The sequence below is a fragment of the Talpa occidentalis genome, unplaced genomic scaffold (genome assembly GCF_014898055.3).
Source record: "Talpa occidentalis isolate TD23 unplaced genomic scaffold, MPIMG_talOcc4v2.1 talOcc4.12, whole genome shotgun sequence".
Taxonomy (NCBI): domain Eukaryota; kingdom Metazoa; phylum Chordata; class Mammalia; order Eulipotyphla; family Talpidae; genus Talpa; species Talpa occidentalis.
The window spans coordinates 796,619-864,368 of NW_023601212.1; the positions used below are offsets into that span (position 1 = coordinate 796,619).

The 67,750-nt window shown below is 63.4% G+C and overlaps 3 protein-coding genes across 3 annotated transcripts; 2 read left to right on the forward strand and 1 right to left on the reverse strand.

Moving 5' to 3' along the window:
• Positions 1 to 816: 816 nt before the first annotated feature.
• CWC15 (CWC15 spliceosome associated protein homolog) lies at positions 817 to 7,727 on the reverse strand. Its single transcript, XM_037504755.2, has 7 exons — positions 7,696 to 7,727; positions 7,474 to 7,612; positions 6,926 to 7,038; positions 6,314 to 6,402; positions 5,186 to 5,299; positions 1,630 to 1,748; positions 817 to 1,144 (listed from the first exon to the last, which is right to left on the reverse strand). Exons 2-7 carry the CDS (start codon positions 7,602 to 7,604, stop codon positions 1,015 to 1,017), a joined length of 696 nt encoding a protein of 231 aa, XP_037360652.1. The 5' UTR covers positions 7,605 to 7,612; positions 7,696 to 7,727; the 3' UTR covers positions 817 to 1,014.
• Positions 7,728 to 8,650: 923 nt separating this feature from the next.
• Positions 8,651 to 41,134, forward strand: LOC119240399 (lysine-specific demethylase 4D-like). The gene is made up of 7 exons (XM_054692916.1): positions 8,651 to 8,693; positions 9,444 to 9,534; positions 10,542 to 10,799; positions 32,485 to 33,997; positions 34,118 to 34,309; positions 37,353 to 37,439; positions 40,332 to 41,134. Exons 3-7 carry the CDS (start codon positions 10,785 to 10,787, stop codon positions 41,066 to 41,068), a joined length of 2,544 nt encoding a protein of 847 aa, XP_054548891.1. The 5' UTR covers positions 8,651 to 8,693; positions 9,444 to 9,534; positions 10,542 to 10,784; the 3' UTR covers positions 41,069 to 41,134.
• Positions 41,135 to 48,447: 7,313 nt separating this feature from the next.
• On the forward strand, positions 48,448 to 59,483 carry ENDOD1 (endonuclease domain containing 1). Its single transcript, XM_037504195.1, has 2 exons — positions 48,448 to 48,747; positions 57,156 to 59,483. The coding sequence occupies exons 1-2, from the start codon at positions 48,448 to 48,450 to the stop codon at positions 58,356 to 58,358; spliced, it is 1,503 nt and encodes a 500-aa protein (XP_037360092.1). The 3' UTR covers positions 58,359 to 59,483.
• Positions 59,484 to 67,750: the final 8,267 nt, after the last annotated feature.

The window sequence follows — 67,750 nt, forward strand, 5'->3', positions numbered from 1 at the left end:
ACAAACCCCGCTCCTGCGGGGCGGGCGTCCGCTTAGAATGGGCGCGGAGGCCGCGCTGGAGGGGGGGCTCATGGTGGGTGGGGGGGCGGTGCCCTTGCCGGGAGGGTGGGGACGGGGACCTGTTCCTGACTCCCGGCTCGCATCCCCAGCCACGGTCCCGGGAAGGGCCCCCCAGCAGCTGTGTCAGCGATGCCCTCTGTTGCTGCTCCCCGGAACCGGGCTGCCAACCTCAGGCCCCCACCAGGGGCTGCCCCGCTCCCCATGGCCCCCCCTTTCCCTGAGCTAGGTAGCCCAGCACACCCCCCTCCCAGGGAGACCCCACGGGGTGTAAAGGCTCCTCTGCCAAGTGGGCGACGCCTCCGGAGAGCCATAGTGAAGGGGACCCTCCCGCGGGACGGCAGACGCGCAGGGGGGCTGCAGTTTCTTCCCTGCCCGCCCGGCTGAGGGGTGCCCGGGAGGGGGGAGGGGTCTGCCCCTGGTGCCAATACCCCTAATCCCAGCCCAGGTCCAGGAAGCCATTTCGCGCCTGGCTTTATTCCACGCACTGCGCACGTGGGCCCAGGCCTGCGCCCCAGGGCGCCGCACTCCCAGGAGCACAGGGGCGCCAGCCTCATCCCGGTGGGCAGGACGTGCCCTCCAGGAGACCTGCCCCCAGGCCCAGGCCGGCCTTGGCGCGTCACCCAGTGTGGCCCCAGGTGAGGCCTCTCACGGCGAGCGGATTGTCCCAAGTCGGCGTCCCACCAAGGACCGAAGCCCACGCCGGCCCGACACTCAGGCCCACGCGCTGCCCCGGGGGCGTCCACGTCAGCAAACATGCAGGGCCGGGCGGGCCGGTCACTAGAGCTTTATTACGAGCAGACCCTCCCGGTGCGAGGGACACGCAGAGGGTGGACACGGGGACAGGCCGCCGGGGGCAGGCGAGGGGTGTGGGACGACGGGGGCGGGGGAGACGCGTCGCCCCGCGAATCGGGGAAGGGCTCCGACTCAGTCTCGCGTCAAGCACATAAAACTGCGCTATTTAATGTACTTCTCCATGAACTTCTTGTGGAACTCGGAGCGCAGCGTGTCGTTCACAAACCGCTTGTCCTTCTTCTGGTCGTCGACGCCCTTGGCGCAGTTCTTGAACACCACGTCGTCGTCCCACCTGCGGGAGAGGAGTCAGCGCAGCCTGAGCGCGTGGCAGCCGCGGCTCCCGCCCCCCCTCCCCCCGCAGGCTCTCTGAGAGCACCGTGGGGGCCCGCAGGAGGCCGGGGCTTCGGGACGGGGACACGTGGTCGCCCCGAGCCTTCCCCCGGGGAGCCGGCCGTGCCGTCAGCAGGTGTCATGAGGACGGCCACACGCCGGCTCCCTGGGTCCTCCCGCCCAGGCGGAGCGTGACGGGCACTCCTGACGTGCGCCTCAAGCACCAGCTCGCAGGAGGCTGCGGCTCAGGCACTGCTCTGGGCCCGCGCTCGGCGCACCGTGGCTACGGTCAACAGCGCCTGCCAAGGCCTGCTTCCCTCCGCCTCCGCTATCACGCCAAGATCTGACAGAAAGGTCATCAGGGCGGGCGGGGCTGCAGCGGCTGCCCACCGCGCAGAGCCAGAGCCGGGGCGCGCCCTGCCGTCCCGCGCCCGCACCGCGCAGTACCTTCTTTTGACCTTGAAGTTGGCCTGCGGCTGGGCTGGCCCGGTCAGATTCAGGAGCGGGTTTCCACTGAGGATATTTTCCATTCGAATCCTTTCTTCTTCGGCTTTTTGTTCTTGCTCCTGTCAACGGCAGGGAAGGTTCAAGCGCTCAGGACAGCTGCGCTCGGGCTCCTGAGACAGCGCCAGCTTGCTTAGTTTTTAAAGATTTGTTTATTTATGCACCTAAGAGCTGGGGCGCAGGCCAGAGGCGTGGGGGGTGGGAGGATCCACCAGAGACAGAGTGGGGAACAGAACAGGTGGATCCACTGAAATCCACTGCTGAGGGGAGCAGCGGGGAGACAGGAGAGGTCTGCTGCGCCCTGTGGGTAGCTCCCTGGCCGGGGATTGGCCTCGGGCTGTGGGGTGACAGCCTGAGACGGACCCCGAGGCCACCAGGGAGGCCCCCGAGAGCGCCGGTGTAAGCGACCGGCAGGACTGTGTGAGGGTGGAATAAGCTCAAGGGCGGTGTGTTTTCTGTTTGTTTCTAAGACACACGGGGACACCCTCACTTGTAAATAATGAGGCGTCTTTTGCCCCACGTGTCATCGCACATCACTAGTCTCTTCCGCAACGAACGTCGCATGAGGTGCAAATTTAAAACTTTTCTTTCTGGGGTACATATAACATCGTTAACTTTAAGAGTTACCGATAAACAAATTCATGATTTAAGAACATGCTAACAGCAAAAAGACTCGTGTAGCAAAGCCATGACCCCGGCTTGTAAAGAGGGAGCACAGATCGCGGATTTAAAACGCTGAAGCTGCGGAGCGCGAACGACGGAAACGTGCGTGGCCGTTCCCGGGGACAGGTCAGGAACCAAGAACTGCCTGCAAAGAAGGTAAACGCCCACGAGACATTCCATTCCCTGAACCCCGCTTCCAGGAAGTCACTGCGCCCCCCGGTTTGCCACTTTCTGTCTGTACGCCTTGTGCCCCCTCAGGTACACGCTGCCCTTCTGCACTGGTCTTCCCACAAGCCTCTTTAAATGCCATCCCCCTCGGAGCCAGAATGAAGAATATTAAACGTCTGAAAAATTCCTCGGCCGTCACGTCGAGACCGACCCTGCTCTAGTGCACCAAAGGGACTCCCGCCTCCTGGGCCTGGGGATGGCAGGAACCGAGGGTTTCCAAGATCAAGGGAAAGAGACTTTCTGAAGGTCCAGTGGAAAGAGGCAGTGCCGGCCCCGCAAGGACGGCCAGATGGTGCAGATGGCGCAGGCTACCTGCGCCCCCACCTGCCCCGCCGGGACGGCGGGCGGCGTCTTCACAGGGGCCGACGAAGGAGTGAGGAGACGCGGCTTCCTGGGCAGCAAGGAAGCTCCTCGAGGTCACCGCTCAGACCCCGAGAGCACGAAGCCAGGGGCGGCCGTCACAGCGCAGGGCGCAGCGTCCTGGCAACGGCGCGGCCTCTGAGACCGGGACCCCGGGGCGCGCGAGGCCACGGGCTGGGGTCTCTCTCTGGTCTTGTCCCTGAGCGCCTCCGGCGGGCTGCACGCGCGAATTCCTGGTAAGGCCGGCCGTGGACATGCGCCCGAAGACACGGAGCTGCCGCTCACCCCCTGCCAGCCCACACGTGTCTGTGAAAGACCAGACACGCCCCACAGGACCCCGAGGGCGCGTGTCGAGTGTCACCAGCCTCCAGCTCACCCAACGGCATCGGGCGGCCCGAGCCGAGCGCCCAGAGCCGCCGGGAGCCGGGCAGGAAGCGGCTGCCCAGGTGTGCGCCAGGCGGCGTGACCCCCCCCCATGTGCCCGAACCTGATGAGGATTTTAAACTATTTCCCTTTTCCCAGTCTGAGTCCCAGCGGCCTCGCAGCCTGTGCCAGACCTCACCTCTTCGCTGCAACTCCTGCCGCCCGCCGAGCCAGCCACGCTCTCCCCCAGGCCCGGCCCCGGCCCGGCCCCTCTCGGCACGGGGGCGCCTGGCCGTGAGAAGCGCTGAGCTGCCGTGTGCATCCGGCCCCAGCCGCACCCCGCGGCGCCCCCCTCGGACTCCGCGGCCGCCTCTGACGCGCAGGCGCCAGGCGCGCCCCAGCACACAGCGCGGATCACCCGGCGCGGCGCCGCTGGCTGGGAAAAATGTCCAACGTGACCGGGAGACCGAGGGCGAGGTGGGAACAGCCCGAAAGCGCCGGGGCCGGGCGTCCAGGCGGGGCAGGAACAAAATCAAGTAAATTCTTAGTTCACTTGATTAAAAAAATTTCCCCAGAGCCATACCCTTCCAACGCCACAGGGGTCTCCCTCGCCTGAGAGCCACCCGTCAGGAGCCACGAGGACCCTGCGCAGAATAAAGCGGGGCGCCACACAGAGTCTACACCCGACCACGCAGTGCGGCGCCGCCACCCCCGGGGAAGGACTTCTCTTCAGTAAGGACCGTGGGGACGGCCCGGGCAGTCACACGCCAGAGTCACGTTTACGCCACACATGGAAATTAACTGCCAAGGATTAAAGGCCTGAAACCACAAACTCCCGCAGCCAAACATCGGGGTAAGTGCCATCACCTCAGCCCTGGGGATGATTTTTTGGATTTGACACGAGCAAAAGCAGCCGAAGCAGAACGAGACGAGGGATTACAAGATCACCGGCAAAACGAAAGGGTGAGAAAACATTTCCAAACCCTCTCCCTGATACAGAGTTAACGCCTGCAAAACAAAGACCTTCCCCAGACACCACTGACCGATGAAAGAGTGAGCAGATGCCAACAGACACGTCCCCACGGACACGCCCGCCGCAGCCGCCATGCTGTCACCGCAGAGAAGGGACGGGGGAGCACGACCCCACAACAGCACGCGCGGGGAGGGCAGCCCTGTCCGAGCAGCTGCGGGAGGAGTCAGGCGCCGCAGGGATTAGCCCCAGCAGCCCCATCTCTGGGTATTGACCTGGGGAAGACTAAGCCACCGCCTAAAAAGACACATGGGCTCCCACGTTCACTGCTGCGCTGACCACACAGCCAGGGAGGGCGCCCCCGCGGCACCACCGGCGGGTGCGTGGACACAGAACACGCGCCCACACAAGCCAACTCCCAGCCAGAAAAAGAGAGGAACCCTGGCGACCGGTGGGCCCCGCGGGCGTCACCCTGACGCCCAGTCAGGCAGCGGCACGTCGTTCAGAGACAGACAAACGCCGCGTGATGGCGCTTTTTTGTGGACTCCAAAAAAGTAAAGGAAAAAAAAAAAAAAAGCCAAGCCTGCAGATGCAGCAGACAGACGGGTGGAGGTGGAGTTGGGGGCGGCCGAAATGCACAGGGGGCTCAAAAGGAACCAACGTCCAGTTAGAGTCAGTCAGTCCCGGCCGGGGACGAGCTACCTGGTGACTCTGCGCAGATCTGGAAGGTGCCAGCAGATGCTAAGCGGTCACATCACAAGGACAAATGTTTAACTTGGGGCTACATAGCAGCGGGTATCTCTCCTACCGTCAACACACACCAACACCAAACCATCACGTCGCGCACGTTTCTAACACAGACGTCAACTTGCAGTAAAACTCCCCCCCTTCACGTGAAGAGCCACAGCGCATTACCTTCCTGGCCTGCTCCTCCGCCCTCTCCTTTTTGATCTTCTCCAGCTCCGCGAGGAGGGCCGCAGTGTCATCGTCATCACTCTCGTCCTCAAAATCCTCGTCCTCATCTTCCTCCTAACAGAGTGATGACGCGGGCGGTTGGAGAGAACAGGAAAGAAAAATGTCCTTAAGTGTGATTAAAACCAACAACCAACCAAAAAATAAACAATAAAACCCTTACCAAAAAAGCTCAAGGACACTCACTAAAACGTGAGCCTAACGTCTCCGACGGCACCGACAAAGAGTATAACGAAACAGCTTTCAAATGCAAAGGTCACAGGGAATTCACAGACGTGCGTATTTCTAGAAGCAGGACACCCTGCAGGGCGCCGAGGCACATAACCCACAGGCACCAGGCGCTGGCCAGTGAGTCTGAGCAGCTCAGACTGGCGTGATAGAAGTCAGGGCGGGCCGAGTGCCAGAAGTATCGCCAGACAAGCGGTTAAATCTTACTTAAAATTCAGTGTATTATACTTAATGGCTGAGCTAATTACTTAGGCCCATTGTTAACTCTAGGACTGCTGATTTACCTGCTTGAGGCTCTCCCTAAAAGGCCACTCACTCTTTTCAGCTGTATGCAAAGGACACTAAATCTCCACGTTCACACGCGTGCTCTCCCTAAAAGCCTCCCCTCACTCCCTCTCCGAGCACAGGGGCCACTGTCAAGCGCACTGCAATGGGGAGAGGACTGGGCTCCTGGGGGAGCGATCCCTGCCTTCCGCTCTTGGGGCGCTGACAGAGCACCCAACCCGAAGGCGCCTGTAGAGGAACACAACACGGCAGCCCGTCACCCGGGCTACCATGGGGACACGCCCGGGGAAAGGACACCCTTCAACAGGTCATGTCCTTACTGGGGTTCCAGAGATGAGGTTTGTTAGTGAAGACTGATGAGTCACAAAACAGTACTGTTTGCTTTAAAATCAAACACAAAGTTCAGCAATGATGTCTAAAGTCTGTCTGAAAAACACACAAACAGAAACGACTAAGCATAACACAGACCACTGCTTAAAGCCAAAAGAATACCAAGAAATTCCAAAAACACGACAAAGAAACGACTCTACGACCATGGCAAGAAGAAACAAAACATACATCTGTCAGAGGGTCGTCCGCATCGAGGTTTGCAGCGGGAATCTGGTCTAACCGAGGCTTCTTTGACACCGAAGAGGAGGTTGTATGTTCTGGGGAGAAAGAAACATCATTTACTCACTGAAACAAAGACAGTGTTTCTTACACCACGGTGTGACTGCGGGCCCGCGGAACTCGGGTTACAAGCACATGACAGCAAGGACAAGAGAAGCTCCCCCGCAGATGGCCGCTGGAGCGAATCGAGTCCTGGTCTATACGGGAGCTGCAGGCTCTCCCAGGGAAATCAGGGACTAGCCCTTGCACGCTGGGAATATAGAAAACTATGACAACTGACGCTCCCTGATGCCTTCCAGCAGCGAGGGACAACAGGAGGGCCTCACAGATGCCATGTGGCCTCCAGAAGTAATGGAAACAATGTGTGTCCCCAGATCACTCTGTCCCTTCTAACCCGCAAGCATAAACAGAACAGGTTCAACCATCACCCCTAATCACATAAGGGAGGGTGACAGGACCCAACATTGAAAACAAACAAGCAATCTGGTCTAATGACCACGTGACAGAAAAGCTACGAGCAACATAATTTTATCAGACAGATGTGTGAGGTGGCGCTGGTACCCCGAGTTGGCCGATCTCTGTTCTTCTCTCGTGCGGCGGCTCGCTCTCTCTCCTCCAGCTCCCTCCTGAAGTCACGGTTGCGAACCTCTTCAGGGGCATCCTGAGTGGTTTGTCTAAAACAGAAAGAGCCAGGGCAGAGACGTAACCAAAAGAGCACGTGGTGGCACAACAGGAGACAATTCCCAAGAAGCAAGTGTCCACCCTCCAGCCCCCAAGGGCTGGAGCCTGATCTAACAACAAGCCTACACGGAGTCAGGTTATTTTCCCCCCACCCATCTGCAGGTTGACTCAAAGTGTCTCTACCTTTGGTTCGCAGGCGACTCAGGCCTGCTCACAGCTGCCTAACCTCCCCTGAAGGCCCCGCCCGCAAAGGACACCCTGGCGAGCAGCAAGGGGTTCCGCTTGAGCTCAGGGCTGGCGCAAGCTGGCCGCCTCCGCCCCGGAGACCAGGGAACTCGAGGGACAGCCCCCGGCGAGCCCCCCTCGCCGCCCCGGCATGCAGGCTGCGCCGAGCTCGGCGGCCACGACGAGACGGAAGCCCCCATTACCGGTATTTTATCTTCGTGTGGGAAGGCAGGTCGCGGCTGGAGTACTGCTTGGAGAGCTGGCTCAGGTCCCCTTCGCCTTTCCCGCGGCCCCCTCTCGCGGGCTCGAAGGTCGGCCTCGCCGCGGTCGTCATCCTCAGGCCTGAGGAGAGGCGGCCCCGCGTCAGAGCAGCAGGCGCCGCCGCCTCCCTCCCTGCGAGCCCCGCTCCGGGCTCGCCCACTCACCTCAGCGACGCGGCCGGGGTCCTGGGGCGGGGGCGGCGCGCGGCTACGGCAGGAGCTCCCGCGGCGCCCGGCTCTGGGGCCTCGCGCGGGCCGCGGGCGGCTGCGCTTCGGGGGCAGGGGGTGACTGTGGGGGAGACGTGGCCAGTCAGGGCCGGGCCGCTCGCGGCGCCGCCGGGCGGGTCTCAGGGACCCCCGAGGCCCTCGCCCCGCCGGGCCCCCCGAGCGTGTCCGGCCCGAGCCGCACGGCGGCGCGGGCACCCCCGGACCCCCGGCGGCGCGGGGCGGCTCGGGACTGCGCCGCCCCAGGCCCCGCGGCGAGGACGGGCCCTCCAGGGGGGCGCGCGGCCCGGCGCCACAGCCCGTCCGCGCTGGGCCGGCCGCGGGGCCGCCGCCTCTCGCGGGCAGCGCCGCCGGCCCCGCCTCCCCGCCCCGGCCCGCCCCGGCCCGCCCGGCAGGGAAGGGCGCGCGGTACCGGGCCGCTCCGCTGGCCGAAGTCCGACGCGGCAGCCGCCGAGCTCACACGGACGCCATGGCGGCCCCGCTCCCGGCAGCCTCCGCGCCGACCCGCCCGGACCCGGAAGCGAACCGCGCGCCGTGTGGCCCCGGGCGGCGGCCAATGGGCGGCGGGCGCGCCGGAAGTGGGCGGGACGACGGCCGGGCGGGCCCGGAACTGCCCGGAGGGCGGCGGCCAACGGGCGGCGGGCGCGCCGGAAGTGGGCGGGGCGCGCCGGAAGTGGGCGGGGCGGCCGGGGGCGGGCCCGGGCGGCCCAGGGGGCGGGCGTTTGAAATCCGGCCTCCGCGGCGACCCCGCTTCGCCTCCCCGCGCGCCCGAGGCGGCGCCGCCCGGCTCCGCTCCCCGCGCCCGCCGCGCCGCGCGCCCGGCTGCTCCCGCTCGGGCTTCGGCTGCGGCTGCGGCTGCGGCTCCGGCTCGGCCGGCGGGCGCGCGGGGGCGGGCGGCGGCCGAAGACGGAGCCGGCGCCGGGCGGCCGCGCACGAAGGTACCTCCCGCGGCCCGGGTGCATGTCGCCGGCGCGGGGCCCGGAGCCGCCCGGGCGCGGGCCCGGCGGGGCGCGGGGCGTGTCCAGCCGCCGGCCAAAGCCCCGCGGGGCTCCTCCGGGGGGCCGGACCCTAGAAGGCCGCGGGGAGCAGCTCCCGAGACAGCGGCCCGCGCCCCGCCCCCCCCCGCGGTCAGCTCCGCGGGCGCCGGAGGGGCCTGGCCCCCCTGCTGAGGCCCCGCAGGGGAGAGGAGCCCCCTTCTCCCTGCTCGGGGGCGCCCCACACCCCCTCAGGCCGCCCCGGCACACGCCCGGCCCGCCTCAGCCCCGCACCTGCCCGGCCCCCAGGCGCCTCCCCGGGAAGCCCTCCTGGCCGGCCGCTCTCTCGCCGCCCCTCCTCACCCCACCCCCCGCGCCCCCCTGTGTGTTTTCTCGGCGTCCCCGACGTCGCCCGCGCGCTCTGCCCGTCTGAGGCGGCGCCGGGCGCCGAGGCGGCGAGGGCCGGGCCTGCGGGAGCAGCTCCAGCCGCAGCCCCGGCCCTCCCGGCCGCCGGCCCGGCCTCAGCGCCCCTCTCTGGCCCTCAGTGTCCTCGTGCATGAAATGGGGCCGATTCTAGGGTCCACCTCCTCCTGCTCTAACGCTAAAGCGGATGATGCTTGTGAAGTGCTTAGGACTGAGTGACAGTGCTTGCTAAATAAATGCCGGGTGTTATGATTAATACTCTCTTTATTGTTGTCTATCTTCCTGTACTAGAACGTAAGTTCCAGGAAAGCAGGAACCTTGTCTCTTGCTCACTGGCGTGCCCCCTGCATGTAGAACAGTGCCCGGCACGCCGTGGTGCTGAGTAAGTACTTGCTGGGTGAACGAGTGGCGGGTGCCCTGGGACGCGGAGGAGCGGGCGCCGCGGGCGAGGAGAACCCCGGTTTCTAATGTCCCGCCTGGTTTCTGGCCCGTGTGAATGACCCCGGCTAACGAAACGCTAACCACCCCCACGCCCGCCAGTCCGGGTCCCCAGCCTTGCCAAACCGGGTCGGGTGTGCCAGTAACCACGGGTGACGCAGGGCAGCAGCCACTCCCCACGTGCCGAGCTTTCCCCTCAATGACCTGAAGAGAGTCACAAGAAAAAGACATAAGTCCCTCGAGTGATTTTAAAGTATTAGTAAGAAAACGAAACAATAAAGCTTTAGGCTTGAATGGGTTGACGGTGTTAGAAAATAAACCGAAAAGTAACTTCACTGAGAATTTAACAGCCACGCTTACCAGGGAACTTTGCAGTAAAAGTCCTATTTGCCTTCCCCGGAATTCTCGTGTTAAATGAAACATTCCCACAAAATCCTCACTGGGTTCTTAGGTCTGCCCTCCGGTCCTCTTACAGTCCCCAGAGTGTGCCCCTGGGCCGCAGCGTCATCTGCGTTCTGGTCCTTCTTCATTCAGCTCGCCCTGCCCCCCCGGCCCCTTCCTTCCATCCCCTCTCCCTAGAGTGGATGCTCTTGTGATTTCTGGGGAAGACAAACTCATAAACAAGCCCCCCACACACCCCCACAGGTCTAGCCCGCCGCCTCGGACCAAGCCCAGACCCTCCCCTTCCCTGCCGGAGGGATGGGCTAGCACAGACCCCTTCCCTGTGCCCTGCCCCGCAGCCCTGCCCACCTGGCATCTGCTAGCCGCCTCCCGGGGGTGCCCTTCCAGGTCACCGCTTCAGGGCTTTCTTGCAGCTTCTGCTTGGACCGTGGTGCCCCTTCACCTTAAAAGGCCCTTCGCTTTGACATGGCGAGACAGTCCCTTAGGTCAGCGTGAAAAGGATGTTGTATGTAAAACCTGTGAGCGTAAAACCGGCTGTTCTCATGGCAGGGCCTGCGGTGGGAATCCCAGCTTCACAGCTCACACAAACACGTCCAATGGAGCTGAACTCCCAAAGGGGACAGAAACCATAAAAGCCTAAGAAGACTTAAGAGACTCTTTATACAGCCTAGTATTTGTAAAGACCTTCTGATCAAGATTAAACACCCAAGAGCTATAAGAGAAATCATTAAAAAAATTAATCTGTATAAAAATTTAATTTTATGGCAGAAGATACTAAAAGTCAAAAGATAAATGCTAGATGAGCAGGTAAGTTCTGTGATGTCGTCAACGTGGAGTCACTGCTACTGATAACCATACGCGTGTCCGATCACGCACAACCCAGTTTTTACAAATGTAAACGGGCCATCCCGGGAAAGCAATTCCGAACAGGCGATAAGGCACACGAGGCCCCCGCCCCCGGTAGAGAAACGAGCGCAAACCCACCGCGGGGTGGCACGTGGGCAGGCTGGCAGCACCTTACGGAAGCAGACACTTGGGCAGGACTGGGAGGAAAGGGCCGTGCCCTGGTGTGAACCCCCATGCTCACAGGCAGGTGAGGCTCCCCGCTCCTGGCTGGCACCCCCTCTTGCTCCTGCCTCTCCTGGCTGCTGCCTTCCCGGAGGCCTTGACCTCACCCCGCTCTGGCCCTGGCCCTGCTGTGCCCACAGCCCAGCGCGCCTGCCTGTCTGATTCCAGTCTTGGTTCCGAGGGAGGAAGCCGACCAGGCGGCCTGACTGGAGCGGTCCGTCCCAGGGCCCCCACCTCCTGCACCCCAGACCCCTCAACCTGCTCCACTTCTCCTTCCTACCTCCTTGCAGCCTCTTCTGTGGGCCCATGTGATCTGGTTGTGTGAGGTCTGTCGTTTCTCTCTCTCCTGGGCAGAACAGAAGCTCCACGAGGCCAGGACTCTGGTTTGCCTGGTGATGTGGGCCGAACCCCTGAAGCGGCCTGGCACGGCAGGCACCCCGGGCCTTTCCAGATGCAAAAGTAGATGAGTGAGCGAGAGCAAGAGAGTGATGAGTGTGTTGTAACAGGAAGAAAATCACATTTTGATGAAAAAGTTATTAATGTATTCTATTTTATTTTTTTAAAGATTGATTGATTGATTTATACAAGCACTGGGCACAGTCAGAAGCGCAGGAGGGTGAGAGAATTCACCAGAGCCAGAGCGGGGAGCAGAGCAGGCAGAAGGACCGAAGGACACTGCTGAGGGGAGCAGCGGGCGGCAGGAGAGGTCTGCGCGCCATGGGGGACCCTCCTCCGGTGGCCGGGGAGGAGCCGGGGATCGAACCGGTGCTGCAGAGGCTGTGGGCAGCTTCGCAACCCAGCGCTCAACCGCTGCGCCACCGGGGAGGCCCTGTATTTTACATTTTAAAGGAGAAAAAAGTAATTTACACTGGAGGTCCGAAATGTAGATTTCAAGTGAAGCTACGGCAAGACCCAGAAAGATGACTTCTGGCCAGGAGAGAATCTAAATATCTTTAAATGAAAAATCATGTTGGAATCGTGCTCCATACCTCACTTAAAATTGTACTCAACACCCCCCTACCCCGCACCCCCAGCGAGGAGCCGCCTGCCCACCCACTGCTGGCCTCCCCTGGCCTCGCCGCCTGCCCCGCAGGATGTCAGTCCTGACCTCCGCCCGGCCCTTCCTTCCTTGGGGTGTCTGGGGGGCCTGGGCCTTCGGCTCCCGACCCCCACTTCCCCCGCGGGCCTCTCCTCCGCTCTCACGCCCGGAGCCTCCAGTGGAGAGTTCGCAGGTGACCCCTCACCCTCAGGCCTGGGCCAGCCTCCCGCCTCCGGGCCTGCCCCTGCGAGTCCGCCCCGGCCCCTCCCAGCGCTTTGCTGTTCTTGGTCCTTTTCCTTCAGCGTCGAGCTTCAGCGTCTTGTTCTGCAAAAGCACTTTCGGGGTTCTGGTTGAGATGATGTTGAATCTGACATCAGTTTAAAAAAATCGACGTCTCGGGGACTGAGTTTTCAGATCTCCTGTCCCTGCATCTATTTAGGCTCTTTAACTGCCTTGAAGTGAATGGACGGCATTCTCTTTCGTGGGCATCTTGCCCATTTTGGGAGCTTTAGACTTACCTGGTGATTGAGTCTTGATAGTCTAATTGTCGGCTGGCGCTGCCTGTGAGGACAGGTGGTTTCTGTGTGTTGTGATGTTAAACTCAGAGACCTTCGGACCCCCTTGCTGATAGAGACGGCTCTTCGCAGGCTCTTCGCAGGCCTCGTGTCTTCCTTTCCAGTCTTCTCCTCCCCTCCCCTCCCCTCGCTGCTCCTGTTGGCTGCGCACACAGGATGAGGCCGAGGAGGAGAGATCGCAGGGGTCCTCGACTTTCCTGACTGATCTTAAAGAGAAGACTTGCAGCTTCCCCGCATTATGACTTGCTGACGGTTGGGGGCAGATCCACTTAGATGGAAATGTTCCTGGTCATTTTAATTTGCTGGGTGGACGGCAAGTTGTGTCACGTTGCTGCACCTACCGAGATTGTCCTTTCTTCTGCCACGTGTGTGATTTTGTGAGTGTTTTTCCAGCATCCGGAGCTTCTTGCTCCTGGAACACCCCATCTGACTGACGGCGCCCCCGGAAGGCGCTCCCGCGGGGTCCAGCGCCTGCGCGTCATGGCGTGAGTGCAACTGGCCGCCTCTTTTCCTCAAAGTGGTCTTGCCGGAGGCTTCATCAGAAACGTCGTCCCATCCAGTGTGGTGGGAAGTGTGCTTTCCTTTGTTTTCCTGGCGAGCATTTGTCTGAGCTTGGATTCCTTCTCCCTTGACCACGGGCTCAGATTTGCTGCGGCCTGTGCCTGGCCCCGCCGCCCGCCTCCTGGTGGCCGTGTCGCTGTTCCGCGTTCCCGAGAATTCCCGCCCAGCGCCGGCGCTGCTGGGGTAGAGGTGTGTGCGCCGCCCTCCCCGGGACCTGCGGCGGCCGGGGGCCGCCCCTTCCTTAGCCTCCTGTCTCCTCCTGACCGGCTCCCAGAGGCCGCCGCCCTTCTGGGCAACAGTCCAACTGCTGGTTTTGTTCATTTTCTCCGGTTAGTTTTCATTTCCACTGCTGCCTGGCCTCTGTCATGTTCTTTCTTCTGTGCTCCAGGCTGTGCTGGCTGAGGAGGGCGCTTAGCTCGTCTGGTTGCCAGTCTTCTGGCTTTTCTGAGGTGTGTGTTTAAGCCCCTGCATTTCCCTCTGGTAGACCTGGCCAGCGCCGCACCGAATCTGAAGAGTAGACTATTCATTCCTCCGTTCTCATTTACGCTGTTTGCTAGTTTTCATTTGATTTGGTTGTGAAGACAGGCTTATTTAGAATGGGTTGTAAATTTTACCAGATCGGGTGCTCGTGGCCTTCTAGCCGCAGCCCCTGCCTCGGCTGTGCTGGCCGGAGAGCGGGGCTGCTGCCTGCACACCCAGGCAGGTCGCTCTTGTGCAGTGTCCGTAGCACCTGAAAGCATTTGGACGCTGCAGTTTGGGAGTATGACTTCAGCGTATCTCTTTAGGTCAGTTTTTAGATGCATTGACTGAAGAGCTTTTGTTGCTTTTAAACTGCTGGAGCAGTCGTCGGCTGGGTTCCTGCCTTCCCTGGGGCCTGCCGTCCTCCAGTCTGTCAGGTTCTGTGACAAGTGATAGGATGACCCTTCGCTGTAAAGCTTAGACCCCCCCTTACTAAAGTCTGCAATGAGCGTCTGCAGAAATTCTAATACCAGTCAGCATTCAGCGTGCTCTGGAGATCGCATCTGAGCATCCACGATTTCATCCCCGCGTAGCTCCCGAGTGAAAGGAGAATATGAGCTGTGGCTGGCAGGAGAGAAGTAGAATTCTGTTTTTTCAGAAAATACGATCCCATATAGGAAAGACTCCAGACTTAGTGATCAAGATAGTAGAATAGGAAACCAGACTATCGTATTTAAAAAGGGATATAAGCTGAATAGATAATAAAATTTATAGAAAAAAGCGCTCGTTCCTAAGGCACTCAAATGGTGGCGACAACTGGATTTCTTCCCCCAAGCCCGGCAACCACGGCACGGTGTTCCAGATAGGTGCTTCAGAGAGGTGAAAAACAAAGACATTAAAAGAAAATAAAACCTTTGTGACCTCAAGGAAGAGAGGGTCAACAGGACAGAACAGAAAACACTGACAAATGTGTGATACTTAATTTTTCAAATGTTTTAAAAGACATGATAAATCTAAGAGGGGGTGGGATAAAGTATTTGCAATGACAGTAGACATGGCGTTAGCATCCCAAACATTTAAAGGATATTTACAAATCAGTAGGAAAAGAAAATGTAGTTAAAAAAGCGAGCAAAGGCTAGAACGGGTCATTCACAAAACTGAAAGCCAAAAGTCCAAAAGGGGGTCACTCGCCAATAAGCAGGTTAAGAACGGGGTCGGTGTAAAGGGAGGAGACTTGTCTACCAACCAAGTCACCGGCAACTCCAGTCGGGCGCGGGGGTGGCGGAGGGCGCGGGGAGCAGACTCCACTCTGCCCGTGTGTGTGCGCATCAGGAAATCCCCGGGGGAAGCAACTTGCCATTGCCTAATAAAGCACAGAAAGTAAAAATCATCTAAAAAGAACACATCCAGATATCTACCCTAGATAAATTCTTACATGTAATCACAAGGACATGTGTAAGTGGTTTTTAATGTGGCGTTGTTTATAATACAACCCCGGGAGGGATCTAAATACCCACACGTAGGGCGCTGGGCTAGTGACATCGGGGACACGCGGTACAGGTGTGTGGATGGATGTGTGACTATATCTTGAAACCTAATGTTGACTTTAATAACTGCAAAATCCTAGCACACTTGGTATAAAGTCCTCTCTAGAGACAGCAGGTTCGCCGAGCGCCGGGCCGAGTGGCAGTGGCTGCGTGGCACACGCGCACCGAGACGGCCTCCCGTGGGAAAGGCACCACTCTGGGGACCGCCGGTCCAGGGGCTGCAGAGTAGGCCTGGGTTTAGCAGTTGGGTCCGAACGGGACTTCCACGGTCGCTGAGGTGTTTGTTTATTGTATGTAAAAGTACTTGAACTGGAGTAAGGCCCAGCAGGCTGACTTTAATCACTAATGTGCAACGTGACACTGGTGGTTCTAGGCAGGGCAAGAAAAAGAAATAAAAGGCATTCAGATTGAAAGGGAAGATATTAAACTATTGACAGAAGGCACCATTGTGTATCTAGAAAACCTAAAGGAACCCCTAGAAGAAAACCACGCATAAACAAGCCCAGCGAGATTGCAGGCTGCGAGTCAGCCCACCAAGGCAAGCCGACGTGCGTGCAGTAGCCGGGAACAGGATGGAACTGAAACAATTCTGGTCACAACAGCATCGAAACAAATAAAACGTTTAGGGACAAATTCGACAAAAGCAGCAAAGACCTCGACCTTGAAAACCTCAAAACGTTGAATTAATGAAGAGCTAAATAAGCAGAAAGACATCGCAGGCTCCTGGGTCAGCAGACCCGACGTGGTCACGGGCAGTGCCCCCCAAAGTGATCTGCAGGTTCCCTGCAATTCTTATGAGTCTTGCTGGCCTTCCTCTCCCCTCAATTTTAACATGGTCCAAAATTTGATGTGGAAACAACAGAGGATGCAGAATAGCTTTTAAAAATATTGAAAAAAGAACAAAAAATTGGAGGGCTCACACTTCCCCTATTTTTAACCTACGCTGTCATAATCCAGACGCTGGTGTAAAGGATGTGTAACTCCATGGAACAAACATCGCGGCCACTTGACTTCAGCAGAGATTACGAGACAAAGAACTCTTCATTGGAGTTGCTGGAACCATGGCTACCCATGCACAAAAGACTGAACTTGGAGCCCTACTTCATGCTCCACGCAAAAAATTAAAATTGAATATGGGCCTAAATGTGAGCTAAAGCTCTAAAGCTCTTAAGAAAACAGCAGCGTGTCTCTGGCGCTGGTCCCGGCGAGGATTTCTCAGATACCATACCAAAGACACCGCAATTAAAAAAAATGATAAATTAGACTTCATCCTAATGCAAAATGTGCACACTGAGGCATCATCAAGAAGGTGAAAAGATAACCCACAGACTGGGAGAAAATATTTGCAGATCATCTATACAACAGGTGCTTGTAGCCAGGACATAAAAAGAGCTCTCGCGACTAAATAAAATGAAGACTACTTAAAAAAATGAGCGAGGAACTGGACTGGAAATTTTATGAGAGGCCAATAAGCATGTGAGAAAGTCACCAACCTGATTAGTCTTTGAGGAAATGCAAATCGAGACCAGAGCGAGATACGACTTCACACCGCGTGGAAGTGCTGTTGAAAAAGACCAGGCACGGAACGAGTTGGTGAGGACGCGGAGAAATCAGCCCTCGGTAGGTGCTGGTAGAAATGCAACGCGCCCGGCTCCTCCGGGACAACAGCGCGACCGTTTTTCAAAGCACTAAACCCAGAAGGAGCAGACGGCCCAGCAAGTCCCCTGCTAGGGATCCACCCAGGAAAAGCAGGAACGTGTCCACGCGGGGACGGAGGCCCGAGCGCCCAACGCCGCAGCGGTTCCAAGCACTCAGAGAGGAGGCGGCCGGGTGTGGTCAGCTGACAGGCAGACCCATGGGTTTGTGGGATACCCACAAGTAAGAACGGAATGTTACTCTGTCTTGAAAGAATCCCGCTACACACCACGACGTGGATAAACCTCAAAACCTCGTGTGCAACAAGCCAGACGCGTTAGTGACCGAGCTGGAGGCGGATCCGGGGGCTGTGGACGCCAGGGCGGAGCGGGGTGCAGGGCCGCCGGCTGGGACGCCAGAGGGGCACCCATTTTTGGCGCCATGGAAATGCTGTAACGTGAGGTGTGGTCACCCCGCAGCCCTGTGAACATGGCAGAAGCGTTGACTGTACACATAAAATGGGTGGAACTTTTGTTCTGTGAATTATGTCTCAATAAAGCTGTTTTAAAAACCACTTGAAACAAAGTGACAAAATATTAAGATTTCAATTCTGCATGGTTGAAATGCAGGTTCTGGGCTGCTTGTGGTGGTTTTTTTCCCTTCTGCTTTTAATGTTCTAGAAAGGTGAGACGTGAAGTCCCGGGTCTAAAGCAGCTGCGGCGCGCGCGGGCCACCCCGGCCTTCAGTCACCGGCAGCTGCCCTGTCCCCACGGGAGACGGCGGAGTCAGTGCCCGGGCAGCCCTGGCACTCGCTGGTCACTCTGAGCACAGTCGGCTCCTTCGTGCCAGACTCCTAAACCCAGAGTGACTACGCCGGAGAAACCAAAGATCCTGGAAGGGTGGATGTGGAGGAAACATACAAGTGGAAAGGAAAGGAAACCTTACAGTCCTTAGAATTAATACTTCCAGAAGAGAAGAGAAAATCTGCAGCCATGGAAAATAGCAGAAATCTCTAATGACAGGAATATTCAGAGGAAAAAAAGTATAAATTGGGAGTCATTTCTGTTTGGGAAATACAACAAACAAAAGAAGAGAATACTGATAAAAGAGGACCAGAAGGGAGGGAAGCGCAGAACCCTGCTCCCCTCCCCCGCCCACAGAGCCGGCACTCTCCGACCGGCAGAGAGGAGGGAAACAACACACTAAAACGTCCAACAAGAACAAACGACGCAGCAAGCGGGACTGTGAGTGGAAAGGAACTATTGCAGCCACCACACCCCGTGAACGGGAGCTGTGGAGAACCCTGCAGGATCCGCCACGGAGGTGAGCTCCGGGCGCCATTAAAGAGAGACCCCGCCCAGGAGGAGACCAGCACCAGCACACAGCCCCGGCCGCCGATGACTCCTGGAGGAACCAGAGGGGAGCAGAGAAGCCCACCCAAGATGCCGGCCAGTCCCAACAACACAGTGTCCCAACGCATACGGCAAATTAGAAAACAGACAGTAGGGAGGAGAAGAACCACACGCAACCTAGCAACTCTCCAGAGAAAAAGCACACCACAAAAAGAAAACCAGCCCCCAGATTGCAACGACAGTAACTTGGAAGAACTTCTGAGCCTTCCAGAAAGAGAATTTAAAATTGCCGTGATTAAAAAACTGACAGAAGTCATAAAGGAAAACAATGATAAGGGAAAAATAATCAACGATCAGAAGAATGAAATTGAGTCCCTAAAGAGGGAAGTAAAAGAAATGCAGGAGATCAAAGAATTAATGGAAGAACTAAAGAATTCTGGGAAAAGCAATGAAAGCAGAATTGATGAAATGGAAGAACGAATAAGTACTCTTGAAGACACAGAAATAAAAAGAACCAAAACAGAAAAGGAAAGAGAAGTACGAAGGAAAAAGAATGAAGAAAGACTTCGGGAACTATCTGACTCCATGAGGAAAGGAAATATAAGAGTTATAGGAATACCAGCAGGAGAGGAGAGAGAAGTAGGAACAGAGAAAATATTCAAAGAGATAATTGAAGAGAACTTCCCAAATGTGAAGAAGGAGCTGAAAATTGATATACAAGAAGCAAGAAGAACACCAAACTTCCACGACGAAAGGAAAAATACAGCAAGACACATAATAGTAAAGCTCCCAAGAATCCAGGACAAGGAAAAAATAATGAAGCTGGCAAGAGGGAAGAAACAGATAACATTCAAAGGAAAGCCAATCAGGCTGACATCAGACTTCTCCGAAGAAACACTACGGGCAAGGAGAGAGTGGAGGGACATAGTCAACAGACTCCAAGAAAACAGATGCCAACCAAGAATACTCTATCCCGCAAAGCTCTCCTTCCTCTTTGAAGAAAGAATATGGACCTTCCCAGACAAACAGAAACTCCGGAATTTCATTGCAACTAAACCCCCACTCCAAAAAATACTACAAGGAGTCCTAAAGCCAGAACCTCAGAGGGACGAATAACAATGAAAGAAGGCCAAAAAAAAAAAAAAAGTTATTAAAAGAATAAATAAATAAAATCAAAGGAAAGACAAACACAATGGCAAATACAGATGTTAACATATCAATATTAACTCTAAATGTAAATGGACTAAACTCTTCAATAAAAAGACACAGAGTTGCAGCCTGGATTAAGAAACAAAACCCAACCTTTTGCTGTCTCCAGGAAACACATTTAGCTACAAAAGATAAAAATAGGCTCAAAGTTAAAGGATGGAAAACAATCCTACAAGCAAATGGACCAAAAAAGAAAGCAGGAACAGCTATACTTATATCAGATAAAACAGATTTCAAACTCAAAAAGATAAAAAGAGACCCCAGTGGTCACTACATTATGATCAAGGGGACAATACTTCAAGAAGAAATAACACTCATTAACATATACTCACCAAACGAAGGAGCACCAAAATATATCAGACAACTGTTGTCCTCTCTGAAAACAGACATCAGAGAAAACACATACGTAGTGGGAGACTTCAACACACCACTATCAACAATGGATAGATCAACAAGACAAAAAATAAGTAAAGAAACCAAAGCTCTAAATAAGGACCTAGAGCAATTGGGCTTAACAGACATCTATAGAACACTAAACCCCAAAAAAACGGAGTACACATTTTTCTCAAGCACACATGGATCATTCTCCAGGATCGATCATATACTGGGGCACAAGACAAACATCAACAGATACACCAAGATTGAAATCATATCAACCATCTTTTCTGACCATGAAGGCATCAAACTAGAATAAACCATAAAAAGAAGGCAAGGAACTTTCCTACCTCATGGAGATTAAAAACCACACTACTGGAAGACCACTGGACTAATGAGGAGATCAAAGAAGAAATTAAAAAATTTTTTGAATTGAACGACAAGGAGGACACCAATATCCTAAATGTATGGGATGCAGCAAAAGCAGTAATAAGAGGAAAATATATAGCAATAGAAGCTCACATCAAGAAACAAGAAAGAACTCAAAGAAACAACCTAATCTCGAAGCTCAAAGATCTAGAAAAGAACAACAAAAAAACCCCAAAACCAGTAGAAGAAAAGAAATAATAAAAACCAAAGCAGAAATAAATGAAATTGAAACTGAAAAATCAATCCAAAAGATCAATGAAACCAAGAGCTGGTTCTTTGAAAAAATCAATAAAATAGACAAACCCCTAGCCAGGCTCACAAAGGAAAAAAGGGAGAAAGCACAAATAAACAGGATCATCAATGAAAGAGGAGAAATCACAACGGACACAGCAGAAATCAAAAGAATAATCAGTAACTACTATGAACAGTTATATGGAAACAAGTTCAACAATCTAGAGGAGATGGACAAATTCCTACAACTCTACAATCACCCAAAGCTAGATAAAGAAGAAATAGAACACCTAAACAGACCAATTACAATTAGCGAAATTGAAATGGTAATCAAAAACCTCCCCAAAAACAAAAGCCCGGGACCTGATGGATTTACAAATGAATTCTACCAAACATTCAGAGACGAATTAGTGCCTATCCTTCACAAACTCTTCCAAAAAATTGAGAAGGAAGGGACAATACCAAACACTTTCTATGAAGCCAACATTACACTAATACCAAAACCGAACAAGGACAACACAAAAAAGGAAAACTACAGGCCAATCTCCCTAATGAACACTGATGCAAAAATCCTCAATAAAATTCTAGCCATCAGAATCCAACAATGTATCCATAAGATAATTCACCACGACCAAGTAGGATTCATTCCAGGGACACAAGGATGGTTTAACATCCGAAAATCAATCAACTTTATCCAACACATCAACAAAAAGAAATATAAAAACCATATGATAATATCAATAGATGCTGAGAAAGCTTTCGACAAAGTGCAACACCCATTCATGATAAAAGCCCTTGAAATTCTTGGGATACAAGGAACATACCTTAACATCATAAAGGCCATCTATGACAAGCCAACAGCCAGTATCATTCTCAATGGTGAAAAGCTGAAAGCAAATCCATTAAGATCTGGAACAAGACAAGGATGTCCACTCTCACCACTGCTTTTCAATATAATACTGGAAGTCCTAGCCAGGGCAATAAGACAAGAGAAAGACATCCAAGGAATCCAAATAGGAAAAGAAGAAGTCAAACTATCACTATTTGCAGACGATATGATATTATACATAGAGAACCCCAAAAACTCCACAGAAAAGCTAATTCAACTCATCAATCAGTTAAGTAAAGTGGCAGGATACAAAATCAACACGCAAAAGTCAGTAGCCTTCCTATACACAAACAATAAATCTGAAGAAGAAGAAATCAAAAAAACCATCCCTTTCGTTATTGAAACAAAAAAATCAAATATTTGGGAATAAATCTAACAAAAGAGGTAAAGGACCTATACAAAGAAAACTATAAAACACTGTTAAAAGAAATAGAAGAAGACACAAAGAAATGGAGAGACATCCCCTGCTCATGGATTGGAAGAATAAACATTATTAAAATGGCCATCCTACCAAAAGCAATATACAGATTCAATGCTATTCCAATCAAAATTTCAATGTCATTCTTCAAAGAAATAGAACAATTATTGATGAAATTCAGATGGAATCACAAAAAACCCCGAATAGCCAAAGCTCTCCTGAAAAAAAAAGAAGGGAATGGAGCATCACACTCCCAGACTTCAAACTCTACTACAAAGCCATAATCATCAAAACTGCATGGTATTGGAACAAGAACAGACATACAGACCAATGGAATCGAATAGAAAATCCAGAAATAAACCCACAGATTTATGGTCAACTAATCTTTGACAAAGGAGCAAAGACTATGCATTGGAGCAAAGAAAGTTTGTTCAATAAATGGTGCTGGGAAAACTGGGTCGCTACATGCAAAAGAATGAAGCTTGACCACTACCTCACACCATACACAAAAATCAACTCAAAATGGATTAAAGAAATAGACATAAGACCTGAAACCATAAAATATATAGAAGGAAATATAGGCGAAACACTACGTGATTTGCACATCAAAGACATCTTTACAGACACATCACCCAAAGCAGTGATAGTGAAGGCGAAGATAAACAGCTGGGACTACATCAAATTGAAGAGCTTCTGCACAGCAAAAGAGACAATAACAAAAACAAAGAGAAACCCCACCAACTGGGAGAACATTTTTGCACCCAACACTAATGATAAAGGACTGATCACAAAAATCTGCAAAGAGCTGATGAGACTCAGCAACAACAAAGAAAATAATCCAGTCAAAAAATGGGCAGAAGAGCTAAAAAGAAACTTCTCTGAAGAGGAAATGCAAATGGCCAACAGGCATATGAAAAAATGTTCAACATCACTTGTCATCAGGGAAATGCAAATCAAAACTACCATGAGATACCATCTCACACCAGTGAGAATGGCACATATTAAAAAAACTAGCAACAACAAATGTTGGTGAGGGTGTGGAGAAGAAGGAACTCTCCTGCACTGTTGGTGGGAGTGCAAACTGGTCCAACCACTATGGAGAGCTGTGTGGAGATTTCTGGACCTACTAAACACAGAGCTTCCATAGGATCCAGCAATTCCACTCCTAGGTATTTACCCAAAGGACACAGAAACATCCATTCCAAAGAGCACCTGCACCCCTATGTTTATAGCAGCACTGTTTACAATAGCTAAGCTTTGGAAACAACCCAAATGCCCAGAAATAGATGACTGGATCAGGAAGATGTGGTCCATATACACCATGGAATATTACTCAGCATTCAAAAAAGATAAACACATGCAGTTTGCAGCAACATGGATGGCGCTGGAAGGGATCATGCTCAGCGAAATAAGCCAAAAAGAAAAAAAAATATACCGGATGGTCTCACTCATAGCAGGAATCTAGAAAACTTAAATAAGGGACCAGGAAATGAATAACTATAAGAAAGTGAAAATCAAAATCAACAAAAAACTATGAACCAGAGACACTTTTAGGGGGGCGGGGGCGGGAGGGGAGGGATTGGGGTCAGAATGGGGGGCTGCAATTGTATGGGGAATATAACAATAAAATTTATTATCTAATAAAAAAAATTTAAAAAAAAAGAGAAGAGAATACTGAGAACTAGGAGGAGAAAGAGGACGGTGGCTCAGGCCCAGCGTCCCGGCCTCGCCACAGCTGCAGAGAGCAGTGGGAGGGGGGGGACAGGGCTGAGGGAGGCGCGGAGTTCACAGCCGGGAACACGCGCTTCTGCACCGGGAAGTCTGGCGCCGCCGCTGACGACAAGGCCAAGGATCTGATCAACGACCCGAACCGTCAGAGAGTGAGGAGCGAGGAACAGCCTGAAAATACCCGGAGAGTGAAAACAGATTCACACAAAGGAGCAGAGAGCAAATGAGTTTTCCGTGTCCGAGAAGCCAGCCCCGGGCGGGGCAGTCTCAGCGCCCCAAAGCAAAGCACGAGGGGGGAGAGCCCCCCCCCAGGCAGACGCCACAGCTGGGGGAGAGCCCCCCCCCCAGGCAGACGCCACAGCTGCGGCTGGAGGCGCTTCCCTTTTACATTCGGGGTCCCCCGGCTGACCCTGCGGGGCTGATTGCTGGCGGCCGTGGCAGCAGACAAGTCGGGGCCGAGGGGCCGCCCCACACCGCCCCACACCGCCGTGGGAGTCCTCGCCTGAGGAAGCGTGAGGGGCCGGCTCTGCACCGGCCCTGACGCGCGCTATGAGCCTTCAGGGGCGGCAGCGGCCCGGGTCCCGTGTTCCCGCCTTTGGCAGAGGAAGTACAGCAACAACTGGGCACCACTCCCGCTGCGGCCTCCACGCCCCAGGCTCCGGTCCCGGGCCCCCGAGCCACCTGGGGTCTCTAGCGAAGCTCCAAGGCCTGCTGCCGGGGCAGCTCTCCCACCAGAGCCGGGGGCCCAGGGGAGAAGGGGGCAGGGAGCCAGTGTCTAGGGAGGGAAGGGACGCCGGGGGACGCAGGGCGTGACGCTGAGGATCGGCCGGCCCAGGCTCGAGGGGTGCGCGACGAACTCCAGAAGAATCTGAGAAGGTTCCCCGTGTGTGTCGCGTGCTCGGCGCGGACCGCCGCTCCTCCGAGCCCGGAAATGTGAGCTGCTTATTTGGAACTGAATGAACGTGTCTCCAAGCAGACAAGTGAAGTGCTGAGACAACTGTGGCTCCGGGGTAAAGGCCCGACGGTGAGAGGCAGAGCACTGTCGCCCCTGCGCCGCTCGGCCCTACCGAAGCAAAGACTTGAACGGCAGCCGGGGAGGGTGGGAGAGAGCAAGGCTTGGTGTGCTGGAATGGGGCGTGGAAGGGTCTAGACATACAGGAAAAACAGGTTGCCCGGGTGGGGGGCGGAGGAGGGTGAGGGTTCTCCCGGGCGCCCCAGTCGGTTGGGGGTTTTGACTGTTGGTGAAGAACTGAGCAGGCCCCGCGGGGTGCGAGAGGCGGGCTCCCGTGCTGGGAAAGTATTTCCACTCCTTGACAGGTGAGAGGAGCATGGGAGAGGTCACCCCGCAGCTCGGCAAAGCAACGGTGGCGTGTGGATGCGGCCTTCCAGAAGACTCCGCTGCTGCCCCTCTGCTGCTTGGCGCCCCTGCCGTGGGCCCGAGACAGGCTCCAGGGCGTCGCCGATGGCTCCATCGCCAAGGCCGAGCCCCAGCTTTGTCATGACTGACCTGGTGCTGCTGACGCCCACCTCCACCAGGCCGGCCTCCTCCAAAGCCACACTCCCGCTGCCCGCCCAGGAGTCGGCTCGAGGACTGCCCGCGGGGACCCCGGCCAGGAAAGGCGCCTTTTACCTCCGCCGCCTGCCTTGCTGCTGGCACGGGGCCTGAGCGCGTGCGTGGGCCTGGGGGTTGGCTTGCAGGGGGGCGCCCCCCCACAGAGGGCTCACTGCTCGGCAGCGGTCAGAGCACGTTCTGGAGAGTGCTGCCTCCTCAGTCAGCAGAAGGCACTGGCTGAGTGTGCTCGTGGGGCCCGGGCAGACTCCCCCAGGGCCCAGGGGTGGTGGAGAGGGGCCCCTGAGTAGGACAGCGTCTGGAAAGAAGGGGCTGTGCTGGAGAAAGGAGGGAGGGGAGGGAGGAGCAGAGCAGCTCGGGACAGTGCCTGGCCTGCGGCAGCGCTAGGCGTGTGGAAGGAGCTGCTGAGACGCGTTCGGGAAGCGGACGGAGTCATAAGCACCACCGCCCCCCCCCCAGCCCCCCAGCCCCCCCACACCACAGCGCACCGCGGGGCATTTGAGAAACGCACGAAGAGAAAATGGTAAAGGAGATGGGAGAAGTTCCAAAATGTGGAAACCAGCTGGAAACTGAATCATCAGACCCTGGAAAGCGGAGCCCCCGCTGGCAGTAAGGGGCCCCAAGGCGGCACAGCTGTCCCAGGGCCCAGAGGCCTCAGGTTTCACACAGCAGGTGGGCGGAGGCGAGTGCCAGCCTGAGTCCCCCACAGGCCTTGGGCCTGCCCGGCCCTTTTCTGCCCCCGGCGGGGCGAGGCTGCGTATTCCTGAGCAGGCGCGTGTGGCCTGCAGCCTGACAGTGCTGGGGCAGTGGGCCCCACGCCCGGGGGGGAGGGGGTTTCGGGGCCCTTCCCCTGTGGTGGAGCCAACACTGGCCCGTTGGGGAGGAGAACCGTAGGGGCCTGTGGAACGTGCCTGACGCTGGAGCTTCCCCAGGGCGCTGCCCAGCTGCACCACCTCGCAGGGAGCACACAGTTCTCGGATGCGCGTGGACTGGACACCCTGGGAATGACAAAGTCACTGGGCGCGAATCCCTGTCTGAAGGGGCACCTCCTGCGTGTCACCTAAGCACGCCCTCCCGCAGCTCCGGTTTACCGCACGTCATACCCGGCACCGTGGAAGCGTGGCGGAGGTGGACTCGCGTGCAGGGAGCCATGCCGGGCCTCACGACGCAGGGCGCACGTGCTTCTGCTCCCAGGGGCTGAGGTCACGGATGCAGACCCGGGGGTGCGGAGGCCGACCGTGAGCACCAGCCCGGACCAGCCGCACGCCCTACGCGCGCATCAACTGTTTCAAGAAGTTCCAAAATGTGGAAACTAGCTGGAAACTGAATCATCAGACCCTTGGGTGCTCTTGGGTGCGCCTACTCTGAGGTCACTGAGCGCTTGAGGAAGACTTTCAGGCCTACAAGGTCGATGCCAAAACAAAAAATCAAAAGAATTTTGAAGAAACAGACCTTGCGGGGGGGAGCAACCTTCCAAAACCATTGACATCTTAGCATTTCCAGAGCTACTGCAGAAACAGCCGTGACCACAGGAACAGGACGCCAGAAAAGGAAGCGACTTGAACACAACAACAGAAACAACCAAGAGAACAGAAATAACCCGCTGGACGGGCAGAAGTGTGAAGACGGCAGGAGGAGGCTTGGACGACAAAGATGAGAATGTTCAGCAGCGGAGCGGGCGCTAAGGGGCAGCACCCTGGGGGAGGACGCGCAAGGGCAAGGTCAGTATCTGAGCCCCGGGAGGGCTGAGTCAGGGTTGCGTCCTCCCATGCACACCATCCCCGCAGAGCAGGAGCTGGTGAAAGAGAATCATAATCACAAGCAGAACTGAAGTTAGAAATAACATTACAACAGGAGAAGAAGCCGAATATTTCTCTGCCCTCGAGGGGAGAGTAACTTCCTAAGCTCACAGGCCATGACGCGCATTACAGAGGAAAAGACTCAACAACAAGACAAATACATGTTAAAAACGTTTTGAATACAATGAAGGAAATGGCAACCCGGGAGGGGGAATGACAAACATTTAACGTTCGATACAGAAAATCTTCACGACAGTCGCGCGTGTGACTCCGCGGGTGATCCGTGTAGGTACGGACGCGTGAGATGTTCACACGCAGTGTAAAATGTGCATGAAATGCGTGACCAGCTGACGGCTACAGTTTATATAACCATGGAAGTAAGGCCGGGGGGAGCCTGTCGGAGAAGAGCCGGCTTCGCAGCAGCACACGCTGCGCCCCCACGGCGAGGTCCGCGAGGGGGAGGAGCAGCCCACGAGGGGACCCCAGACACACGCATGAAAGCTCCTCACAGTTTTCCACGTACCGAGTGAGCAGAATTTCCCCCCAGAGCACAGTCACTCGGTGGCAAAGAGGTAAAACATATTTTGTCTGGAAAGTTCGGTCACGTGTTAGGATCGTCACGGGTTTGTACTTACGGCGTCCCGGGGATGAAGTCCAGGGTCCGGCCGGCTGAGCGGAGCCCCATCCCCGGCTCGGGCAGGCGGGCAGACGCGGGGCAAGTGGCTCTCTGAATGACCGGAGGCGGCTGTGGGCACGTGGGAACGAGGCTCCGGTCCGCTAGGAGACGGCGAGCCGAGCCGCCTACTTCCGTGAAACGGACTCTGTCCAGCCAGTGTCACGGGCGCAGGTCGCGGGCGGTGATTTCCTAACTGGAGGAGAAAGTTTTCCCGGGGCAGCCACGGGGCCAGCGGCTGAGCTTGGCACTTGGCAACAGCCCTGCGGGAGGGGACAGGCCGGGCCCGGGAGCGGCGTGAGGACGGGCCCAGCCTCCCCGAGAGCGCCGGGCGCCCGCGCGTGGGCAGGACGCGGGCTGGTCCATGCCGCCTCGCCTCGTGCCCTCCCCAGCCTGGCACGCGCGTGTGCGCCCGCACGCTACCCGGGGAGTTTGGGTGAGTTGTGCTTCGGCTTCCCAATTTCCGCAAGCCCACCCAGTTTGAGAAAACAGGTATTTCTTTTTTAATCATTTTGATAAAAAGAAAATACGTTTCCTCAATTTCTGGAAACGCCAAGATCCCTCAGGCGAGGAACTGCTGCTCCTGTGGGTAACGGGTGAGGAGAGGGGAGTGTGTGCGGGAACCCCGCGGCCGGGAGGGCCCACGGGCCGGGGCAGCCCTGGGGACTCGCGCCTGCAGTTCCGAGCGCCCGAGGGGAGCAGAGTCGCGCTGAGAACCAGAGCGTTTCCTCTGGACTCATCCAAGGACCCAGGTCTCTGCATTTGTCACGTAGTGGCCGCCTGGCCTCGTCCTTCCCAGAAGCCTCAAAAACGCGGAGCTGAAGGCGTCGCCTTCACAGAGCGACGCGCCCACCCCGGGGCTCGCTGGGGCGCGGCCTGAGGTGCAGGTGCAGGCCGTAGGCTGTCGTGGTGTCCTGGGGCGCGGCCCCCGCGCGGTGTTCGGCTTCTGGTCTTTCCTCTCAAGATGCTCCACTTTTCATTCCTTCCCAGCACTATTTAGGGTGAAAGGGTGACCTCTTCGGTTATAGATTCCCCTCAAAATACATCCAGAGTTTATAACAAAGCCACGGCCGGGGGCTCGTGAGGTCAAGCAGCAGGGCGAGCGGGGCAGGGGCCTGGCGGGGGGACAGCTGGGAGCCAAGAGCCGGCCCTGAGCCCCTCAAAGAAGGCGGCCTCCCTGGGTGCGGCGCCCCTGGGGATGCAGCGCCTGCCCCGACAGCCACGGGGGTCTCCCTGGGGAGAGGCGCCGCGGGGCTGGTGGGGACAGGCGAGCGGCAGTCATGGCGGACTTGGACCTGCGAGGGAGCCGTTTGCCTCGAGGCGGCGGCTCCATTTCCAGGGCTCAGTGGCCGCCGGCGGGAGCAGCAAAGCAGAAGCCGGGAGAAAGCCGAGCCCGAGAGAGCGCGGGCGGGACGGGGCGCCCTGTGGAAATGGCGCCTGGGGCGTGAACTGGGGACTTAGGGGGAGAAATGGAACAGGGCACCCCACGGAAGAGGGTCAGACACAGCCAGCCGAGCCTGGGGTCGGGGGGGAGCAACCTCAGAATCGAGACGAGAGTGGGGCTCTGAGCACGCGCCCGGCCGGGGGGAGAGGGCGCTCGGGCAGGGGGCCAGGCGAGAGCTCGGCCTCGGAGCAGGAGACGCCGCCGGGGCTGAAGAACAGACGCGCGGCTGTTGCCTGAGCCCTGGGTGTGGACGGCTCCGGGTGGGGCCCCGTCTCCCCAGGCAGGAGGGCGGGAAGGCGGCCGAGGGGGCCGCCGCGGGGTTCATCACCGAGCTTGGCCGCTGCCCCGTGGACGGCCAGTTCCGGACACAGAGGCCGAGGGAGCAGTAAAGGCCGGTGCCGCCCGCCGGGGCTGGTGTCGGCTGCCAGGCCGAGCGGGGGAGGGGAGAAGGCCGGGCCCGCGTCATCCACCCTGGCGGCCCCGGCACCCGTTCTGCGGCTGGTGTGCCAACGGATTTCACTCCCTGCGGGAGCTGGGCCCAGGAGTCTAATCCCCTCCCACGAGCCTCTGCCCTCGCCGTCCTCTCTCCTCTCCCCGATCAGCCTCACACCCTCCCCAGCCCGCCCCACCCGCCTCCCACGCCCTGCCCTGGGGCTGCGCCTCCTCCCTCATGCCTTCCCCAGGACACACCTGCTGGGAGGTCCCTGAGCTGAGGTGGGGGGTGGTCTCAGGGCAGGTGTTGGGGAGCGCATCACACCACACACAGCCCCCCATTTCCTCAGCCTCTCCAGACAGGCGCCTGGCACAGGAGGGCTGCTGGGCAGGGCCCGCCCCAAGCTCTCCCTCACTGGGGCTGCAGTGACAGCAGCTGTCAGGACGGGGCTGCCCGGGGGCCCAGTGCCCTGAGCTGGGCTGCACCTCCCTGCACTGCTGGAGGGCAGCAGCCCTGCTGGAGGAGGCCACCTGGTGGTCTTCCTGGGTGGGGGGTCCTCCCAGCACCCCCGTCCCCCACCCCCAGGATGGGCCTGCTCGGCCAACAAGGGCGAGGTTATGCACACCGTGGGCTCAGGCCTCCAGCCCCTGGCCAGTGTGCCGCGGGCAGCATGGCCTGGGTGCAGGGACCCCACCACCCCTCCCACCCCAGCAGCCAAGTGCAGCTTCTTCTGGCTGCCGTCGCCTCCACCCCAGTGCAGTGGTTGCTGCGCAGGCCACCCCGACAGCCCGTCCTCAGGCCCACCTGCGGCCTCTCAGCCACCAGCGCGCGGCTGGCCGGAGACCGGCTTGATGTCCTGTAAGAAATCTCCAAAAATACCAGGCAAACACCCAGCAGGCTGTCAGCGAGAGGGGACGGGGGCTTGGCCGAGCTGGCGGGAGCTGCTGGGGTTGGGATGGGATTGGAGGGCGATGGGATTAAGGGTGGGGCTGGGCCTGGGGTTGCCGCGCTGAGGGGCCGGGCTCGCCTGCCCTGCTTCTTCAGGGGGTGTTTCCTGGAGCATCCCTCAGCTCTGCTGTTACCGGCAGCCACAGCCAGAGGAGCCGGCCTGGGGAGGTGCCCTCTGAGCGGAGGTAAGAGCCCAGCGCAGGCACACGCCGGGCGGAGCTGCCGGGCTCTGAGCCCAGCCAGGGGGCTGGAGCAAGCTGGAGTGGGCAGGGGTGCGGCCAGCAGGCGAGGGGGCCACGTGGCACCCTTAGGGCACCTGAAGAGCTCTCCCGGGAGTGGGTGGGCGTCCTGGGGCCTGAGGAGGGGAGCGCGAGACGGGCGTCTGCGGGGTGGAGCGCGGGGAGTCGGGAGTGTGGGAGAGGTCAACAGCGGCTCGGGGGCCGCACGGCCTGGCAGTGAGGGGGTGTGTAGCTGCGCTGCCCTCGTCATGTTCCGCCACGAAGAATACTTTGCTACTAACTTGTGACACTGAATGGTTATCAGCTAAGGAAATTATTTTTCTTAGTGTTTTACCAATAAAGAATTTCAGATCCTGAACTGACGTTGCTCCGCATCAGATGCTTTTCTCGGCCCTGCAAGGCGCCATTTCTCACATCCTTTGTTAATCTTCTCAGTCGAGGCCTCAGAACTCCTGAGGCCGCGTCACCCCTGCCCACGGGACCCGCCGGCCCTGCTGTGGTGTTTCTCTGGCCTGTCGCCGCGGTGGATGGGATCACGGGTCACGTCTCTAGTGCTTCCCACCTCGCTTAGAACTCAAGGTGCCTACGGCTTAGTCTTACCTTGGTCTTTTCTGGTTTTGATGCAGAGACAAGCAGCTTCTCAGCGTTATGTATTCTGGAAGCCTCTCCGTCAGCAGAGGGGGTGGTTCTCCAAAGCCCATCTCCGTTGGCCTGTGACGGGCGTGGGGCTCCGATCCTCTCCCGGGGGTTAAACCTCTGAGTTTTGTTGGATGTGCTTTTGGATATTTTTCTCTTTAAGTTGTTCTCTTGCATAGTTTTCTCTTGAACTTGCTCCCTTATGTTTGGAAAACGTTGATGTCCAGTGGTACATACATTCTCTTTTTGAGATGTAAAAAAAGCGCTGCTGTGCGGCCAGCGGCGTGCCCGGTGTCGCTCACCGTGCCCGTCTCTCTTCTCTCGAGATCGGGGCTGCTGCTTCCACCGGGCTCTTCAGAGAACGTTCCGGCCATCGTCCGTCTGCTCTGTGTGTTTCCTGTCGCTGCTCGCATCTGTGTTCGCTGCTATTCCAGCCTTCTCGTCCCCTCCCGCCTTCCCGCTTGCTCGCTGGGTTCAGGTGGTGCGAATTCAGCCGCGCGTCCTTTCCGTGGGATATAATGACTGCGCCCACCAGGCTTCTTCTCACGCTTTCACCCCAGGCTCTACTTCACATGACCTCGCGAAGCCTGTGGCAACCACCCTGGTCTGCAGCGTGGCCGCATGAGCTGTACTGATGGCTGTGCCAGGTGCCCAGAGAACCAGCCTTGTTCCAGAAGCCGCGCCATGCTCACAGCCTCTCTGCCCTGGCTTCCAACGGCCATTGCTTTGCTTCTGTTTCCCTCTAAAGCAACAGAGGAGTGGAATAAGTTGTCTTTTAAATCTGGATGATTTTGCTCTACATTATGTTCACAGAATTATTCCCGTATTTAAAATTTTTGTTTATCTTCATTGCTGTATAGCTTTCCACCGAATGAGCCTACCACAGTGTCATTTAACCATTCTGCCCTTGGTGGGCATTTGGGGTATTTCCAGGTTTCGGTCACTCGAAGCTCTGTTGCGGCACCGAGGGCACAGCCCCCGCGGCTGCTCACACGGGCAGAGGTGGCCTACCAGCCCGGGTTGGCCAGCTTGTTTCCCGAAGCGACGGTCATGATTCCCGCTCCCTCCGCGAGGGCGTGGGGCTCTGGTCGCCCACTCCTGCCCCTTCACATCGGCTCTCCCCGCGGCAGAGCGTCGCCCAGTGCGCCCTTGTATCCCGCCGTGACGTCGTAGCTGCAGTTTCCTGGCAGTGTTTCTAGCATTAATTTTCAACGTTTCTATCTTCCGCCTTTTAGGTTTTGCTTCCAGCGCTACTATTTACCCGTCGATTCTGCATCCATCCTGGGAGGATCCAAGACCTGCAGGAAAGTCTGCGGCTCCAGCCGAGACCCAGGCAGCCCCCCGGCACCGCTGCGGCCTGGAGCGGAGCCCCCGGGGTCAGCAGCCCGAGAGAAGGGGCGTCTCTGCAGGAAAGGCCGCTGGTGATTCCCGGTGCCTCAGACGCACCCACACTCACATCGTGTGAAAGGCAGCACACCCAAGACCCTGCGCCTGGGCACAGCTCCCCAGCCAGCGCCGGCTGCTCCCCGATGGCAGCCACGAAGCCCAAGGCCGGCTGCGCCCAGAACCCCGGCTGCCGCATAATGACCTTCCACCCGACCCCGGAGGAGTTCAAGGACTTCGACAGGTACATCGCGCACATGGAGTCGCGCGGCGCGCACCGCGCGGGCCTGGCCAGGGTCGTCCCGCCCAAGGGGTGGCAGGCCCGGCAGACCTACGCGGACATCGACGACATCCTCATCGCGGCGCCGCTGCAGCAGGTGGTGTCGGGCCGGGCGGGCGTGTTCACCCAGTACCACCGGCGGCGGCCGGCCATGACGGTGGGCGAGTTCCGGCGCCTGGCCGAGAGCGCGCGCTACCGCCCGCCGCCGCACCCGGACGCCGCGGCCCTGGAGCGCGAGTACTGGCGCGCGCGGCCCTACGCGCCGCCCCTCTACGGCGCCGACGTCAGCGGCTCGCTGTTCGACGGGCACGCGCCGCAGTGGGACCTGGGGCGCCTGGGCACCGTGCAGGACCTGCTGGAGCAGGAGAGCGGCGTGGTGATCGAGGGCGTGAACACGCCCTACCTGTACTTCGGCATGTGGAAGGCCACGTTCGCCTGGCACACGGAGGACATGGACCTGTACAGCATCAACTACCTGCACCTGGGCGCGCCCAAGACGTGGTACGCGGTGCCCCCCGAGCACGGGCGGCGCCTGGAGCGCCTGGCGCGCGAGCTCTTCCCGGGCAGCGCGCGCGGCTGCGGCGCCTTCCTGCGGCACAAGGTGGCCCTGATGTCGCCCACGGTGCTCCGGGACAACGGCATCCCGTGCGGCCGCGCCACGCAGCGCGCGGGCGAGTTCATGGTGACCTTCCCCTTCGGCTACCACGCGGGCTTCAACCACGGCTTCAACTGCGCGGAGGCCATCAACTTCGCCACGCCGCGCTGGGTGGACTACGGCAAGGCGGCGGCGCAGTGCAGCTGCGGGGAGGCGCGCGTCAGCTTCCCCATGGACGCCTTCGTGCGCGTGCTGCAGCCCGAGCGCTACGAGCGGTGGAAGCGCGGCCTGGACCAGGCGGCGCCGGACCACGCGGGGCTGCCCGGCCCGGGGGCCGCGGGGCTGAGCGCCTGGCGGGCGGCGCGGGGGCCGCGGGCGGCGGGGCAAGGCCCGAGGCACCTGCCCCCGCGGCGGGCCCCGCGCGCCCCGCAGCCCGGCCCCGCGCTGGGCGGCCCGGACCCCCGAGCCCCGGCGCGCCCCGCGGCTTCGGGCTGGTGCGCGGGGCCGTCGGGGGCGCGCTCGGAGGGGGCCGCCCCGGAGCCCGCGCCCCCCGGGCCGGCCCCCGCGCCGCCGCCCGCCGCGCCTGTGCGCCCCGGCCCCGGCCGGGCAGGGGGCGGCCGCCGGCCCCGCGAGCAGGACGCTCAGGAGCCCCCGGTGCGCGCGCGGGCCAAGAGGCGCCTGGGGGGGGGCGCTGCCGTCCACCTCGAGGCCCAGGCCCTGCCTGCGGAGGGCGCCCCCGGGGACGGCCCCGCCGCGCTGCCCCCTGCGCCCCAGCACGCCGCGGGGGCCTCCGGGGGTCGCTGTGCGCCCGCCCCCTAAGCCGGGGGCGCCCGTGTGCCGGAGCCTGGGCGTGGCGCCACCTCAGCGCCCTCGGGTGCCGCCCGCCGGGTGCCGCCGCGTGACCTTCCTCCGCGCCAGCGCCTGAAGCCCGCGGGGCCACCCGCGGACCCGGCCTGTGCGCCCCCCCTTCCCCGAAACCAGGCGCGGACTCTCGGGCCCGGGGCGGGACAGCGGCTGCGGGGGTCTGAGCTGGGGCCCAGGGCGGGCCGCGCGGGCATTAAAGTCCTGCCCCGACTCGGCTGCTCGTGGTGTCCTCCGCCGGCGGGGCGGGTGTTCCTGGCGGGTCAGCCCGGGGGGCGTCGGCTGGGGCCGAGCGGGCGCGGCGGGGACGCGGGCGCAGCGCGTGTCCCCCTGGGCCGAGGCCCGGGCCGCTCCCGGGGCAGCGCCGCCTGCGGGGGGAGGGTGTGGCGCGGGGCGGGGGGCCCGGGAGGGAGGGGGTGTCGGGGTGGGCACAGGGAGGAAGACGCAGAGCGCCGGGTCCAGGGGGCGCGGCCTCGCCCAGGACGGGTCCAGCGTCCAGCGCGGCATGAAGGGTTCAGAGCGCGCCCCCGCCCGGCCCCCTGCAACCTCCAGCGCCCCCGGGGCGCGTGGGAGCTGCAGAAAGGAGCCCGGTGGGCGCGGAGGAAGGAGGAGGTTGGCGCCCCTGCTGCGGGTCAGCTCCGGTCTGGGGGGTCGGAGGTGACCCCCCGACTGGCTCAGGACGTCTCACCGGGGCTCCTCGTGCCAGGGCGCGCCGGCTGATGTCCCCGGACACCCAGCGCGGCCGCTGCTCCCCGGCTGCTCGCCGTCGAGGGCGCACGAGGACCCAGCTGCAGGCCGGGGTGTCGGCCCATCACGCACAGCCACATGCAGCTCAGGCAGCGCCTCGGGGCCCGGCCGGGGCCTCCCCAGGCCCCGGGCTCTGACAAGTCCCCAGCTCGGTTAGTGGTTTTTACATGTTAAGAAACTGGGCTGTGAACACCCGCCCCGTGGCTGGGGCATCGGGTTTCTAGCATCTTTTTGGAGCCTAGATCCCTGGGTCCTGCTGTCGGGCCTTTCAAGCTACACTCGTTGCCGCCCTTCCTGGCTTTTAGTCACAACTTACTATATTTAGTCATCTTGGGCCTTTTAGGAACAGCCTTGGGGCTCCGAGGTTGCACAGACAGCGCAGAGGCCTCCACCTCCAGCTCGGCCCCGGGCGCCCCAGCCTAACGCAGCAGCGCGGGGGCTGCCCGCCCCTCACGCGCCCACCCCCTGCGGGGCGCCTGTCTGTCCTGACCTGAGCTGCACAGGGTCACAAGGCAGCCATGTTGTTTATGTGCCCCCCACCCTCTCCCCTTCCCATCCGCAGGGCCCTGGGGGTGTTGACTTGCTCCACTGTGTTTCCTAAGAGTTTTATGTCAATTGGATTATCAGCTGCGCAGGCCGGGAGGTGTCTGCCTGTTTCTGCCCCGCTACCCCCCACCCCAGGGTGACCCCTCCTTAGTCTTCACCACCCTCACTCTGTTCCAGGACCCCCCCCCCCCCCCCGCAGTCGCCAGGCCATGCTGTGTCCCCAGGCCTCGCGGGGCCCGCCGTGGCCCTGGCCATTTCTGAGACACGCCTTGTTTTTATGTTTATTCATGGAAAGGCTCAGCTTTAACCGGAGAAAACATTAGTTCTAGGCCTCACGACAGAAAACATCTAATTCGGAAAACGTCTAGTTCAGAGGAAGCAGGAACCAACCCCACGTGCAGGTAACAGGAAAAATAATACCTAAACCTGAGCCCCTGGCCGAGGCCAAGCACTGGCTCCTGCTGGGCCCTGGCGCTGACCGGCCCGAGAGGACAGGCCGCGGGGGTGGGGGCCCTCCCGGGTCGGGTCGCTCGCTGGTTCCACCCCAGGAAGGCCAGGGCGCCCCGCAGCCCAGTCTCCAGGCTACAAGGGCGACTTGGAGGAGGCGGCTTTTCTCTTGTTTGTCAGACCCCAGCGGGGAGATGCCGGCTCTCCCGCTCTGACAAGATGTTTCTGCAGAAATGCCGGCTTGGGGAGCACCAGCCGCCGGCCCTGAGCGGAGGCCGCTCTGCTGAAGCCGTGGCTCTCGCGCTGACGAGTCTCCCGGGCTTGTGCGTTTTCTGCAGGAGCATTACAGCGTCGGGGCCACGGGTGTCCCGTCATACCCAGGCGGAGGCTGCAGCAGGACCCGGGACTCCATGTGGACCGAACCCATCTGTCAGGTTCTTCACGGACCCGCCCCCGCCAGGCAGCCATCTCCCTGCCCGCCCAGGCCACCCTCTTTCGGCGGGGACTCTGCAGTGGGTTGGGAGTTTTCTGCAGGTTTATCCGTCGCTTCTGTCCGAGGTGTTCCACGCAATCATGTTATTGGCGTGAACTCCACGCACGTCTGTCCTTCCCATGCCGCGCTCAGCTTTCGTTGCTCCCGCGGCCGAGCGTGGGCCCCTGGGAGGTCCCGTGGCCCTGGACGGGCTGGGGATGCTGCTGCCGCCCCGGCTTCCCTGTCCTTGATGTCAGGCGCCATTTTCTTCTCCCCGCACCCCCGCCTCTCTGCCTGGGGCCATTTCCCCTTTACCCCGCTCCCAGGTCCTCAGTTTTCTCTCGAGCAGATCGGATTTCTGCATATTTCTCTCCTTTTGTGCATAGTCATTTTCTCTTTTGCTTATTGATCATTCCGTCATTTTTATCTTTCCCTTTTTGGCATAAGACTTGTTTTTGTTTTTACTAAATGTTCGAGCTGAACATAAAATTCAACACACCTGAGCTGTCACACGGCTGGTGTAGACACGGCGCGGATAGTCGTTTTCAGACACCTGCAGTCAGGACCCTGGGCCCGGGATTTCCAGTGTTATCCCGCCGTGGTCGAGACAGCGCTTCGCGTGCGGAGTCCACGGACCCCTCGCTGACTCGTGCTCGTCCACGGCTAACGAGGTATCAAACAGTGTAGCCGCAGCGAGCAGCCTTTCCATGTGCCACGCGGCGGCCGCGGCGCTGGGCTGGGAGTGGCCAAGGGTGTGGCCCCAACTGCACAGCGCTGCCACCTCTGTGCCCTGGGCCTCCGGTGCTCCGGGGCACTGCCCTGTGGTTCGAGAAGGTCCACGAGACCCGGGAGGCCCCGGGTGCGTGTTGGACCTGGCGAGCCCGTGGCCGGCGCACACGGTGGCCCTGGGAGGACTCTGGACAGGCCCTCCCTGGGCACCCACACGCCCTTCTTCGGCTTCCTCGCGTTTTGTGTCCACACCGCCGGCCAGGCGCCTCCTGCTCACGATCCACACGCTCTGGCCCTCCCACTGCTTTACGTTCTCCCCTCATTGCTCTGCCTTGAGATTGAGATTAGCTGCGATCAAACAAGGGCGCGCAGGCCGGGTGCCCAGGCAGGCGGCTGTCAGGGGACGAGACTTGATGGGATTTACGGCTCCGGACCTCGCCGTATAAAGCCGGAAGCATCGGGCTGCGGGCTGCATTTGGAGGCTGGCAGCCGAGGGGGCGAAATCCCGCTGGCCCCTGCGGGACCTTCTGGAATCACAGTCTGGACGGAAGGTAGGTCGCTCTGCCTGGGTGTGTGGCGGTCGTTCCCTTCCCCTCCCCTGGACGCCGCGCCCTCAGGTTGGTGTCTGCGATCAGAAACATGCACTGGGACGGCATCTCCTCAGTTTAAAAAGTTTTTATTTTCAGTGTGTTCTCACATCTCCAAGATGAGGTCTTTCTCCTTCATATTTTGAGTTGATAAAGACTGCGAAGATATTCTGGGGGAACCCAGCGTTGGAGGGCTGGGAAGCAGGGGGTCCCTGGAAGGGACGTGGAAGATGGATGTTCGTCAGGGGTTCGGAGCACTGGGCTGGGGCGGGGCCCCGAGGCCTGGCTGGGGCACAGAAAGTTTCACTTGGAAGTGGGATCCTCGCAGTGAATCAGCTTTCTGGGTCCTGGTGGGGCATCATTTAGAATCAAGATTTTAGCTTATCAGAAGACAAGACTTTTGCTTTTTCCTTTAAAGCAGGAAAGAGATGGAGACAGTGCCGTCCCGCATCAGGAAGCAACCGAGCCCGGGGAAGGTAGCATTTCCCTCCGGAGCCGACACACATGTTCCCGCGTGTCGTTTTTACATGTGTTTGCATCGGGGCCTCGGAGTCCCGTTATTAAAGGGATTGGGATCGTTTTGCTAATCCATTTTATAATCATAACTGGTGCATAGAGTTCTGTGGCTCTCTTTATGCTAATCTGTCTCTTACTGCGAATGAATGATGAGCGTTTAACTGGATTGACTCAAATGTTCCCATTCAGGGAAACGCTCGCTGGACAGGAGTGCGTCCTGGCCGGTCCTTTTCCGGCCGGCTTGCTGCTCGGGCAGGAACGCTTTCTACGACGGGAATTCTGTTCTCTTTTTGAACATCTAAAATAATAAAATAGAAGTTGCGTTATTTCAAGTATTCCTGCCTGGGATACGATGGCCGCTGTCCCAGCTCCTCTCTGCAGGCGCCACAGCACTGCCAGGTTATTCCGTTGTCTCTTACTGAGGAAACACTGATCTGCAACCTGCATGGTCTAGGGATGCGGCCAGGGCCTCTTGAGACGTCCATGCCACCTCGGGTGGGGTCCCGCAGCCACTGTCACAATCCAATCAATCCCCTGCCTCATTCCCCACCCCCGCCCCCCGCCCCGTCCACACCCGGGGCCTCCGCCCCTGTCAGAAGCACGGCCGCATTTGGTTCTGTCTGTCCCTTTGCTCTGTATCTTTCCTTCCCGCTCTGAGTGAGATCTTGCCGCGTTTCTCTCTCTGACTTATTCTGTGCAGCCTCCCCGGGGGTTCGTGCACAGGCCGGCAGTGGGGTCGGTCTCTCCGCAAGCTGAGCGTGCCCCTCCGTTCACAAGACACCCGTCACCGTGCATCTCCCGCCTGCAATGCTGTGTCGGGGCGCTGCAGCCCATGCCGGGCGCGCACTTCTTCAAATTTGTGTTTCCATTTCTTCATGGAAATACCGAGAAATTGCTGGATCTTAAGGCAGCTCCATATTTAAATTTTTTGAGGAATATCCATGTTCGCCACAGTAGCTCCACCGATTTACATCCTGGCCAACAACACTGCTAGATTATTTAAAACCATCCTTGCAATACCATACTTGGTGCACCTTTTAAATGCCTGCTTCATGAAGGATTTGTTAAAATTGTTTTTATGATTTTTGCAGCTTCATCCCTAGATAAAGTTGGTCTATTGAGTTATTTTCTAGCACTGCCCCCTTTCAGGCTTTGCCTTCAAGGTTCTATCTGTAGCTTCATAAAATAAATGGATTATCATGCCCTCGAAAAGTTCGTTTGAGGTAAGATGTCGGGTCGTCACTGCTCTCCTCCTTCGGGGCTATGCCCAGAGCGGGGGCTGCCAGACCCCACAGTCTCCCTCTGAGCATCCAGGACCCCTCACACTATTTTCCATGCACAGTGGCGCCAACTTACACCCCCTCAGCCAACAGTGTTCTGCTTGGCCTTAAACTCTAATTTTGTTTGTTTGTTTTGTTTATACAAGCACTGGGCACAGTCAGAAGCGCGGGAGGGTGAGAGGATTCACCAGAGCCAGAGCGGGGAGCAGAGCAGGCAGAAGGACCGAAGGACACTGCTGAGGGGAGCAGCGGGCGGCAGGAGAGGTCTGTGCGCCATGTGGGACCCTCCGCCGGTGGCTGGGGAGCAGCTGGGGATCGAACCGGCGCTGCAGAGGCCGCGGGCAGCTTCGCAACCCAGCGCTCAACCCTGGGCCCCCGAGGAGGCCCCTTAAACTCTAATTTTGAAAGGCACATGGCCAGATAGAGTTGCCTCGAAGTCGCTTGTTCTAAAGAGTCTGTCTTCATCTCCCTGTAGCTCTTCCCTCTCCCGACCTTCTGGCATAGCAGGGCCAGGAGCGCCCAAGGCCCTCCGGGAGGCTCCCACTGCGGCAGGAGCCTCCACCCCAGCGGCACCTTGAAGCCATGAGGCCCGAGGCACAAGGTGCACTAGTGCGATCATGACCTTCCGGCCGACCCCAGAGGAGCTGAAGGACTTCGCCAGGTACATCGCCTACATGGAGCCGCGCGGCTCCCACCGTGCCGGCCTGGACAGGATCACCCCGCCCAAGGGGCGGAAGGCCAGGCAGACCTACGCGGACATCGACGACATCCTCATCACCTCGCCCCTGCAGCAGACCAAGAGGCACCTGTCGCAGGGCAAAGGGGGCGCAGCTGTCTACCCCGAGGCCCAGCTCCTGCCTGCGGAAGGCGCCTCCAGGGACAGCCCCGCCGAGCTGCCCCCTGGGCCCCAGCACGCTGCGGAGGCTTCTGGGTGTCGCTGTGCCCCTGATCTTCAACCCTTGGGGCCCCCCTTGGATCCGGAGGAGCCCATGCACCCTGGCCCCTGCCTGCTTTCCCTGGACAGCATCACGGTGGATCTCCCCGACTTGGCGCCCGAGGTGGTGCCCCGCATCGAGTGGCTGCACAGCAATGCTCCCTGGGTGGCCGTTCAGGGCTTCAAGACCCGCCGGCCCCTGGCTGAGACCATGTGGGGGGGTCCCATGTGGGGGGACCACTCTTACTGCTGCAGAGAGCCTGCCCCCCCCAGCTCCTTTTGCACCCCTGACGGTGGCCCTGGCCTACATCTAGGGTCAGCTGCCCTTCTTGGCCATGAAGTCACCCCTGCGGATGGGCTCCCCTCTGGGCCCCAGACACAGACTTTGCTGAATGATGTTCATTGTTCCCCAAGCCGGGAACCCAGACGCGTCACCACCTAGAACGACAGTCTCCCGGGCTTCAGGCGCTTCCGCTTGGGGCAAGACATGGGTCCATGCCCCGGCCCTCCTCAGGGGCCTTGGGGTCTCAGCCCGGCTCAGCTGACCCGGGCCCCGCCACCTGCCCCCGTGGGCCCGCTCTGTGGAGGGAGGCCTGGCCAGCGGCTCACTCAGGCACGCGCGCAAGTTCGTATTGTGCGTGGAACTCGTCCCCGCCAGGAAGCAAGGTGAGGCGACGCCGCTAGAGAACAGGAAACAGGCCCCAAATGGCGTCTCTGATGTGAAGCCCCACGTCACGCCGAGACGCGAGCGAATCCGGAAATGAATCAGTGCGTCTCCGCTCCGGCCCCTCCCAGCACACGGCCTCGCGCTCCCACCTGCTGTGGCCTCCGTGGCCGCCTCTTCCGGGCAGTGCTCCCTGGCGCAGCCCCTGCAGCCTCCAGGCTCGAGACTCCCAACGCGTTGAATAAAGTCAATAACTTTAAAAAATGACTGTCGAGTTTTGCTTTCTAACATACCCTTAAAATACATCTATAAAATCGTAATTAGATGAAAGACATATATCCGGCTTACATCCCGGTTCTTGCATACATGAATAAAGAAGTCTTTAAAACATTTAAAAAAACAAAAGACATGTATCTGAAGTGACTCAGAAAAAAGGGAGACGGCGCCCAGCTCGGCCCCCTCCCCGGGGACACTGCGTGGCCAGCACCCAGCCTGGAGGCGGGAATCCTCTGTATGGGAGGAGCTGAGCTGCCAAAGCCTCACCTCGAGGCTGAGCATGGTAACGGCCTTTTGCCACGTCACAGAGGGGACTTCTGGAGCCTCCAGGTCGCTCAGTGGGAGGCTGGTCCACAGAGGAGCCCCCGGCTGGCGGGTCCATCCCCCAATGCCAAGAAACTACTCACAGATCTAGCAACGACTGCTCACGTCAGCAGCATCCCAGGGGGCACGATGCTCTTCTGGGGAAAGTCACGGGCCCCAGCTGATCGCAGGAGAGGCGCCGAGGCGCGTCTCTGCACGAGAAGCACAGCCGCCGGAAAGACGTCTCTTCAAAAATGACAAGAACCAGGGGGTTGCCCTGGGGGCTGAGGGACGCCTGTAAAGAGCAGATGCTCGGCCATCCCCGGGAAGGCGCCCGGCTCTGCAGGAAGCAGCGCTGGGAGAGAAACTCGCAGTGGAGGAAACGCCTCCTGGACGCGGGTGGAAAAGGATCACATGAAACCTAAGACACTCTTCACCGCGCGGGCAGAATGACACAGCCAAGTGGGGTTTGCTGCAGGAAGGTAACGTGGTTCACAGTATGGAAATCGACCTTTCATTATGGAAAGTTTCAACAATATGCAAAAATAAAACAGTATAATAAAAAATGCTTGGAAACCTAATAAAATCACTAAAATATGGAAATCAGGTGGCAGGACTTATTCTATCAAGGGTCACAGGGTCGCCACATTCTGAGGTTTGTTTTTTTTTAAGATTTATTTCATTTGCACAAGAACCGGGGTACAGGCCAGATGCTTGGGAGGGTGAGAGGGTTCACCAGAGACAGAGCGGGGAGCAGAACAGGCAGACCGACGAATGGTGAAGTCCACTGCTGAGGGGAGCAGCGGGGAGCCAGGAGAGGTCTGCTGCGCCCTGTGGGTTGCTCCGAGGCCGGCGGGGATCCATCTGGTGCTGCAGAGGCTGCGGACAGCTTCCAGCGCTGCGCTCAACCGCCTGCGCCGCCAGGGAGGCCCCACATTCTGAGTTTGCAAGAGAAGCTGAAGACTTGGAATTTTACAAAAGTGTCTCCAGATGTCCACATGTGGAATTGAATTCAAAAAGCGTAAAAACCCAGGTGACCAAACGGAAGCTGCCAGGGGCCAGCAGTGGCTGGTCGCGTCTCAGGGCACTCCTGTTCTCGGTGGCCCCTGTGGGATGCCAAGGGTCTCCAGGCCGGACCGCCGGCGGCTGACAGGAGAGGTGGGGCAGCCGGCGTCAGGCCCGAGGCGGGAGCGTGGACACCCTCCACAGAAGGCTCCGGCATGTGCCCAGGCGGGCACTCGTGCTCACTGGCTGCCCCTTTGCACAGCCTCCTGGGTTCACGGCGACCCCTGTGCCCGCCTGGCACCGGCTCTGGGAGTTGTACGGTGTCATGTCTCCTCAAAAACAGCGGAGCAGAAGGAGAGAGAGGGAGATTGTTCTGTCCACCACCCGCCCCCGCTCCGACTGACCATGGCAGGCCCTGCGCTTGACAAAGCTCCCTGTTCAGTGCTTCGCGTCTTGCTCACGTGACTGGCCGCCCTCCGCCTGGCCTTCCTGCCAGCTGGTGGCACGGGTGTTTGCTGCCGCAGAAGGTTCCAACAGACGCCCGCAGGGTTGAGTCCCGGGTGCCCAGGCACAGGCAAGGAGAGGCCCGTCGGCCAGGCCCACCGTGCAGCGGCCACGCAGAAGCAGCAGAGCTCCAGGGAGCGGCAGGGCGCTAAGCCGGGGCACCTTGGAGGGGAGACGGCTGTCACGCCGGGCCTGCCGTGAAGGGACAAGTTGCCTGGGCACAGACCAAGTTGGGGGACGGCGGTCAGTGGCGGTGGCCGATTTAGAGGCCGCCTCTGCCTTGCCATGTCCACACCAACTCTCCACACGCCAGCAGGCAGGGGCCCAGGCGGCGAAACAGAACCGGAGCAAAGGGAGCAGGGGCCTGAGGAGACGCCCCTCATGCGGCTGCGCCCGAGCGGGCCAGGGGCCAAGGTCCCAGGAGGCAGGCCCGGATGGACTGGCTCCAGGTCTCTTCGGAACTGGATCTGCAGCTGGCCCACGCGTGAGCAGGTTCAGTCTTTCTAAATAAAGCCAGAGCCGAGAGCGCCCGTCTTCGGCGCTGCAGCTTGTCTTTGCAGCCTGCTCCCGCGAGCCTGCGGCCGTCCTGCAGGGGGAGCGAGCGCGAGGCGGAGCTGGCGTCCTGCAGGGGCAGCGCGAGGCGGAGCTGGCGTTCACCCGGCTGCTGGGGCACGGCGCGCCCCTGGGAAACGCCATCGACTGATTTGCTTTGAAAAAGTATTTTGTTTTTTCCTCTTCTCAGGTAATTTGTATATATAAAATGGTGAGTGTTTAAAGATAGAATAAAGGAACGTGGCTGGCCCCGTCAGGCGAAGACCGGCTCGACCTCGGCCAGGCTCTGACCCTGGGCTGCTTCGCCTGGGAGGCCAGACCCCCGCGGCTTTTCTCCTCTTGCTTTTATAAACATGTGAGCGGCGCCTCGGCCTCTTTTGTCCTGGAAAGTCTTTTGACAACTTTCTTCATGCAGAGAGAACATCTGTGTGTGTGTTAGAGAAATAAAAACACGCAGCTCTGAAGTAGGCAGGGGACGCGGGACCAAGGCGCTGACCGTGCGTGTTTGGAGCGGAGGCCTGTGGCCCTCACCCCGCCGGCCGCGCCTCTGAGGGGCTCCCCAGGCAGAGGGGCCACGCCCCGCGTTGACCTGCCCGCCCGCGCTCTGCTGCCCGCCCAGGCTCCTGCGGGCCAGGGCTTGCGGGTCGGAGGCCGTGGCGGGGGCTGGCAGCCGCCCTCGGGGGCACCCGCCCGGCGGAGGCCGGGCCTTGCGTGGGGAGGGCGGGCGCAGGCAGGGCTTGGGCTGCCCCGAGGGTGTGGAAGCTCCAGGCCTGTCCGGCTCCTGGTCGTGCCCTGAGGCTTTAGCCGCAGCTTGGGGTACGCTCCCTAGCGGGGGCGGGTTTGGGGTCAGAGCAGGATTGCTCCCCCAGTTTCCACTGTCCACCTCACGGGCCTGGGGGGCTGGTCTGTCCAAGGCACCGGGTCTCGGGTGAGGGGTGACGTCCTCACAGCCCGGGGCAGGGCAGCCGGGCGTCCCTCTCTGCTGTGGGTGGCGCCTGGGGACGGCCTGAGCGGCCGGCCAGAAGCGGGGCCTCTGTCAGGCTGCACGCGCCGCGCCCCTGCGCTCTGCATCCGAGCTCCCGCACACCTGGACATCGGCGTCTCTCCCGGCCGCGGAGCTCAGCCAGGCGGTTGTGACGTGCACCCAATGTCGGGGCCCTAGAAGGTGCAGGAGGCCCGTGTGGGGAGCGTGAACCACGGCGGAGGGGCATCCTCTCCTGGGGGGCGCTCAAGGCGTTTCCATCAGCGCCGCAATCTCGGACCAGGGCCAGGCCCGCGCGACCATGAGCAACTGCCCAGAACCGGGCGGGAGGAGGGGCTGGAACCCACACTCCCAGCACCCGCCCCGGGAGCCAGCTTCAGAGAAATCGTTTCAGGCCTCTCTGCGCACGGGATTCAGCGTTCCCTGCCCGAAGTGTCCTGTGCAGTGCGGGCAGGGGCGGGGAGAGCAGGCCGGCCAGAGGTGCCAGGGGGCGTGCATGTGCTCACATGTGTGCGTGTGCGCGCGCGTGTGCATGTGCACATCTTGGCTGCTCTGGGTGCGGCTGTGGGTGGCACGTCTGGCTTTGTCTGGAGGAGCCCTGTGGGAAGAGGCTGCACCGGTCCCGGAGCCTGACTCAGCAGCGGCCTGACTCGGGGCCCTGCCTGCACGGGCAGTGGGAGAGGCCACCGTCTTCGGCCTCATGGCCAGAGAACAGCCAGGCTGCATCCCCCAGCTGGCGAGCCACGGTCCGAGGTGTCTCGCGGGGAGCCGGGTGCCTCCGTCCCACTGCCCACTCTGCTCAGTGCGCCCGCACAGTGGCCTGGAGCTCTGCTCTGGCCCCTTAGTGTCCCCCAAGAGCCTTCTGCCATCGTCACGACTGTGTCTGTCAGTCCTGCTGCCTCTGAAGTCTGGGCGCCGGGTGATGCTGAGACCCCACGATGGGCCTGTAGGGTGGCGGTTCCCAGCATGGCCTGGTCCCCTTGTGCTGGCCTGAGGCCCACCCAGCCCACCCGCTGCCCAGCAGCCCGAGCACCCCGCACCAAGGCGGCTCCCGGCAGACGCTTCCGAACATCCTGGGTGGATTTGCGTGAGTGGGAGCGGGGAGCGTCCGAATGGGCTGTCGCGCCGTCTCAGACACACGAGGGAAGGAACCACGGCCCGCGGCTGAGTTTGCCTGAGACCCAGTGCTGAGGCCCCAGCGGGAGCAGCCCCAGAGCACTCGGGTGCAACCCCGCCTGCAAGGCAGACGCCCCACACTTTCAGGATGTTCACGGCACGCCGGGGAAGGCGTCTGCTTGGTGCGTCTACTCGCTGTCTGTGTGTCTGGGAGACGGGCAGCGCCTCGCTCCTGGGGCCTTGCGCAGGGACAGGGCTACTGTGCCGTGGCTTCCCTGAGCGTCCCTTCAGCGGGGCTGGCCCCGGGCTCGCCCCTGAGCTGGGCCCAGGGAGAGGGGTTTGTTCCACCGCTGCCCTGCGGTCGCCGGAGCGGGCGCTGCGCCGGGGAGCTTCAGGGTCAGCCCTGCACACCTGCGGGGTGGGGGGCACTGCCTGGGCTGGGGGCTGGGATCTGCCGCCGTGAACGTGGGGTGGTGGCTGAGGGGCCCCTGCTTTTCTAAGAGGGACGGGACCACGGCCCTTGGAGAAGCCGTCCCTCGAGTCCTGGAAGCGCTTCGGCTGTGCATTCTGCTGTGTGTCTGTTCAGACGCACCACCATGATCACGTGCCCGCCTCTGGCTCAGACGTGGTAGCCACCGGGACCCAGAGGGCCCCCCCCAGGGCTAGGAGGGTGTCCTGGCCGCCAGGATGCGCACAGCAGGACTCAGAGAGCCCGGGGCGCGGGCGGCGCCTGCTTGTCTGGGCGTTGCCCTTGGTTCCCGCTGGCAGCAGGACTGGTCATTGGTGCCCACGTAACCCTTCATCACACAGGGACGGGGCACCTGCAGGGCCGTGGCCGGGGGGCGGCGCCCCTGACTCAGGCCCACAGGGCGCCACCCCTCCGAGCCCCGCCCGGCCTCTGCGCGTCACGCGGAACTGCCTGTTTGTCTTTTTTAAAACCAAGGCGCACGCTGAGCTGCCATTTCAGGGACCAAAGCTGACAGCACTTGCGGCCCTGACGCCTGCCGGGTGCCGGCCTCCCGGTCCCGAGCGCGTTCTCGCCGCCGCGTGTCTCTCTCGCGCCATGGGTCCCCCTCACCGCCTGGCTGTGACTCAGACCCGGTCTCTGGACCCGGCCAGGCCTGGTTCGAACCTGCTGTGGACTCACTGCTGCAGCTGAGACGGGGGCCAAGCAGCGGCACCAGAGATGCTCGTGGCACCAGCCCCCCCTCCCGGCCCCCCCCCAGCCCGGGCGCGGCCTCGCCTGGTGCCGGCCAATGCTGTGTCCACTCCCTCGGCGGCTCCAGCCCCGCCCCTGCCCGAAGAGCAGCTGGGATGTGCCCCTGCCGAGGAGGGCCAGCAGCCGGGCGCGCTTGGTGGCATTTCTCGCGCACCGCGGCACACGGGCCCCAGCGGGCCATGGACACCACTTCTGGGGTCACAACGGCATTTTTAAAAAGTAAACTCAGAAGCGCAGGGTGGCTGGGCTGCGGTCCCCGAGGAAGGAGCCTCTGGCCGTCTGCGCCCCAAGGGCTGCCGGGCCACCTCCTCAGCCCCGTGTCACAATCCCCGGTTCCTGCTCCCCACGCGGGGCCACCCCCAGCTCCTGCGGGCAGCCGCCCCTGTCCTGCTGGGGGCCCTTGGCTGGGCGGGGCCTGAGCCTCCTTGCTCCCCCGGCTGGGAGGGGCCCCCAGGAGGCCAGCCCGAGCGGCTCCTCCAGGAGCGGCTTCTTGGCGAAGACCTTCCCCTCGGGCTGGTGGAGAGGCGGGGCCCCGTCCTCGCCTGGCGCGGGCTGGGGGCGAAGGGGGGTTGGGGGGCCTGGGGCCCTAGAAGTAGGGCCAGCGGGGGTGCGCAGCCGGCGCTGCCTCCCCCGCCCGGGGTCCTCGCAGAGCGCGCGGCCGGGGCCTCCTTGGCCTGGGTCGGCGGCCCCCCGGCGGGCTCGGGGCCGGGGGTTCGCTCAGCCCCACCCCACTGTGTTCCCGCGGCGCCGAGGGCGCGGCCCTGGGCGCGGGGCCCCTCCCCTCCCGGCGCCCCGAAGAGCGCAGCCCTGAGCACCCCCCGCCGGCGGGGCGCCCCGAGCGCTCCCGGGCGCGCTGGCTCGCGAGGTCCCCGGCTCCCCGCCAGGCCGCCCCGGGAGCCCCGCGTCTGCGGCCCGGGGGCCCCCGAGGCGGCGCGGGGCGGGGCGGGGCGGGGCGGGGCGGGGGCGCGGCCTGGGGATCCGCCCCGCCCCGCCGCTCCGCGTCCCGGCAGCGCCCGCCCCGCCCCGGCCCGGCCCGGCCCGCCCGCCCGCCTCCTTCCCGGGCGCGCCGCTCCCGCCGCCCGCCCCGCCCGCCCCCGGCCCGGCGGCCCACCCGGCCCGCCCGCCCGCCCGCCCGCCGCCCGCCTCCTTCCCGGGCGCGCCGGCTCCCGCCGCCCGCCCCGCCGCCCCGCCGTCCCCGCCATGGGCCCCGCGCGCTGCCTGGCGCTGGCCGCCCTGGCCGCCCTGGCCGCGCCGCCCGAGGCCCGGCTGGTGCGCGACGCGGAGCGCGGCTTCGGCGAGTGCGGCGGCTTCTTCTTCGCCGGGGCCCCGCCCGCCGGGCTGGAGGCCGCCGCGCCCGCCCGGCTGTGCCAGCGCTCCGGGGGCGCCGCGCGCTTCGCCACCCTGTACTGCGCCCGGCGGCGCGCGCCCGTGTTCTCCGCCTTCCGCGCCCCGCGCCCCGCGCCCGCCGCGCCCGCGCCGCGCTGGCTGGTGGAGCCGCAGGTGAGCGCGGGGCGGGGGGGGGGCCGGGGGGCCCGGGGGGCGGGGGGGCCGGGCGCACACTCCGCCGGCGCGCGGGGGCCCTGGAGGCGGCGCGGGGCGCGCGGGCCGTGGGGGGGCCGCCGGAGAAGCCCAGCCCGCGCCCCAGTCCCCCGGCGGGGGCGGGTCTCGCCGGGGAAGGCGCGGCCCGGCCGGGGCGCGGGAGGAGGGCGGGAGGCGCCCCAGCAGTTTCCGACTCTCTGGGGACGCGCTGGGTCTCCGCGCTCGGTGAGGAAGGGCGGACCTCGGCGCTGCGCGTCTCGGGGTGACGGCGTCTCGGGGTGCGGGTCACCCCGCTGCCGACGCGCGGGCCCGCTCCGACAGACCAGTTTTTCCAGCCCTCCCGCGCGCCTGGACCACCTGGAAACCGAGTCACCCCGGGTTCGGCCGGGTCTGGGGAGGGTGACCCAATACTTGGCGCGGGAGCCTCACCTACGCCGGGGAGCGCGCGCCCCACCTCCGCTCCCCACCCGCCTCCGGAGCCTTGGCCGCGCTGGGGGCGTCCCTGGCTGCTGGCCAGACCCGGGAGACCTGCCCGGCCGCCCAGGCGCAGCCCGGGATGCCCAGGGTGGACAGGCCTGGAGGTCCTCCCGGCCCTCGCTGCCGTCTGCTCCCCGCGGCCGCGGCTGACCCGCCCCCGGGCGCAGGTGAGGGGACCTGCCCTTCCCCAGCCCGGGAGCCTGGGCCCGGCGCGCGTGCTGAGCAGACAGCAGCGGGACCAGAGACACTAGTGATCGCCTGCTGGGGCATTAGGGTCCAGGGGAGCAGTGGGGCTCCCCCCGCCCCCCCAGGCACCCAGGATGCCCTGAAGGAACAAGCCGGGCGGGAGGGGCCTCCTGGGCGGCAGGAGCCCAGCTCCTCCACCGGGCACTGTCCACCCGGCAGGCTCTCGGCGAGTCGCAGGGTGGGTGTGAGGCTGGAAGGAGGGGCAGGTGCTCTGACACCCCAGTTCCGGCTGCCGTGGCGGGAGCCTGCGCGTGGGTTGCATCTGTCTGGCAGGTGACCGGCCGGCCGGGCCTTTGTGCGGAGATGGAGGGAGGCCGAGCTGGGGGCGGGCAGCAGGGCTCGCAAGCCGAGGGCGAGGGATTGGGAAATGCAGATCAGGGGTGACTCGAAGGGCAGTAGGATGCGAGCCACCCCGGCCGTGCCTCTGCCTCTGCGGGTGCTCAGAAGGCAGGGTGGGGGGCGCCAGGCGGGTGCACTGCAGTTGCTGCAGGCGGAGCAGGGGACAGACAGACCCGCGTGGGCGGGGGCCGGGCAGCTGACGCCTTGGGGAAAGGAAGCGGCTGCTGAGGGTGTGAGGGGCTCGTGTCCCTCCACCCCGTCCGCCCTCCTGCAGGATGGGGGGCTGCAGGGGTGAGAGCTCTGTGCTGCGTCCAGGTGCGGGCTGAGGCCCTGCATCTGCGGTGCCCGGGCTCCCTGCCGGTGCGGAGGCCCGAGGTGCTGAGTCACGCACCCACATCCCGCCCCTGAGGTCAGCGGGCAGGGGAGAAGCAGAGGCCGCGGCGTGGGCCTTCAGCAGGCCTGGCCCAGCCCACCTCCCCAGCCTGCGGGCTGTGCGGCTGGTTCCCCGCGCGAACGCTCCTAAGTGGACCGTGGGGAGCTGCCCGGCGCCAGCTGCCCCGGCACTCAGCACAGTGGACAAGCCCTGTGGACAAGCCCTGTGTCCAGCTCCCCCTCCGGCCGCCCCCACCCAGCTGCCTGAGCCCGGGTAGGAGCCGCTCTGCTCCACACATCAGGTCCTGGGTGGTGCTGACCCGCCCCAGGCCTTTCACCCTGCGTGCCCCTGGCCCGTCCTTAGAGACAGCGGCCTCATGTGCTCCAGGACCCCCGGGGCAGGCCTGCCCCTCGCGGAGCCTGTCATTGTTCTGCTTTTGGACGTTCCACGCGGTCTGCAGTGCCCTGCTCCGTGTCTGCTCTGTGTGAGCCGAGGGCCGGGGCCTGTGCGCCCCTGCTGTTCCCAGGCCAGTGTGCAGCCCGCACTCCGGGGTGCTGTGTTGAGCACCCCACGGCGATGCCAGGACCGTCAGCGCTGCCCCGCGGTGCCTGCCGGGAGCTGACCTAGGGGGCTGGCTAGGCCGGCCCCAGTGCCACGCAAAGCCGCTCGCGGGCTAGCCCTGGCCTTGGGGCGGCCCCAGGGGCCCCTCCCTTCTCTGGCCCACAGCTCCTCAGTGTCAGGCAGGCCCCGGGCTGCTCACACGGCGGGATTTGCTCGGGGTCTGGAGGGACGGAGCGGGCAGAGCAGACAGCGCCGGGTGTTCTCTGGAGCGCGGCACCTTTGAGTGGGAGAGGCTGCGGGCGGCTGAGCTGCCCTGCGGGGTGCAGAGGCTGGAGGGTGTCCGCGCCCAGCGCCCAGCGTGCAGGGTGTGGGTGGTGCGGGGCGCAGCCCTTGAACTCGCAAAGGACGAGGCTGGGGCTGGCGCGGAGCCTCCCGAGCCCGTCTGGAGACGCGTGCGGGAAGGGCCCGCCCTCGGCTCGCGGAGCCGTGCGGGGCTGCGGGGGCGCCGGAGTGGGATGGGCAGCCGCGCCAGGCCCCCCCACGCGTGGTGCGTGACTCCCTCCCAGCTCCGCAGGGCGATGCGGCGTCCGCCCCGGGGCTCCCGCATGCGGCCACGTCCATGTCCCCGGCCGCGGCAGCCCCAGCCTGTGTCCTGCTCCGTGTGGGCGCGCCAGTGGCCCCGGCGCTCGGGTGTGGGCCTAGAGCAGGGGCCGCGCCTGCCTGGCCGTCAGGGCGGCCCTAGTCCTCGGTCTTCAGTTCCCAGGCCCGGCCTCTCACCGCCGCGCTGGCCCTGGCACCCCTTCCTGTCCTGTGGGGCACAGGACGCGCAGGGCGCGGGGGCGCGAGGGCCAGGGCCAGCAGGGCCCTGGGGGCAGCTCGCTGGGCAGGGGCTGGGTGGCCGGGGAAGGGCGCCCGGGCAGGGGCGGGGGCGGTGCGGTCTCACCTGCCCTGTTACGGCACCGCCGCTGGCGCCTGTGAGCAGCCGCGCGCGCCCGAGGGCGGCGCAGGGAAACCTGAGCGGAGCTTGGGCCGGGAGCCGGGCGGGCTCTGGATGCGCCTGCTCCGGCCGGCGTGAGACACGAAGGTCGCGGTTGCCCCCGGAGCCTGGAGCCTCCTCGCGTCCCACCGCGCGCTGCCGCCCCAGGGAGCAGGTGCTGCGGGGCCCCCCCTCCGGGAGGACGCTGTCCCATCCACAGAGCCAGGACCCCACCCGTGTGACCCCCGTGCAGAGCCGCCCCAAGGCTCTGGCTGTGGGGACACCTGCGCCCTCTCCTGGAGCACGCAAGGCCCCCCAGGCCACTCACAGCTGCGGGGGGCTCGCCTCTTGGGGGGGAAGTGTGCGGCCGCCAGGCCCTGAGCCCCCGCTGGTCTCCCTCACGTTCCCCAGCCAGGACCCCCAGGAGAGGACATGCCGGCACTTACCACCCAGCACCCCACGGAGCCCACACAGGCCTGGGGGGGGCCTCCAGCCTGGCCCGCCTCGAAGGTGCAGCGGCGCCTTTTCCCTGTGCATCCCGGGTCAGAGGTCCTTCCCGTGGCCAGGGCTGCCCTCAGGTGCCAGGAGACCTGGCCACAGCCCGTGGGCTACCGCCTTCCCTGAGCGTCTGGGCAGGCCAAGCTGTTGCCCGAGGCCTCCTTGCTGCCCTCTTCATGTTGGGGCCCCAGGGTGCCCGTCCAGGCAGGGAGAGGCCGAGTGGGCGGGACACGCCCGGGACAGGGCAGGAGGGCGAGGGCCGTGCAGGCCTGGGTGCTCACAGCCCGGGCACACGCGGCATCCTGGCCCCAGGAGGCCAGGGCTCGTCCTCACCCCCCCAGCCCCTCGCGGTCTGCGCAGGCAGAGGGAGGCCTGGCTTCCGCCCTGCAGCTCATAGGCGCGCCCTGCGGCCCCGGCCCCGTGTCCCGGCCTCTGCCCCTCGGAGCCCGCCCGAGCCCAGCTGCCAGCCCCGGGGGGTCCGCCTCCAGCGTGTCGCCGCTGCCGTGAGTCCAGCCTCTCCCTCCGGACACACCCGAGCTTATCCGGCCCCAGCGGCTGCCCCGGCCGCCCCGCCCGGCCTTATCTGGGTCACACATCAGGCCCGTGCCGCGCCCCTCCCGCCACTGTGGCTTCTTCATTTACGAAGAGCCTGCGTTTCACCGTCGGGTTCCCCGGCGCCCGTCCAGGCCCCGGGACAGTCGGGAGAAGCCCTCGGCGGGCGAGACGCGCGGGGCTGTGGCGCCAGAATCCCGCCTGGGCCGCGGCTGCCGGTCACGCAGAAGGGTGACCCTTCTGGCTCGAGAGCTGCCCCAGGCGGGCACAGAGCCGGGCGCAGACGGCATGCGCGTGCCACGCGTGCCCGGCCCGGTGAGGCTGCGGGGCGGGGTGGGCCTGGACCCTCCTGGGCCGGCTCCAGGGAGGGTCTGCTGTGCCGTGTCCACGCTGCACGCCACACGGCCCCTCCGCTTCCTGGGCCAGCCGGCCTGGCCTGTCCAGCGCCCCACGCCCCCAGAAAAGTAAGACACCTCCGACCTCTTTCTCAACTGTCCCCTGGAGCTCAGCCCAGTCAGGCAGCCCCTGCCCACGCGTGTGATGCGGGTCCCCGCCTGCCCCGCCGGCGACGCCAGCCTGCTCCCCGCAGGCCGCCCCGGAGGCTGCCCGCCCTCTGCCCGGAGCCACCGGGCAGGCCCATGGGAGGGAGGGACTCATCAGGGGCACCCCGAGTTTGGGGCCTGAGCAGCCTGTAGAGCCGCCCGGCAGGGTTTCGTTCACCAGCCTCGGCCGAGACCCAGCCCAGGGGTCTCCACTGAGTCACACCTGATCTCTGCGCCCCCCACCCGCCCCCGCTAACTGGTCTGGGGGAGACGGGGCCTTTTTAAGCTTCCTGTGATCCTGACCTGTGGGCAGTCCACAGGCTCCCCCTCATCCGGACCCCGCTCGCAGGCGTGGGGTGCTGCGGGTGTCGGGCGGAGAGGCCGGCTTCAGGGGCAGCAGGTGGGGCTGCACCGGGACCCCCCACAAGGCGCGGCCCCTCGGGCAGTCTGGAAGGAGAGCGCGGCAGGCAGCCTCCGGGGCTCCCCACGCCCTGGGCCCCGGCCCGCAGCCCCCTGGGGGCGTCCGCTCGGCCATGCTCTCTCCCCGTTTCTTGTTCTCAGCAGGACAGGTCTGGAGTGAAGCATCTGCGCGCCCTGCTCACGCCGGCCACTGTCCTCGCGTCCCCACGGCTCACCCAGCAAGGCCGTGCCCACGGTGTTGGGGCGCCCCGGGAGCTGGGGACCGCTGCCCCCCTCCCCGCAGGAAGGCACGAGAGGCGGGCGCCAGAGGACGGGGCTCCCAGAGGAAGGCGGCGGGCGGGTCAGGAAGACAGAGCCTGGCTTCTTCCCTGCCCGAGCCGGGAGGGGACGCGCCTCCGCTTCCGAAGCGCCTTCTGCTCCCACGAGGGGCCGCGTGGGCGACGCAGCCGGGAGGGTCACCTCCGTCGGAGCCGCGGTCCGGCTGCCCTGCGTCCCGCCTGCCCGCCGCTTGCGGGGCTCTCAGGGAGGTGGTTCTCGGCCCGACACCCGGGGGCCGTGGGGGTGGCGCCGGCTCTGCCGAGGGTGACCCAAGTCTGTGGGGGGCACATTCCCCAGTTGGAGCAGGACCCCGAGGGCCCGGCCGTCCAGGGGCTGACGTGTCTCACGGGACGAGACAACCCCCAAGGAAGGACCCTGCCGAGGGGGCCTGGGCCTCGCCTCCGCCCTCCCCGTGGGTCCTCCCAGCCCCTTTGCCGGCCCCCCAGGGCGCGTGGGGGGGCCGGGCCCTCGCAGGCCGCCCAGTGGCTGCAGCTGGCGGGAGCAGGTCTCTCCCCCGGGGCCTGCAGGGCGGAGCAGCCTGGCTGAGGGACGCGGCTTTTCCTGGTACTAAATTTGAAAGGAATGTCCCGAGAGCATTTCCAGGCAGGATGCTGGGGGGCGGGGGGCGCATGCTGTGGAAAGCTACCGGGAGAAGGAAAAGTCTTCGCTGGACGCCGGGTCCCTGCAGCCGGCTGGGGTGCGCAGGGTCGGGCAGCAGGGGCAGCCCCACACCCAGGCTCGGGGTTCTCGGGGTTCCTAACGAAGGCCGTTGGGACACGCCCAGCCTGGGGTCAGGACCTGGGGTCACAGCTGGTCTGAGGGCGACGCCGCTGCCCTGAGCCGGCCCGGCCCGGCTTTATAGATGACAGGCAGAGCGGCTCACGGGGAACTCTGGGCGTTTTCGATGACTGGGGGTTGCGCGGGACAACGGAAATAAGCTTGAGAACGACAGAAATACCCGTGAGGACGCGCGGGGCGGCAGGAAGAGAGAGCGCGGCCTCGGAACAAACAGGCCGCAGCACCCGCCGCCTCTGCCTAGAAACGCCAGCCCGGGGGCTCGCGCGGAAAGGTGCCGGCAGACCGTCTGCTTACGCCGGGCCCCGCCAGCAGGTGGCCAGGAAAGGGTTTGCGCGAGGTACATAGATGTGGGGGTGAGGAGCCCGCCCGGAGTCACAGAGGGGGCCCGGAGAGCCTCCCGCCCGCTGGGAGTCCAGTCTGGGAAGGCGGAGTCTCCAGGCAGCAGAGGGGGGTCCCCCTCCCTCCACGGGGCTCCCCCCACCGCCCCGCAGACACCTGGCAAGGTGGCAGCAGAATCCGCGGGTGTCGGGCCTGTTCTGTGAGGGAGGGTCGCTCTCCGGGCTGCAGTACCCGAGCGGCGAACGCCAAGGCTTGCGGGGGGCCCCGGGCCTGCTGGTGCCCTGAGGAGCCGGACCAGACCTGGGCTCACACGCAGACCTGCTGGCACCCGTGCGGCCTGGCAGAAGACATGCCCGCCGGCTGCAGCCCAGCGCCCGTCACCGAAACCCCCAGGCCCGGAGACGGGCCCCAGGCCGCGCCCTCCCCGTCTGGTGGAGGACACCGCCCCACCCGCCGCCGCTGGGGAGCGTCCCTGCACATCTTTCTGCAGAGAGGGCAGCAGTGGCTCTGCCAGGGGCTGAGCCGGCGCCCGTCTAGCCGGCCGGGGCGACGCCGGGAATCCCAGCCGGCTGGGCAGGGGCACCCAGGGAGGGCGGAGCCCCGCGACACTCAACAAGTCCCTGCCCCCAGCCCGGGCCTCGCCAGCCCGCCCCCCGGGAGGCCTGGGCCAGACTGGGGGTACGCCCGGCGCGTTGCCCGGGACCCGGCAGGTGCACTCGCTCGCCCGAGGGAGTCAATTAGCGGGGCGCACTCACCGTAATTGGCTTCTGTTGTGTTTGTTTTCCTTTGAAGCCGCACCCAGCGCGAGTGATTTGGGGGCTGCTGTGGTCGGAGCGGTGCGGGGCGACACGGGGCGGCGGAGGGTCCGCGGCACCCGCTTCCCAGAGGGCGGGTCGCCTGAGTCTCCTCCCGCGTTTGCTTTTCTTGTCCGGTTCGCACTCGAGAGCGGTCGCCGTTTCGCGCTGTAGCTGCCTCTTCCTCTCGGCACCGCACCTTCCTGGGGACTCGGGTGCTTCTTTGGCGGCCGTGACAGCATTTCCTTACCCTTTCCCCGTTTTGAAGCTGCCCGCTGGCGCAGCTTTCTCCTGCCTCGCTGCGTCAGGACCCGTCAGGGCCTCGGGCAGCCGGGGAGCCAGGCCCCTGCGCTGGCCGGCTGGCCGGGGCCAGGTCCAGGAGTTTAGGGTCCTGTGAGGGGGTGAGAGCACAGGCCCCGCCAGCCCCGAGTGTGCCCCTCCTCTGGGCTGGGGTGCGTCTGCTTCCATGGCTGGGTGCAGAGGAGAAGCCGAGCCAGCGGCAGGGGGAGAGTTCTGGCTGCATGTGGGGTCTTGCCGGGTCTGTCTTGACCTGGACGGGAAGGGAACCCCAAGAACAGCAGATGTCTTGGGGTTTCGTCCAAACACAGTTAGTTTTGGCGTCTGGGCGTGGCCGGGCGGCGCTGAGTGACGTCTTGTCCGTTTGACCAGACGCCCTGGCCGGAGCGGGTGCTCCTGCGCCTGCGTCAGCGCTAAGGGTGCTCCCCAGGGGGGAGCCTCGGGGCTGACGGCCTGAGCGGCGCTTCTGATTTCTGGGGCTTGTGGAGGTCGAGCCGGCCTGTTTCACGTTTGTGGTCAGCTTGCGGCCCGTGGAGATGGAGCACCGCAGCTCAGATGTGACCGCCAGGATGGGCTGGTTGTGCGCGTGTGTGCGCGTGCGTGGGCGTGTGTGGGCGTGTGTGCGCGTGCGTGCCCCGGGAGTGGGTGTCCCGGGGTGACTGCCGAGCAGGGTCTCCCAGGCGGAACAGGAACCACCTCCTGGGAGCTGCTGTCAGGCCCAGACGAGCGTGCCCGGCGCCAGCCCTTGCACACGCGTGTGGGGCAAGCGGAGCCGGGAGCCCTGGCCCCAGGCAGCGCCTCTGCCGCAGGCCACGCCTCACACCGCTCTCCCCCTTCAGATCGATGACCCCAGCAGCGACCTGGACGAGGCGGCCGAGGAGGAGGTGGCGGCCGCCGCCGTGGACACCCTGGGCAGCCGGCAGGCCTTGGCCGCGGACTACCTGGACTCCGGCTACCAGCAAGGACAGCTGTACCCCTTCTCCCTGAGCGACGACCCCCACGAGGCCACGTTCGCGCTCACCAACGCAGTCCCCATGCGCCCGTCCTTCCGGGACCGCTGGCACAGGAACCTACGTGGCCTGCTGGCCCGGGCGCTGGAGCCGCAGTGCGGCGGCGGGGAGGACCTGTACCTGCTGGCGGGCGCCGTGCCCTCTGCCCACACGGTCAGGGACAGGGTGGCCATCCCCGAGTTCGTGTGGCTGGCAGCCTGCTGCGCCACCCCCGGGGGCGGCTGGGCCATGGGCTTTGTGCAGCACACGCGGGCCGGGGCGGTGATCGAGGACGTGATGCTGCAGGGCCTGCAGGCGCTGCTGCCCTCCCGCCCACAGCTGTTCCGGGACAACTGCGCCGAGCGCGAGCAGGACACGGAGAAGATGAGGAGGATCCTGGAGGTGGTGAACCAGGTGCAGGCCGAGGAGCGCGCGGCCCAGGCCCAGGCCAGCCCTGGCCCCCTGTCCAGCACGGGGGCCCCCACGCCTGCCCCGCAGCCCCCCGAGGCGTCCGAGGAGGGCAGCGGCTTCCTGGGGAGGCTCCTGGGCTTCCTGGCTGCCCCGGTCGTCGGGCTGCTGCGGCTACTGTACACCCTGGCGGCCGGGCTCCTGACGGGCACCCTGCGGCTGCTGTGGTGGCTCGGCCAGCAGGTCGTGCTGGGCCTGGAGAGCGGCCTCTGCCGCCTGGGCACGGCCGCCACCTCCTACCTCCTGGCCATCGGCGAGGAGCTGCTGAGCATCCCCTGGAAGCTGCTCAAGGTGCTGCTGAAGATCCTCAGGGCCTTGCTGCGTGTCCTGTGCTGCCTGCTGAAGGCCACGTGCCGCGTGCTGGGGCTGCCGGCCCGCGTGCTGCTGGACGTGGCCGCCTTCCCCCTGCGCACCGTGGCCGCCGTGCCCCTGGTGTGCCGGGACGTGGCCGCGGGCCTGGGCGGCGCCCTCTCCCTGCTCCTGGACACGGCCTCCGGCACCGCGGGGGGCCTGCTGCAGGTGCTTCTAGGCGTCTGCAGGCGGATCGGCTACCGGGCCGCGTGGGACAGCCCCGGGGAGTTCTAGGACTCCAGAGAACGGAGCGTGTCCAGCGACAGCGAAGTTAATTTTTTAAGTCTTTATTTTGAACGGAGCGAGCTGGGTCTTTGGTTCTTACGCTGTTTCTGTTCCCTGTGGGTTCTCATTTCCTTCTGGCTGTGGGGTGGGGCTGCGGCGTTGCCTGTCGGGCTTGCCTGGGGAGAGGCGCGGGCTGGGCTGCGTGGCCGGCGTGCGGGGCGGGAGGACGGCTTTCAGGAAAGGGATTATGAGAACAGGAGCAGCGGCTCTTCTCTCCCCTGTCCCTCCCCAGATTTACTGCAAAACCAGCATAAGGGTCTTGGCCGAGCGGTCTCACCCCACTGGCTCTGCTAGTCGCTGGCCTTGCTGGAGGCAGAGCTGCTCCTCCGTGGAAGCCGCTGGGGACACGGGCCTGCCGGCTCCCAGCTTCCAGCGGCCGAGGGGGTGGGGGTTGGGCTTTCGCCCTGCAAGTCGCATTTGGCTGAACGTCCCCTCAGGTGACCCAGGCACGTGCCGGCCCCTGGCCCGGTGCTCCCTTCCCCGGGACAGCCCGGCGGCCGGCGGGACTCACTTGACGTCTCTCCTCTGGCCGGCGAGGCTGAGCAGAGACCGAGCATGTTCCGCTCCTGGAGAGCTCACGCGCTGCGCCACCCTGGAGCCACCGTCCTGTGCCACAAGGACGTGTCCAGGACTGGTCGTGTCCTGGCCTCTGCCCTTAAGTGATTGTTTGACAGAAATGCATCAAGGGCCATATTTAAAATAAAGGCTATTCTGCCACCTTGGGGGGAGACAACCCGTTTCCATGCAGGTCCGAGTTCATGTACACGCACGCGAACGTGATTCAGAGTCATTCCCGCTGAGGAAGTTTTTACGGAACTTGCATTAACGCAAGGCTGACGGGGGAGCTAATCCTCGCTTTTGGGGTGCGCGCTGTCGTTTCAAATCTTGCTCTGAAAAGGGTGAGACTCCTCAGCTACGCTTGGCCTCCACCACGAGCGGGTCGTCGGGTGCCTCTGTGGGCTGCAAGCGCTGCCGGGGGCAGAGCAGGACCTGGCCGCGGCAGGGGTGCGGCCGTCACCACGAGGGCGGGGCCCAGGACGGCTCTGGAGGCCCCGGTCACCGCCCTGCGGGGGGATGCGCGGCGGGAGTGGCTGAAGTGCACGAGTGGCTGTGCGCCGGCTGCGGGGGACAGCGGGTGGGGGGAGGCGGCCCAGCCTCCCTGAGACGCCACGGAGTCCGGCGGCTCCGACTCCCGCCCCGGGCGTCTGCTCCAGCGCGGCCTTCGCGGGCGGCGGGGAGGGGGGGGTTGGGGGGGGCTTGGCCTTTGTTCTGAAAGGCGGAATCTGAGATCTGAGACGAGGCCAGGGCGACGGTCAGGCAGACCCGTCCTTGGCAGGAGCCCGGGTGTGGAGGCAGCGGGCCGGCCTCAGTGTCCGCTCCTCGGCCGGCTGGTGGCAGGTCAGGAGGCAGCGGCGTCGCACCTGCCTGTCCCACTCGGCCGCCGGCCACAGAGCCCGCCCCCCACTGGCCGCCCCAGGCCCCCAGCCGGGTCCCACCGGGGCGATGCGGCGACCAGGCCCGGGCTGTGGCGCGGTGTCCCTGCGCCCTCGCGGGGGTCTCTGCGGCGCGGTGTCCCTGCGCCCTCGCGGGGGTCTCTGCAGCGTGGCGGCTGAGCCCCTTGGCTGTGTGGGAGCCGTTTGCAAATGTCGCTGTTGCCCCTAGTTGTTTGGTGTCTTATTTATTCTTGAAACCGGGAAGGGATAATAAAGCAAAAAAATATTCCCCAGGCTCAGCGGCTCTGCCCCTGGCCCGCTGGCCTTGGCTGGCTGGACCTGAGGCTCCAGCTGGCGGCCAGTTCCCTGCAGGCTGCTTTGGCACCGGTCCTCGGGGTGGCTGAACCCCATCTCTGGCTTGAAGGTTTGTGGCTTTGCTGTGTTCTTAGCCCCCCGGGAGTCCAGCAGCTCCTCGTGACTCCAGAGCCTGCGATCAGTGCCTTGGACACGCCTCTCCCCGCCGGGCCTTCCCACCGTCTCCCCGCGGACCAGGGAGGAGGCCTGAGGGCCAGCGTCAGCGTCTGTCACCTTCCAGCTACCAAAGATCATGTGACGGGGGGTCAGCAGGGCTGGGGCCCACCTCTGAGGTCAAGGGTGGGGAGCATGAGCGGTCCGGGCTCGCAGCCCGAGCACACCCAGGGAGCCAGGGTGGGAAGGCCCCTCTGGGGGGCAGGGCCGCTCTGGCCTCAGCTCTGCACCACGCCGTGCCCCTGCGATGCTCAATAAAGCTCTTCTGGGGCCTCCCCGGTGGCGCAGCGGTTGAGCGCTGGGTTGCGAAGCTGCCTGCAGCCTCTGCAGCGCCGGTTCGATCCCCAGATGCTCCCCGGCCACCGGAGGAGGGTCCCGCATGGCGCACAGCCCTCTCCTGCCGCCCGCTGCTCCCCTCAGCAGTGTGCTTCGGTCCTTCTGCCTGCTCTGGTCCCCGCTCTGGCTCTGGTGAATTCTCTCACCCTCCCGCGCTTCTGACTGTACCCAGTGCTTGTATGTATGTATAAATCAATCAATCAATCAATAAATCTTAAAAAAAAAAATTAAAAAAATAAAGCTCTTCTGACCGCTCAGCAGTGCCCGGGACTGAGGCTGTTTGGGGTGCGGGGTGGCGAGGACGGTGCTGCCAGGTCCCGGGGCTGAGGTCCACGCGGCTGAGCGCAGGGCCCCTGTGGGCAAGTGCCGCCCCGGTCCAGGCCTCCCGAGTGCACTGAAGCCTCACAGCTGACCCTGCTCGGGTCTGTGATTTGGGAGCACTGCACCTGCCCAGGCCAGGTATTTTGGGGGAGCCCTCCCTTTTGTGCACTAGAACAGGGGTGAGGTCCCCACACAGGCCTTGCTGGTACACAAGCAGGCACCGGGCTGAGACCCACTGGGTCAGCACCCACGGAGGTCCCCCCCCCCGTTTCTGCCCATCATCAGATGTGACCTTCTGACTTTCCAGGCCTGCAGGGAGCATGTGAATGCCTGGTGGCATTGGCGGGGAGGGTCCCCCAGGCCACCCCATCAGCCTGTTGGCAGAAGCCCAGGCAGGGTCAAAACTGCTAGCAGATGCGCCCAGAGACCAGCCGGCTGGAATGGCGTCCCTTGGCCCACGACGCTCACGTGGCCAAGCTGGCAGCTCCGGCCTCCGGGCGCGCATGCGCAGCCTCCGGGAGGATGTGTCCAGCCTTTCCAGGGAGGGCCCCGGGGGGGCTCCCGACCTGTGGCCTGGGCTCTGCCACCCCCAGTGCAGCCCAGGGCCACAAGTGGGCGGCGGGCACCCTCAGGCACCTGTCGGGGCGGGGGCCTCTGCGTCAGGGCACCAGCCAGCCCCAGACCGGGGGGCCTTTCGGGAGTGAGGGTTTAAGGCGCATGTGTATCCCCCAAACGAGAAGCCGAGTCTGAGGTCCTGGCCCCCGTCATCCGCCCGGGGCCCTTCAGGCTGGTACATTCCTAATGTTGCCGAGTGAGGCTCAGCCCAAAGGATCCGCTTACAGCACTGGGCCGTGGCCCGCCCCAGGGAGGAGCGGCTCCTAAGCCAGGGACCGGGAGCTCCGCTCTCGGGCCGGAGGGAGGAGGCGCTGCCCTGTGGCTGCTTCAAGGGGAGGGCCCGCGGGTGGGGGGTCAAGGGCCACACCTGCCCCCCAGCCCCTCCCCGGGGACAGCAGATGAGGAGAGGAGGGGTCAGCGGAGGACAGAGGCGAGCACAGCTGGGGCGCGGGTCTGGCACATGCAGAGGCCCCGCTTGACCCCGTGGCAGCCGCTTCACCACTGGCTCTAGGCAGGGAGGTGAGGCGGGAAGGCGCCGTGCAGCCCGGGGCCAGGGATGGGGGGTGGGGGCGGGGAGGGGCAGGAAACGCGGCGACGGGGGTGCTGGCTTATGCCGCCAGAGCCCGGTGTGCCCGGGGTGAGGCCGCTCTGGGCCCGCCGGCCTCCTGCTGGGCTGCAGCTTCGCCAAGGACCAGGGAGCCGAGGAGCAGGCAGGGGCCAGGGCCGCACGCCTGAGAGACGGTGCGGGGTGGGGGTGGGGCGGGGCGTGCCGCAGAGCATGGGCCCCCCCACCCCACAAACCAGCATAAACCCACGCGGGTCAAAGACCCAGACGCCAGGCCTGCCTGCTGCCCCGCCCGCACGCCCCACCGCACAACGCCCCCCCTCGCACGCCCCGCCCGCACGCCCCGCCCGCAGGACCCCGGAGAGGACGCCCCAAGGGCCCAGGACTGCGTCTTGGACACGTTGTCCCAGAAGGGACAAGCGGCACTGCCGAGTGCCACACATGACCCATCCCGCACGACAGACACCCGTCGTGTCTAAACACCAGCGCCCGCTTCAGTCCCTCGAGTCTGATGCTTCGGTGGCACCCGCTCCCCTGCTCACGGCTCACCCAGCGGCCGGCGGGCGGCTGCGGGGGCTGAGGGACGTCTGTGGGAGACCAGGGGGCGGCCTGGCGGGCGGCGTGGGCAAAGCAGAGCCGTGACCCCAGACCGCGGGGCCAGCCGGCCCTCTCCGTCAGACGGGCCGCCAGCCTCAGTTTCCCCATCACGGCGGGGGTCTCCGTCAGCACCGCACCCCCAGGCGGCTCCGCCGGGCCTGTGGTCCTGGGCTCCGCCCTCACCGGTCCGCCCCGAACGCGCCCCACAACAGCCTCCCGGGTGGGGCGCGCAGACGGGAAGGCCCAGCGTGTCGTCGCAGGACTGCAGCCTCAGGAGGGCGGCGGCTGGCGGGGGGACACAGCGTCTGCCCACAGCCCCGCACCCGCCTCAGCCCAGCTCAGACAGGACCTGCCGCTGGCCACCCGCCCTTGCAGACCCTCACATCCAGGCCAGCGGCCGCTCCCCCTCGGGCTGCCCGAGCGGATGCCCCTGCGCCTGGGGCTCCGCTTGGCCCCTCCGGGTTTGCGGTTTACGCACATTCAGGCTGCCCAGCTGCCCTGGGCCGGGCCTGGGCGCTGTCCGGCCCCGCTGCCCTTCCCGGGCACATCAAAAAGGGCACCTCGGGTGGTGAGCACCGCGCAGGCCTTTCCGGCGGGGCCACCAGGGCGACCTTGGGGTCTGGTGCCCCCAGTGCTTGCAGGGGTGTGCCCGGAGGGGGGAGCCGGGGAGGCATGAGCTGCCCTCGACTGGGGCACGGTGACCTGGTTTCGCCTGTAGGCTCGGGCGCCCCTGTTCCGGGGCAGAGGGCCTCCGCCATGGGGGCAAGACCCCCGCCCCGCCGTCTCGCGCCAGTTCTGTCCTCTCCCAGACCCAAGCCTGGGCCCTGGGGGCGCCCCAAACAGCGACTTGGGCACCCTGCGCCCCCGCGCCCCCGCGCAGCTGCTGGGACCTGAGGACCAGGGGGTGGGGGCTCTGCCGTCTGCTCCCGCCGGGCAGCAGCACCTCTGGCAGACCTGACCCCGCCCTCGGGACCTCACCCCAGCGGACAGACGAGTTCCGCCCACAGGAGGGGCTCCCCCTTACCTGGGGGGGGCAGGCCCTGCCTTTGCCCACATTCTTCATTCTTGGTGGTGCACCTGCCCCTCGGGACCCAGCCAGCCCCCAGAAACCACGCCAGCTCATCGCAGCCTCCCTGGGGAGCCCCAGAGCAGCCGCCAGCCTCACTCTAGGGTCCCTGCCGTGGAAGCCGGCTGGGCCCTGGGTCCTCGCGGCCGTCCAGACCCAGGGGCAGGAGCCGGGGCTGCTGCCCAGCGCGGAGGTGGGGACGTGCGGGCCCTGGTCCCAGGGTCAGGCCCGCCCTGCGGACACTGCCCCTCTCCCCCCTGGCCCTTCACAGTGAGGCCGCCGCCCGCCCCAGCTCCCATCCGACCCGCCCCCTCTTGCCGGCCCCACCTTCCCGGTGGCCTGGTAGCACTTGGGGTCACAGTGTGACTGTCTGGGGGCCGGGACTCATCGCCCCTGCCTCTCACAGGCTCTGCGAGGACAGGGGCCTCCAAGAGGGCGGCCTCCAGCGCGGCCCCTCCCTCCTGCGGTGCCTCCGCTGGGCAGGAGGCCCTGGTCCTCCCCCCAACCCTCTGCAGCGCCCAGGGAGCTGTGCCCCCCCCATGCCCCCCATGCGGAGCCCGCGCCGAGTCCACCTGTGTCCACACAGCCTCGCGCCAACTCCGAGCCAAGGGTGGTCGCGACGGCACCGGCAGGGCTCCCTGACGAACCACGGCCGGAGGGGCAGATGCTGGGGGCGCCCCAATGTCCCGAGCAGCCGGCGGCCTGGCTGGGCAGCGTCCATGGGGCTCGCAGGCCTCCGTGAGCTCCGGGCGGGAGGAGCCCTGACGCCTGCTGAGCCGTGGGGCCCTGGCCAGGGACTCGGCCCCTCGGGTTCCAGTCACCGGCCACGAGGCCAGCCCTGGGGGCGCGCGGGCCCCAGAGTCACCGGCCACGCGGCCAGTCCCGGGGATGCCCTGGCAAGGCCTTGCGGGCGGGGTTGCGCGTCTGTGCCCGTGGCCTGGGGGCAGCGGGGTCTGCAGCGGCCGGAGCGTGCGCTGGGGTCTGGGGTGGGGCTCAGGCCCTGGGGGTCCCCGGGGGGCGGCCTCAACCCTCCTTGGAGGGGACACGCCCGGCGCCTTCTGTCCTCGGCCTCAACCTTCCTTTCCTGCCGCAACTCGGGCGCAGGCCCCGGCTCTGCCCGCCCCCCGGCACCAGCCAGGGCTGATGGGGTCTCCCGCCAGCCCCGGGCTCGCAGACACCCCGAGGCGAGGCTGCACGGACCGGAACCAGCACCCCCCCCGCCCCCACACCCACCTGGCTCAGGGCCTCTGTCCCCCTCGCCGGTCTCCCAGCAGAAGCGCCGGCGCCCTTGGAGATGCGCCCGTCTCGGGCTGCGAGCTTCGGGCTCCCGACGCCCCCAAGCGAGTGGGGGAAGCGTGAGCTCCAGGGGCAGCCGGGGCTCCCCAGCCCGGCCTCCTCCCGCCCCCACCTCCTGGGCCCGGCCTCTCCCGTCTCCCCCAAGGGCCCGTGCGGCGCCCTCGCCGAGGACCAGGTGAGGCCACGAAACTAACGGAAAAAGCCGCCGCTGCGCTGGAGACGCGGGGGGGGTAGGGGGGGGTGGGGGGGGCGGGGGGCAGGGGTGCTGGGCTCTGGCTGCTGGGGCGCTGCGCTGCGCGGCTCTCCCGTGGCTGCGTGAAGAGGGGCACAGTCCCCCCTCGGCTCTCGCCTGGGGGCTTCTGTCCTCACCTGCGCTCCCGCCCACATGGGCTCCACCTGCTTGTGGCCACTTGCGGGTGAACCGTGGGGGGCTGGGGTCACCCTCGTCTGTTCCTTCCTCAGTTTACCTCCCTGCGAGGTGCAGGGAGAGGGTCTGGGGCTCAACCCCCATCTGGGGTGGGGGATGTGCTGCTCCCCAGCGCGCCCCTCTCCCCGTCCTCTGCGGCGTGGGCTGGGGGGCAGGGGCGCTGCAGGGCGGGCCACCGCCGCTGTCCTGGACCCCCGAGGTCCCCTGTGGTCCTCGTGCCGTGAGGCGCTCCAGGTCGGGCCTGGCTTCTCTGACTGTCGGGGAGAGGGAGCCGGGCGCCCGGTGCTGCTGCGCGTTCCCATCTCCCGGGTGGGGCAGGCCCATGCGAGTGACAGCCCAGTTCCCGGGAGCCGGGGTGCACGGGGCAGCCGGCGGGCTCGGGGGCCCCTACTCTCCTTGTGCCGGCCCCACCCTCAGTTCTGGGACGCCCAGGGGCTCGGGTGCCCCTGGAGCTCACGGGCATCTTCTGGGCAGTTTTTAAGGGAGAGGGTGACCCGGCCTCTGTCCACCCCGGGTGGGCGAGGACGCCTGTAATTTCCTGGGGTACATGCTGTCGTCCCCCGCCTGGGCTCCCCGTCACCCCCGTGCTGCTCCCAGCAGACGTGCCGATGCTTGGTGTCTCCACGTGGCCTTTCCTGCCTGCGCCGCCGCTGGGCCTGCCGGCGTCCCTCGGGGTTGGGGGCCCAGACTCCCCTCAGGCCGGCACCCCTCACCGTCCACGCGACTGTGGGCCAGGAAGACGGCGGCGGGAGGGATCGGCCTCTTGCGGAGACCACATTCGACCCTTCCAGCAGCAGCGGTGCGTGCGCAGCCTCTCCAGGGCGGCGGCGGGGGGTTCTGAGAAGGGCAGGCGGGGGAGGGGGGGCGAGCCTGACAACCCTGATGTCCTCCGGATGCACTTCCGCAGCCGGCGGGGCAGCGCCGCTCCCCCAGGAAGACAGGCGCCCCACGAAGAGCAGACCACCAGGTTCGGTTTTGCCAATTTTATTGAACCAATGAAATTCCTACGAGTGACAATGAAAGACGTTTCTGCAGGTGTGGACGTGGAGCAGCTTCACAACCCCCTTGCTCTGTACCTGCAGAGCCTCAGAACGTCATGGAAAGTGCAGTGGAGTCGCTGCTAAGCTGTTCGTACGCGGTTCCCCCCAGAGTCCCCACGCGACGCCCGGCCGGGAAGCAGGCGCCGAAGCGCTGGCGCCCCCCCCCGGCCCCCTCCAGCCCCCCCCAGCCCGGCCAGCCTGGCCCCGGCCCCCCCCAGCCCCCCCCAGCCCGGCCAGCCCGGCCGGAGTCCCACACGCGGGAGAGGGGAGCCGGGCGGGGACCCTGCCCGCCGGCCGGGCCTTGGCCGCACCGCGGCCCCGCGAGCCCCAGGGGCTGTGCAGCGAGTCGGCTTTTTCGGAACAGAAACGCGGCAGCGCCGCCCTCTGCCAGGGCCACGGCGGGCTCCCTGCGCACCCGTCGCTGGAAAAGCTGCTTCTAAGGGCCTCCTGGCACGCGAGAGCCGGGCTCCCCGCGGGTTGTCCGCCCCCCGCGGAGGGGGGTCCGGAGCCACGTGCTTCGTCAAAAAAAAAAAAAAAATGACAGTCGCCAGCACAGGACGACACGGCGAGCGTCACGGCCTCTGTCGCACCGGACACGCGCCGAGCACGGCAGAGAGAGCCCCGCGTTGGCACCGATGACCCCGAGGGCTCCGCGGCCCTCCCCCGCGGGCTGCACGGTCACTCAGGGCTCTGGGCAACGCTCGGTGACGCCAGGAGCCGGCGCCCTTGCGGGCGGGCCGTGCCCAGCCTCGGCCACACGCTGGTGGCAGCTGCCTGCAAGTCAGGGTGAACAGAGTCGAGTTCTCATCCCGTCTCCTAAGCCGAAGGCCGCGGCCGGTGCTCCGGGGCCGGGGGCGCGGCGCTGGGGCTGGGTCAGGCCACGCCAGGGCCCGGCTCAACCCTCCTGGCCAGAGCGGGGCTGGGCCACTCGGGGGCGGGAGACCCCCGGCCGCGCCTGCGTCCAGGGCCTGCCTCAGCCAGGAGAGGGGGCCCTGGCACTTCTCCCAGGGGTGTCCAGAGCGGTCCGCGCGGGCTGAGCAAGTTGGGGCCACTTTCCTTCAGGAACAGGGCGCCCTCGGACTCGGCGTGTCTCAGAGAAGCCGCGACATTCAGACGG

Bases quoted from the DNA above. Each gene is read 5' to 3' on its own strand.
- CWC15 (XM_037504755.2), bottom strand. From the start codon at position 7,604: ATGACGACCGCGGCGAGGCCGACCTTCGAGCCCGCGAGAGGGGGCCGC. The intron at 5,300-6,313 runs GTATGTTTTGTT...TCACTCTGTTAG, and splicing joins CGGACGACCCTCTGACAGAT to GAGGAAGATGAGGACGAGGA. The intron at 1,749-5,185 runs GTAATGCGCTGT...TGCCGTTGACAG, and splicing joins CGGAGGAGCAGGCCAGGAAG to GAGCAAGAACAAAAAGCCGA.
- LOC119240399 (XM_054692916.1), top strand. The intron at 34,310-37,352 runs GTGCGCCCGCCC...CCAACTGCACAG, and splicing joins GGGGGCCTCCGGGGGTCGCT to CGCTGCCACCTCTGTGCCCT. The intron at 37,440-40,331 runs GTGCGTGTTGGA...GGCCGACCCCAG, and splicing joins CGAGACCCGGGAGGCCCCGG to AGGAGCTGAAGGACTTCGCC.
- ENDOD1 (XM_037504195.1), top strand. From the start codon at position 48,448: ATGGGCCCCGCGCGCTGCCTGGCGCTGGCCGCCCTGGCCGCCCTGGCC. The intron at 48,748-57,155 runs GTGAGCGCGGGG...CTCCCCCTTCAG, and splicing joins GCTGGCTGGTGGAGCCGCAG to ATCGATGACCCCAGCAGCGA.